The sequence below is a fragment of the Malaya genurostris genome, chromosome 1 (assembly GCF_030247185.1).
Source record: "Malaya genurostris strain Urasoe2022 chromosome 1, Malgen_1.1, whole genome shotgun sequence".
NCBI classification, from domain to species: domain Eukaryota; kingdom Metazoa; phylum Arthropoda; class Insecta; order Diptera; family Culicidae; genus Malaya; species Malaya genurostris.
Window position 1 is genome coordinate 136,540,987 of NC_080570.1, and position 72,089 is coordinate 136,613,075.

The 72,089-nt window shown below is 37.9% G+C and overlaps 2 protein-coding genes across 4 annotated transcripts; both read right to left on the reverse strand.

Moving 5' to 3' along the window:
* Window positions 1-279: 279 nt before the first annotated feature.
* LOC131425863 (heat shock protein beta-1) lies at window positions 280-35,757 on the reverse strand. Of its 2 annotated transcripts, XM_058588111.1 has the most exons (5): window positions 35,301-35,757; window positions 28,325-28,357; window positions 11,444-11,525; window positions 1,362-1,457; window positions 280-1,298 (listed from the first exon to the last, which is right to left on the reverse strand). In XM_058588111.1, exons 1-5 carry the CDS (start codon window positions 35,483-35,485, stop codon window positions 1,098-1,100), a joined length of 597 nt encoding a protein of 198 aa, XP_058444094.1. In that variant the 5' UTR covers window positions 35,486-35,757; the 3' UTR covers window positions 280-1,097. The 2 variants fall into 2 exon arrangements, with proteins under 2 accessions (XP_058444094.1, XP_058444095.1); XM_058588112.1 differs by lacking the exon at window positions 28,325-28,357.
* Window positions 35,758-50,464: 14,707 nt separating this feature from the next.
* Window positions 50,465-67,835, reverse strand: LOC131425864 (integrator complex subunit 6). 2 transcript variants are annotated; one of them, XM_058588113.1, is made up of 3 exons: window positions 67,641-67,835; window positions 57,693-58,511; window positions 50,465-53,682 (listed from the first exon to the last, which is right to left on the reverse strand). In XM_058588113.1, the coding sequence occupies exons 2-3, from the start codon at window positions 58,299-58,301 to the stop codon at window positions 50,878-50,880; spliced, it is 3,414 nt and encodes a 1,137-aa protein (XP_058444096.1). In that variant the 5' UTR covers window positions 58,302-58,511; window positions 67,641-67,835; the 3' UTR covers window positions 50,465-50,877. The 2 variants fall into 2 exon arrangements, with proteins under 2 accessions (XP_058444096.1, XP_058444097.1); XM_058588114.1 differs by lacking the exon at window positions 67,641-67,835 and adding an exon at window positions 66,203-66,637.
* Between the last annotated feature and the right edge of the window lie 4,254 nt (window positions 67,836-72,089).

Genomic DNA, 72,089 nt, shown 5'->3' on the forward strand with positions numbered 1-72,089 from the left:
TCATCAGCAAAAAATAGTTTCATACACTTTATCGAAAAATTGAAATCGTTGAGATAGAGTAAAAATTTGAACGGTCCAAGATGACTTCCTAGAGGAACTCCGGGGGGTAGCAGCGAATGGTGATTCAAGCAATCAGAATGAAATCCAATCTAACCTCGTTCCAGGTTTGTCCATCATACATCATTTGGTTAGGTAAATCGTTGTCTAGTGTATTAACAAGCTCGTTAAGTCAAATATTATAAAACATCAATTCACAACAAGAAATCACAAGGAAACACATTCTGTTTTGTCTGTCGTATATTTCACTTTTTTTCTCAGATGTTACGTTATATAAAAAATAAATAAAGCACGAATACACAAATGGCTGTTGTAGTCCGACTTTTGCGTTGTATAATATCGATGGTATTACGGATATATAATTGGTGATGCTCAGGCACAGCCTTTCAATATCGATTCGCGCCCATGCACTGAACGTCGGCTACAACAACGTCCAATATCAATCAACCTAAGTTTGTTGAAAAGTTTGCTACTACCGAGTTTGCTGTTGTAATCAATAACGATTTGCCGATGAAAAATCTGTCTGAATTACGTAGTTCTACGCTTCGTCAAAACGGTTCACTATTACTGCAGACATGAAAAACTGACAAAACTGAATAAAGGCCACTTGATACTGTTACTGTAGAGAGGGGTGTTGTTGTTTCTGTTTGCTGGCTGCTCTTGATTGTTGGTTCGGTGATGAGTTTAAGTAGTTCTGTGCGCATTCGCCCTATCACATCGTTTATCTGATCCAGAGGAGATGGCTTAGTTCTCCCGACAGGTGATGGTTCTGTTTACATGGATATTATAGTCGGTAATATGTTGTTGTCTTAATAAAGCTTCAGTGTTTAAAATAGGACACCATTTTCGTCGCTGGTGAAACAAACTGGTACAAACATGAGTATAAAAGCATTGTTTTTTTTCGATTTCTGATTCCGTTCACTGAATGCGCTAACATCTCATTATGGCTAGAAAGAAGCACGATTCTGTATGCGTGTGTGTGTTTTTTATGCAATTGTGGCTGGTTTTGGGGGGGGTGGTAGTAATTTTCACCGCACCGATTAATGGTGGGCAACTGGAATCATGGTTTCACCGGCGGTCAGGGCCTGCAGTGGCAGCGGAGCGTCCACCGTGAGGACACCGTCCTTACTGAGCGATGATTTGATCAACTCTGGATTGCATCCCTTCGGCAGCAGGAACTCACGGTTGTACTCCCTGTACACGGACTTAGTGTCGGATTTTTCCTCGTGTTTTGCGTGGACCTAAAATTGTAAAAATAGAAAATGTCAGTATGCTCCCGTTTCTTCAGAATATGCATGTCTTACCAATAGTTTGTTATCCACTGTTTTGACCACAATTTCCTCTGGGGCATACTGGCTTACATCGAACCGTAGCTTTAGCACTTTATTGTCACCGTCTTCCTGCAATTATAAAAAATACAAAGGTAATACTTAATTTATGAGTTATTCGTTTGACTACAGTAAAATTGGTAACGTATCAATTTACAATAATAGAGAAAACCTAAGGTTATTGCTATCAGTAAACAAACGTTGAATTTCTTCCTTGTTTAATAATAAATGAAGAATTTTTTTCTAGTACCTTCGTTTAAAACGTAATTCACGTTGTCGACGATTAGTTCCCATTTTAATTATCCTGACACACCACAGATACTGAGCTTGTTTCCATCAAAACTCACGCCAAGCACCTCCTATCTATATTACTATTAACCCGAGTACCATCATTACTGTGTACGTGAGGATCTACATCCAAAGCTGTATTCTTTCGAATGAGCAAAAGCGTGCCAAAAAGAGCTATGCAAGATCCACACATCATTCGTGTAGCCACAATTCAACTAACCAAAGCACCAATTTTACAAACCTGTTCCTCAGTAGGCTATTGTTAAACTATTGAAGCTGTATTTATGGACTCACTGGATGAGAAATTTTAAAAAAAATACGCTAGAATTTACCAGTCGGTAGGATGTGTGTGGAGACGTGCGAGTAAACTCGATTGAAAAATGATTTTTCACATGTATTTTTCGAGAGCAATCTTGCTCCAAGTCCAATCATGGGATGTCATGCCGTACACGCATACCTAAACTAATCGCTTGAAGCTACAAATTCTTTGCTATATCAAGAACTTTTTAGAAAATTGACCAGTTTATTGTTTATTGAAAAGAATTTCCAATTTGCTTGGGACATCTCATCGGGAAATGGCTTAATACTTTATTTTTCTAACGTATGTTTCTCCGTTCGTCCACGGATTCTGATTCAGAAATCTCACATCTTATCATTCTTTGCTTTGTCGTCGGTGTTGCTGTCATTGTCTACAGTCTTTGCTGTGGGTGGCTTCCGTTTTCTTTTCGCTTTTATTGTTGTTCGCAGTCTTGTAGTGTAGTTGTTACTAGGTGCTCTAGATGCGCCTTGTTGTCTACTGATTACAGTTGCTAGTTGGTTCGATGGTGAAAACGTTTTTGAATCAGGAGTACTGAGTTCACTAGTTACCGTAGCAGAACTGTTATGTTTGTCCTTTGTCGCCGTTTCTATGCAGGGTTTACCGTAGTGAGCAGATTAACCACAGAACTAACATGTAATCAACTGATTCTCGTAGGTAACCAGAGTTTTACAAGGGTGCCTTCCGCTCTAACTAAAAATCGTGTAAGATGGAATCCCAATATGTAATCACTTCCCTTTCGATGGAAAGAATTTTCCCGATTTTCGACTGTGTCGGAAAAGATGCGAACACGAACTGATTCAGTGTATTTGTTTTCAACTCTAATGGATGTGTTTTCAACTCTAATGGATAGATTCAATAAAAATATATTCACAACATCACGTTGTTGAGCTAAGTTCTCATTACTATCCAACGAAGGCTGATGGGCAATTGGTACATTGTACATAGTTTCTCTTGAAACCGCTGTATAAAAATTTTCATTGTTTTTGATCATAGTTATCGTGTCATCAGATAAATCACGAAGCTTACCGTAGTGCCCGAAGACCTATGTCCAGATCAAAGACCACGTAAGACGGAACAGACTTTGTTAAGCGCATATAAAACCCGCATACAACTTTTAGTCCCTCCACAATTTCATTTCAATAAAAAAATAAACTATAAGGGACAGCCCTATCGAGATGTTCGAAACATTGACGTAGGACTACACAACTATTGTCAAAATCACTGAGTTAATCTTGTGTGTCGCATATTTAGAAAGCAGCTATGACTATTTTTTGGAGTTCGTTTTTTCAATTGTCTATTGTCTGAAAGTTGTTTTGACAGTGTAAAGTGTCGTCTCTACTCAGTATTGTTTGGCAAATTATAATGAATAGGTAAACTCCAGAACAACGCTTTTAAATTTAATTTTGAAATTTGTTTTCAAAATCAGTGTTCAATTAAAACCGTTTATAGCGCAAAATTCTCTTCAGTGATGAGGCGCAGTTTTGGTTGAATAGATACGTCAACAAGCAAAATTGTCGCATTTGGAGCAAAGATAATCCACACGCCGTTCAAGAATTACCGATGCATCCCAATAAATGTACTGGTTTGGTGAAATCATTGGTCTTTATTTCTCTAAAAATGAGGAAGGACGACGCGTTACCGTGAATGGGAGTCGATATAGAACCATGATCAATGAATTTTTGTTACCAAATATATTCAAAATATGGATGTGGACGAAATGTGGTTTCAACAGGATGGTGCCACTTGTCATACCACGACCACATTATTTCGATAAATGGACCGGTGAATTGGCCTCCGCGTTCGTCTAATTCGACGCCGCTCGATTATTTTTTGTGGGGATACGGGAAATCATTGGTTCATCTGGATAAACCAGCAATAATTGATGCTTTGGAAACCGATGTTCAGCGTGTCATTACTGAAATACGCCCTCAAATGGAAAAAAATTGGACCTTCATAATGACCTTTGAGAAAAAAAAGTCGTGGCGTTCCTATGTCCGAAATTCTATTTAGATGTTAAATGTCAAGAAATTATCTACCAAATAAATAAAAGTTGGTCATTTGTTAATTTGGCATTTTTTATTTAAATTTCAAATCAACAAGCTCTTAAAAAATACCCTTTCCTTATCACTACTTACGAACAACAGACGGAAAGAGAACATGAGAATGAATGAAACAAGGACTCGAACCTGTACCACTGTACCAACTACGCTACTCTGGAACATGTGTAGAACACGCTCCAGGACGCAACAGATAAAATAGCAATGAACTTGTGCGTAATACTTCTCAACAAGTTGAGTAAGATTCAACGAACCAACACTCATGCAACTGTCCCACCAAATTTCACCCATCTATCATTTGGGATCACATAGGAAACAAAGACGAATTCCAAATCTCTTCGTATAACAAAATGCCTCTTCTAACAGTCTAGCACTTGTACAAATTGACAACATGCTTTCGTATTATAATGAACAGTATTCTACATCCAGTGGTATATCGAATGCTATATTTGATACGCATACGCAACTTTATTCACAATATTATTTTCGGCAGTGGATCTTACTGCTTCATGCCTAAGGAACTGTATTTATAGCGCACTGTTAATTTCGTTCAATTGGATTTCAAGTACTTTCTTTACCTCGAGATTCACTCGTTTGTTTATCAAAGCTTCATTTTCATTCATTTGAGGTCGTGCTCGGCAACGCTTCCATTCAATGGTGATTATCCTTGATTTTAGTTCAAATGGTTTGCCGATCTTGAAATTTTTGCTTCCAACCGTAAGCGTAAACACTTTAATAAAGTTTTTTGCTAGATGTCTTGAAAATTAATAAAACGTTAAGATCTGGTGTAATCTCAAAAAATGTGAAAAAATCATCTTTTGAATTTCAATTTTTTTTCACATGTTTTTATTCGAAATCACACCAGATCTCGACGTTCCATGATTTTTAAGATACCTGTCAAAACACTTTATTATATCAGTTCCATCCCATATAAAAAGTTGGTGGGTAATGTCAGAGACATAACTGGATGTTATGAACGGTTCTTCACACTTCTGAATATCTGTGAATTATGCAAGGTTTCTTTTTTTTTTCTTCCAGTACTGTAACGGTGCACCTATACTAAAGTAAGACGAATTTCTTTAATAACTAATTTTCAATATTTACATTTTATACCTACCCAGTTGGTGACGCGAATACGAAACGTCACTCTCTGGGGTCCGAGCACGAGAAAGACAAACACGCGCCATAAGTTTTTTCTCTTTAATACTCGTTGATACCAAACATTTTAGAAAGTTCTAATTTTGAGTTATTTGTGGTTGTTCCACACTGCTGAAAATTTTACCATAGATTGGTGATCATATTTCTGATAGCATGGAGAAAAAATTAGGCCATTGGGTTAAATTCAGCAAGAGATTTTCTCAATTGAGTTCTACCCATTCTTGATCAGGATAAATTTTGAAAAGGTGACCCATAGTAAAATAAGTCGTATTCACGACAAAAGATTATTGCCGAATTTGTTCTCATGACTTGCACGATACAGTCATAAACCACTTAGCTTCCAGAGAGTCGGCCTAAAAAAAATCGAGATAACATTAGATCTGGCTATTTCGTGCATTTCTAAGGCAAACCACTTAACTTCTGAAACTAGCATAACATTAAAGACTCGCTTTATAAAACAATTAGAACAATCAGCCTCATTGGGTTGCTCTAACAATTGATGTGGAACAAGGCTAGCAAAAATGTATTTTAATTTTTATAGTGTGAATGATATTATAAATCGAAATAAAATTGACTGAGCTATAAGTGTTCAAAACTTGACCACTTTTCTGTACGTTTATTTTCTTGAGTTTCTAATTTGAGCTCATATACAGAAAACAAAGATGTGTTCCACATCAAAACTTAAGTGTACTAAGATGAAGGAGGCAAAAGAGATTCGGGATAGTTCCCATTAAGTATTTAAAGACGTTTTCAGTATAAGATCAGTTTTTCCCGGATAAATGAAGACATAGCCTTCTAACCCTTTAATGGTTCAATTTCATCTATATCCTCAAGCTCACCAAGCATAAGTGAACAAAAACTAAGCCACAATACGTAGTTGCATCACAGAGAACAGGCATCCAAGCTAGTACAAACTTTTTCAAAATTGCTGTGTAAAGCATACACGTAAAAATCCGTTAAAAATCACCGTTGCTCACGACTTTGCATGCATGAATTACCATTGTATAAAAGCTCGAACGCAAGAGCCCATAAGGGACTGCTGGGCTGCTCGAAGTGCCTCTACAGTAAAATAGCTACTTGGTGATTGCTTTTTAAAACAACCCTTAAATTTCTTACACAAAGTGAAAAATTGTTCTCTATGGTTGCATTATTGTTGGAAAGCTTCAAAACAAAACATAATATCATTATTGAAATATTTTCGGTGAAGCGCTGATCATGCACCACACAAAATCGCCAAAATTTCCACTTGAAATAAAGCTGCGGATCTACCATGTAAAAGAGAATGCTCTAATGCCGTTCTACAACAGTAAACACCAGCACCAGCTCGACTTTCATCGAAGAATCGTCAAGTAACAGTTCGGCTGAAAAGTTCATATCGTTTAATAGAAACACACATTTTTTGCCAAAATTCGTTTTTATTATTCAACATGATTGCCATCAGAGGCGATACAGCGATTATAGCGATCTTCCAACTTTTCGATACCATTTTTGTAGTACGATTTGTCCTTTGCCTTCATTGCTTCTAAATTTTTTACCAGCGAGCATTCTCTCGAGGTCTGAGAACAGGAAAAAGTCACTGGGGGTCAAATCTGGAGAATACGGTGGATGAGAGAGCAATTCGAAGCCCAATTCGTTCAATTTCAGCATGGTTTTCATCGACTTGTGACACGGTGCATTGTCTTGATGAAACAAAACTTTTTTCTTCTTCAAATGAGGCCGTATTTTGAAATTTCGTCCTTCAAACGCTCTAATAACGCTATATAATAGTCACTGTTGATGGTTTTTCCCTTTTCAAGGTAGTCGATGAAAATTATACCATGCGAATCCCAAAATACAGACGCCATAACCTTACCGGCCGATTGTTGAGTCTTTCCACGCTTTGGGTTCGGTTCATCGTGTGCAGTCCACTCAGCTGACTGTCGATTGGACTCCGGAGTGAAGTGATGGAGCCATGTTTCGTCCATTGTTATATATCGACGAAAAAAATCGGTTTTATTTTGATATAACAGCTCCAAACACTGCTCAGAATCATCAATTCGTTGTTGTTTTTGATCGATTGTGAGCTCACGCGGCACCCATTTTGCACAAAGCTTTCTCATATCCAAATATTCGTGAATAATATGTCCAGCACGTTCCTTTGATATCTTTAGGGTGTCAGCTATCTCGATCAACTTCACTTTACGGTCATTGAAAATCATTTTGTGGATTTTTTTCACGTTTTCATCGGTAAGAGCCTCTTTTGGACGTCCACTGCGTTCATCGTCTTCGGTGCTCATATGACCAGAACGAAATTTTGCAAACCACGTACGAATTGTTGCTTCGCCCGGTGCAGAGTCTGGATAACACTCATCAAGCCATTTTTTGGTATCGGCGGCACTTTTTTTTTCATCAAAAAGTAGTGTTTCATCAACACACGAAATTCCTTTTTATCCATTTTTTTCACAATAACAAAAGTAGCTTCACTCAAAATGCAATATCTCACAAACTAATAATCAGACAGCTGTCAAATTTATACACGTATCTTTTGAAGGTTGGTACTAACTGAAAATGGTATGAATTTAATTCTAGTGGCGCCCTCTCATAGAAACGATACGAACTTTTCAGCCGATTTGTTATGGATTCGAGTTGCACACTCTATGAGGTCACTGATATCTCTTTTTTAGGTATTCTTGAAGTTCTCTTTAACAGAAATGAATTCTTCAGTTCTTGTGAATATATCTGGGTTTGTAAATGATTCTTATTATTAAATTATTTGGGTGGAACAATTAAGTTTTGAGTTATAAGGATTGACTAGAAATTCCATTGTTTTGAGAAGTGAAATAGCCCACATTGAATCGTCGACCAGTGAAGCAAAGTAAATCATTTTTTTAGAGACGATTGACTTAAAAGTCATCGTTTGATACTCGTCCACAAACCTAGGCAGGAAAATCAGAGAATCGATCTTAAATTCATTGATGATGATATTAAAAATAAATTGTTCGCATATATCGTCGATCTATTTTTATCGTTACAAAAGTTACTCCCCGAATCGGATATTATTTTTCAAGCTGTTCGATTAAATTTTACTCGATTATCTAGGTTTTACCTCGATTGCTCGATTAATCGTTCGATTTCCCCCTATAGAAGTTTTCGAACTATTCGATTATTCAATAATCGTTTACAATTTTCTAACTAATCGATTAAATTTTAGTCGATTATTAAAGTTACTCATTCACTGTCCTCTCGAACATTATCACATCAGATAAAAAAGCGCCCACTGATGGTCTGCAGAGGCAACTAAAACATGTTTATTTTTTAATCAATTAAGAAACTCTCAAAGTCAAAACTAAGCTGCAGCGAATGATATAATTAGCATTTATATCACTGTCGATTATTAGTATCAGTCCATATTTACAGCGGCATGACATCATTTTAAAATAATCGCTAGACGAAGCTAATCATAAGGTAGATTTAATTTAGACATATTCTCTGACTATTTCATTACTCCCTCATCTGGTGCCACGCGATCTGTCATATTTCGCTCCACATCGCTTCGCTTCGCATATCGTGGAATCCGATGAGTCATCGACGTCCCGTGAAGTTGGTGAAGCATCAACATTTCCGAAGGCGAAAATCCTTTATCCCATATTCCTTTAAAAGTTGATATCAATTCCCAATAGCATTTCCTAATAAACGCGTTTTAGTCAATTAGCATTAGTATATCGCTCTTAATGAACAGGAGAATAACATGATTATGGCAAGGCTTCTACTGACTCCAAAAATACATTCTGGTTAGGATTCACACTTATGAACTCTGGCTTGTGAAACCTACTTTTCAGGTATAAGGGGAAAGTAGGGAATTTCGAACCATTAGTCATATCTGTCAATATCCGGCATCGATCTATGCGAAACTTCGGTCAAGATATGATTTTAGCTTTATCCCATTTTTTTAATTACCAGCATTATGCATCTCAAATATAGGTTTTTTTACTTTAGTTGGGACAAGTCTTTACCCAAGTAGCAATTAAAACTTAATATAATTGGCATGTTTTACAATTGCTTGAGATCGGTTATTTTAGTTAGATAGGTTAGACAATTGATTCAACACGTTTTTGTAAGGGATGTAAAATTCATTCATATTACTGCTTGAGAAACCAACTCAAAAACCTGAATGGATTAAGCTTCACATCCGGATTTTCAACTGACTGTATGACAAGATCATTTGAGCAGTTTCAATTCCGGTTTCCACTTAGCAAATATGACTGTTGTGAAACATATTAAACAAGGAACTTGAACATCTTACAAGAAAAGTGCGCTTTTCCAATCGCATAATCGTTGCGAGAAGAGTTAATAAATTCAGTACTAGAACAATATTTGCCTCTTGGGTAATTACCTTAGCTGCACGGGGAAAAATCCGATTCTAGAAATGAGCAAAACGAGTCATGATTTGGGGAAAATAATATATTTTCATGTTATGATAATACACCATGATTAAAACTTCTCGGATCATGATCCATTTGAAATGATTTCGCTGAAATTTAAACGTAACACACTTGACGTTGTTGGGTATAACTTCAGGCGTATTTCTGCTACGATGGAATTTTCACAACATAAATTCAGGCGTTATGTGTGATTTTTGCAACGATGGTAATTTTTGCAACATAAATTCAGTGAAAAGCACGACGAACTTCTTTTAATCAGAATCATTAACAATTAAAATATTATGTTTCTGACAAACGACGATTCCCAAAATAACGTGTTTACTTACGTACATTGTTTCAGTTTTGATTTTGTGTTTTAAAGTTTAAAACGAACTGCATGAAAAAACACGTGTGAATCAATCCTCTTAAAAAGAAACTCTATGTCGAATTCTTGCAAATACCGCGGATCGATTTTTTCTTTTATGTTTTCAGAACATCGTTTGCAATATCGTCTTATTTAAAATATTTAGGTGAACCAATACAGCTTGTGTTGTTATATCAATGAACCAAATTAATCAAAGTGGTTCAACAAACTATTTTCCTGATATTCTTTAGATGGTGTTCCAAATTCGCAATCGAAATTGTTTTTTGGTTTACGCTGACTCTCGGAATATTATTCTTGCAACAACGGGCACATCAAATATGTAAGATTACATTCAAACAAAATGTAACATTGATGTTTGTCAAATGAAAAGAGTAGCCGTGCTTAGTATCTTATGATGTCAATTTTCGGTTTATTATCTTTGTTTTCATGTTATGTTTAATTCTCTATCAGCCGGTGCGTAAAACAACACGATTATTAAATGAATATGCTTCAGGATCAAGTAAACATTTTCAATAGATCTTGCTTTTCAATGTCTGCTTTTTGCTTTACCATTAATCTATTTAGCAGTCTATCACATCACTTGAGGCAGAGGGTTCAAAGCGATATCCGGGTAGAAAATTGGAGTTACGAACTTTGAAAGAATTACATTCCTCAAGTAACGCATTTTCGAACCATGATTAATTTTCATGGGGGAGGAGTTATTACTCATAGTTTCATGAGGAGTTAAAATGATTGGTTTCATGATTTTCTAATCATGACAACAATAACGGATTTCTTTCCGTGTGTGCGGCAGCGAGGTTGGACAGTACACGATTTAAAGCGATGCAGTGTAACCGCCGTGTTAAATCCAATATAAAGTTTACGGAACTGCCAACCGTTCAAATCCAACGTTTCGAGATGTTGCCAACATTACGGATGATATGTCGTTTACCTACGTTTGTCATGGCAACAAATTTTTCAATACGTAAAATTTAACTGCCATAGACTTCTTCTTCCTTTTCACGAATGGGAATAGTGATTCAAAAGTAGCTTCAAAAAGTGTTTAAAGGGTAGCTTCGATCGCAGACTGAAATGTATTGATCCTCATGGAGAATATTTTGAAAAGCATTCATACTTTTTTTTGATAACAGTACTTTGATTTAAATTAAACCTCAAAACTTAATGGGCATTCCTCGCACAAATGTTGATATGGTTGAGGTGCAAAGAAAATTCAGTTTTTGCTTTTCGGTTTAGTTGTAATGTTTCAGTTTTTTTGTACAATTGGAGGTAATTCAATACTTTCCCTGCTAATGAGGAGTCGTATTCAACTTATTTAAATTTTTATCTAACGAGGTATAGATATTGAGAACCAGAAACAATAAGTCACGTCAAAATTTCGAAAAAAAAGTCAGCCGTAAATGACTTTAAACGACAGAGCACCTGCACAAATTTATTTTTCTTTCGGAACCTACCTGTATCAGTGGCGAGTTGATATCCTGTGCCGATGCTGCTTGTGGGTGTTTCAGTGCCGATGATGCGTTCGATGTGGTTGTGCTAAAAAGGTAAAAGAATAGTGCGATTAGCTACTGAAGAAATTTTAAAAGTGATTTAGTGTTTTTTTTTGTAACAGCTAACTGATAGAGATATAACAGAAAATACCTTCCGATGGCGAGGAAACATGATAAATATATTAAATTGAAATTCTCAGATTGTCGACGAATCCGACTAAGATTGTTTCTTTCCCTACAGAGGATTGCTAAACGAAGATTCAATTTGGCACACCTCGTTTATATCAAATAAGGTTCAAATATTAGAATAAATTTAAAAGAAGACTTGTGGAGCATTTGACAGCCCAAAAGTCAAGATAATCTCAAAAGAGGATCGGTGCAACGTTTGGATACCCAGTGGCGATGAAAAGTCCATCCAAAAACCTGAAAATGTAATCAGGTTTTGCATGAACATGGCATAACCTCACAAAAATGAACAGAATGAATCAATTTTGACAGCTATCAGTGGTTTGTTTATGTGTCCATTTCGTTCATTCTAATTTGAATACGTGTTAATAGATATGCAAATAAACCATTGATAGCTGTCGAAAGATGAACTTGATTCATCAGCAGTTCATCGATAGTTCATTCGAGTGGCCATCGTGCAAATCCTAATAGTGCAATATTCTGTTTTGATAGCTGTCGCCATTGCTAATTTATAGGATGAATAAAAGACTAACGATAGGATGAATAAAAATGCATTGAGATGAAATTAGGAGCAAAGTAGTGAACATACCAGAAGTGCTTTTAGCGAGTTTTTGAATACTAGTTCAATTTCCAACAAAGGTCGTCAAATGGTGAGATAACTAAGTCCTCACAAGTCCCTATCTCATGCCTCCCCGAGCGTCTATGATGACATTTGGTCAATAGAACGGCGTCGACTGGGTGCTATCGCCTTCTGCGTTAGTAGCAGAATGAGAGGGTGCGAAATGGCTTGTAGGTTGAAGCCCATCCTAAAATGCAGTGTTTATCATAGTATATTACAACATATAATTCTGTTGTTTATTACATCATGTATTATTATTATTATTTTAATTATTATTATTATTATTATTATTATTATTATTATTATTATTATTATTGTTGTTATTATTATTATTATTATTGTTATTATTATTATTGTTATTATTATTATTATTATTATTATTATTATTATTATTAGAAGAGCGTAACTTACATTACGACATCAACTGTTATATTGTATCATAGCATATTATTTCATATATTATCGTCTTACACTATTTTATGTTATTATATAACATGTTGTATGGTATTATACTGCATTGCATTATATCATATCATATTGTATTATATTATATTATATTTTATTATATTATATTATATTATAGAGTTTATTATGAGTAGTACTACGTACCTCTGCGCAAAATATACATTTGTTTTCCTTATAAGTTATCATTTTTAAAGTAACTTTCTACTAAATATCAAGGTCGTCACAAGGTGAGCTTGGTTCTCACTGGTTCCTGTTTCATGCCTACACGTGTGTCTGTGGTGACAAATGGTCGATGGAATGCGTTGATGGCAGAATGAGAGGATGAGAAATGACATATAAATTCAAGTAATATAATATCATAGCATATCGCAACATATCATTTTATTTATTCTATTATTTATTATATAATTCATTGTACTATATTATATTGTTTTTATTGTTATTTTCATAATTATATTTATTGTTTTTTTTTTTTTCATAAATACGTTTATTTCATAGGCAATATACATAAGTTTTTCTTCGCCGTGGCATCCACAATACATAGTAGTTTAAACCTAATACATTTCGAATATCATATTAGTATGTTGGTACTCATTAGTTAATCTAAACACTGTTTTTATCAAGCGAGTTGCTATTTTAAATTACATTAAATAAAATACATTTATTTTGTACATGATCTTATAACTATTTCAGGATTGTTTGTATCAGTTCACCACTTATATTCAATATCCTATAGTTGGCTATTGGTTGAACTCATGGAAGAGAAAACAGTTTAACATAAAATAAAATTTAAATTGGAACTCCAATGGATTTAATGAAATGATAAAGAAGTTTCATGTATGGAAGGTCACGACAAGCAAGAATGTCGCGAACTGGGACATTGGATAGTCTACCTTGGGTACGCAAGGAATTTATTAGTTGAGATCTGACATCACGAAACTCCACGCATGTCCAAACAACATGGTCAATATCGCGGTAACCTTCGCCGCAAGCACAATGATTAGTCTCGGAAAGTCCAATTCGAAGGAGATGTGCATCTAACGTGTAGTGATTGGACATGAGTCTGGACATCACACGAATGAAATCTCTACTCACATCCAGTCCCCTGAACCATGCCTTTGTCGATATTTTAGGAATAATTGAGTGCATCCACCGACCCAGATCATCTTTATCCCAAGAAGCTTGCCAGCTGGCAAGTGTTCTTTGGCGAGACGCGCTATAGAATTCGTTGAAAGCAATCGGTCTCTCATAAATTTCACCCTCAATAGCACCACGTTTGGCTAAAATATCGGCTCTTTCATTGCCTGGAATGGAGCAATGAGCCGGAACCCAAACTATTGTGATTAGATAATTATTATTCAATATGTCGTTCAGACACTGTTTTATTTTACCCAAGAAAAACGGTTCATTTTTGCCAGCAGCGTTTGAGCGAATGGCTTCAATTGCACTCAGACTATCTGTGAAGAGGAAATAATGGTTTGGAGATAATGTGACGATTACATTCAAGCTATAATGAACTGCTGCTAACTCTGCTATATAAACAGATGCAGGTTCTTGAAGCTTGAATGAGGCCGAAACATTATTGTTGAACATACCAAACCCTGTCGCTTCTTCCATTCGCGATCCGTCCGTGTAAAACATTTTCTCAGAGTTAATATGCCTGAACTTACTTGAAAATATTTTTGGGATTTCCATAGAGCGTAGGTGGTCCGGGATTCCACGCACTTCGCGCTGCATGGATGTGTCGAAAAATAAAGTTGAGTCAGGTACATTTAGGAGGCTGACACGGATAGGAATATATCTTGAAGGGTTGATTTCCTGTGACATATGGTTAAAATATACTGTCATGAATTTTGTTTGAGATCGAAGCTCGACTAGTCGTTCGAAATTATTAATTACCATGGGATTCAGCACATCACATCTTATTAGCAGGCGTGATGAAAGCTCCCAAAATCGATCTTTTAATGGAAGAACTCCCGCCAGAACTTCAAGACTCATTGTATGTGTCGAATGCATGCAGCCTAAAGCAATTCGCAAACAACGGTACTGAATTCGCTCAAGTTTGATAATATGAGAATTTGCAGCGGAACGAAAACAAACGCATCCATATTCCATCACTGAAAGTATCGTTGTCTGATACAATTTTATTAGATCTTGCGGATGAGCACCCCACCAAGACCCTGTTATTGTTCGAAGAAAATTTACTCTTTGTTGGCATTTCGTTATCAGATACCTAATGTGTCCTCCCCACGTGCATTTGGAATCAAACCACACCCCGAGGTATTTGAAAGTCAAAACCTGTTCGATTATTCTTCCCATCATATGAAGCTGAAGTTGCGCGGGATCATGCTTTTTTGAAAAGACGACCAGCTCTGTTTTCTCCGCAGAGAATTCGATACCAAGATGAACAGCCCAAACGGACAATTTATCTAAGGTATCTTGCAATGGTTTTTGCAGATCAATAGCTTTGGATCCAGTAACTGAAACCACGCCATCATCTGCCAATTGTCTTAGTGTACAAGGGGTTACTAGACAGCTGTCAATGTCATTCACGTAAAAATTATAGAGGAGCGGACTGAGGCATGAGCCTTGCGGGAGACCCATGTAGCTAATTCTGGTTGTTGCCAAATCGCCATGTGAAAAATGCATGCGTTTCTCTGACAAAAGGTTGTGCAAATAATTATTTATAACCGCTGGGAGTCCATGTTGGTGGAGCTTGTCTGAAAGAACATCAATGGAAACTGATTCAAATGCTTCTTTAATGTCTAAAAATACAGATGCCATTTGTTGCTTTTGAGCGAAGGCAATTTGGATGTCAGACGAAAGTAATGCAAGGCAATCATTCGTCCCTTTATTTCTACGGAAGCCAAACTGAGTATCTGACAACAAACCGTTCGTCTCGACCCAAGTGTCGAGACGTCGTAGAATAATTTTTTCGAACAATTTTCTGATGCAGGACAACATCGCAATGGGTCTATATGAGTTGTGATTGGAAGCTGGTTTCCCCGGCTTTTGAATGGCGATAACTTTCACTTGTCTCCAGTCAGGTGGAACAATATTTTGCTCAAGAAACTTGTTGAACAATTCCAACAAACGTCTTTTTGCGAGGTCGGGCAGATTCTTCACCAAGTTGAATTTAATTCTGTCCAATCCAGGAGCGTTATTGTTACAAGACATGAGTGCTATGGAAAATTCCATCATTGAAAAGGGGCTATCAATGGAATCATCATTTGAAGAAGACTCCCTAACAATGCTATGCGTAGGAACGGAATCTGGACAAACTTTCCTCGCAAAATCAAATATCCATCGATTCGAGTACTCCTCACTCTCATTTCCTACGTTACGATTCCTCATTCGTCTGGCCGTATTCCAAAGAGTGCTCATTGAGGTTTCTCTTGACAAACCTTCCACAAAATGTCTCCAATAGCTGCATTTCTTAACCCGAAGTATGTTCTTGTACTTGGTTTCTAAAACCAAGAATTTTTCAAAATTCTGAGGAGTTCCTCCTCCTCGTTTTAAAAACGTCTTGAAAGCATTTTGTTTCGCGTGTTTAGCATCTGAGCACTCTTTGTCCCACCAAGGATTTGGAGGTCTTCTGTTAGACGATGGACCAAGAAATCGTTTGGTTTGGGCTTGTTCTGCGGCCTCCAGAATCGAACAAACGAGGAAGTCATATTCTTCAAGTGGGGGAAGCTCTTCCATTGAAGTTAAGACACTTGAAATATTACTTTGGTATTTAATCCAGTCAATATTTTTTGTCAAATCATATGGAATATTAACTGAATTAGCAATGCCTTTGTTACTGCTAATTGAGATGATGATTGGTAAATGATCGCTACCATGTAAATCAGGAAATACTTTCCAGGTGCAATCTAGTCGAATTGAAGTCGAACAAAGAGATAAATCTAATGCACTTGGACGTGCAGGAGGTCTTGGGATCCGTGTCATGCTACCCATATTTAGTACCGTCATGCTAAAATTGTCGCAAATATTATATATTAGAGATGATCTGCTATCATTGTAAACGGAACCCCACATCATTCCGTGCGAATTGAAATCTCCTAAAATCAAACGTGGAGCAGGAAGGGCTTCGACAATTTCATTAAGCTGTCGTTGTCCAACTTGAGCTCTTGGAGGAATATATACCGAAGCAATGCAAATGTCCTTTCCTTTAATGTTTATTTGACAAGCAACAACTTCTATACTAGAAGTCGAAGGAATGTTTAATCTATAAAAGGAATAACATTTCTTAATTCCTAAAAGCACTCCACCATACGGGGAGTCTCTGTCGAGACGTATAATGTTAAAGTCATTAAAATTTAAGGCTATGTTTGATGTAAGCCATGTTTCGCACAAAGCAAATACATCACATTTTTGACTATGCAACAAAACTTTAAATGAATCAAGTTTTGGCATGATGCTTCGACAATTCCACTGCAGGACAGTGATTGAATCATTTGCGGCGGATGATAAATTATCCATCAAATGATACAAAACCTGAAAGAGCTGGCCATTGAGCTGATAACTGTTTCAAAAAAGTTCTAGCTATTGGAAGGAATGCTGTTATGATGGTCTTTAGAGGTTCAGAAATATTGAATGCAGCGAAAATCCATTCTACAATTTCCGAAAATTTCAGTAATCCTGTTGGTGAATGTGAAATGGAGCCCACTGGATTATTGTCTTTTCTTGAGCTAGTTCCTGGATTGGTTTGTGAATTTGACAAACCAGGAGGCACAGTTTTTGGTTTTAAATTTGGCTTTTTAGCTTTAACACGGGGATCTTTTTTTGAAGGTATAATTTTAGGTGTCTTTTTTGGTATTTTGTGGTTTGTTAATCTCCTCTTAACAGACCCTTGAGGAGTGACAAACGAGGTATCTTCACTATTTCCGTCAGAGTCAGATTCCTCTGGCTCCGCAAGATTTGAAAAACCGTTTTCGGTTTCCAAAGGGGAGACATGTATGACCGTTTTGAGCATTTCTGCATATGTGCGCTTAGACCGTGCTTTTAAAGAAAGCTTCATTTTGTCTTTACGCAGCTTAAATGCAGCGCACACTGAAAGATCATCATGAGGGCTTTCCCCACAATAAACACATTTTTCAACATCTTTATCGCAAAGATTATCCTTATGAGGCCCTTGACATTTGATACATTTGGACTTATTACTACAGTAAGTAGCTGTATGTCCGAATTTTTTACAGTTCGTGCAATTCATAACATGCGGTACGAAAAGCCGAACAGGAAGACGAATTTTATCGATATAGACATGGCTAGGCAATGCAGATCCGGCAAATGTTACGCGAAACGAATCTGAGGGACGATAAGACTTTTTTCCATCGACAATAGATGCTGAGTACAATTGTTTGCACTCGAGTATCTTAACTCCCTCAAGCATGGAGTTTTTAAAACGGCCAACTCCATTTTTAAGTAAATCATCTGCTGTCAGACTTGCTTCAGTCACAACACCGTCAATTTCTACCTCCTTCGATGGAATGTAAACTCGATATTCAATAGCAAATAATTTACAGGTTACAATATCGTTTGCCTGTTTCAAGTCGTTAACTACAACTCGAATTTTATCTCTATTAACCTTACAGATTTCTTTAACTTCAGAGAAATGTGATGTCAAATCCTTTGTAATTTGCATCAAGTTTAAAATCTTTTCTTTTTTTCGAAGATAGACTATCCATGGCCCAGTGGTACCCTGTGGATAATGTTTAGCCCTCGGAGTATTTAAACTTTTACTAGTATCCGGAATCGGATTCGGATGATCTTCCATGAGATCATCCATTACATTAAATTTTTTTTGTAAATTAATAATACCAAAATAAAAACTTATGTTTAGTAAAATTTCAGATATAAGAAATAAAAAATAAATTAAATTAAATCTACCTTGTAGCTGATGTCTCTGTTCCTTTATCGTGAAGAACGACGTGAAGCTCTTCCAACGATTTCCAATTGGCAGTCTTTTGCTGTTTCCAATTGGCAGTCTTCTGTCGTTTACTGCTATTTCAGTTGCTCTGCCGTCGTTGTGAACACCACTGCACTTGCTGTACCTGACCCCAGGTACAGTGCTTTTGCTCTTGGTGGCGATCAAATGCGATGCTTGCAGTGTAGCACCTCGCGATATATGCCGTCTCTTTTGATCCTACGCAGCGTACAAATTCTGGTACCTGGTAGATCAGCACTGGGTTGCTTTAGCACCTCTGTGCCTTTGCACCCCTTCGTCTTCGCACCTTTATGCGATGGCACCTCTGTGACTCGTCACTTCTATGCTCTCGCACCTCTGTGTCTCTACACCTCTGTGCGTATGAACGGGATGGCCTTCGTTGCTAGCTTTCCAGTCGGGAAACGCCCCGAATATTGCGTTTGCTATGGGCAGTTTAACTACCTGAAGCTTAGAATTGTCTCGGTAGCAGCCGTTACCTCACGAGCCGGTACAATCGAAACACAACCTCTTCGCTTGAATGGTTTTTACTGAATGATATTTATTGTTATTATTATTAATTTGTCATCAATAATAATAACATATATTATTTTTATAGATGTATATATTATTATTGTTATTAGAAGAGAAATATTCTACTTCCTGCAGTATTGCGAAGATAGAAGAGCATAACTGACACTCTACATTAACTGTTATTTTATATCATGTTTTGTAATATATTATATTATATTGTATGGCATTGTATTATATTATAATTAATTAAAATATATTATATTATATTATGTTATATTATATTATTTTGTAATCTATTATATCATTTTATGTTATATTAATTTCATTACACTATGTTTCATTGTATTTATCAATATAAAACATTTTGCACGGGGGCGTAAAGGGGAGGGAGCACCAGGGCATCGGACGAATTGATGACTGGACGAGGGATTGTGGATAGCCAGCCCAAGTCACTTGAAGGAAACTTGTTTCCTTCTGAAGGTTTGAAATGAGTCTGACGCGCCCTTCTCAAACAAACCATCAGGCGGGTTCAAGCATGTATAGCGATATGCTTCATCCATGCACTGGATATTATGGTTGGAAGAGCATCTTTTATTCCCGCGGAATACGAGTAAGTGACTCTACTTACGTATCCGCCCAACCCTTTTTGTTCGCTTTTCGGTAACAGCTATAGTAAGAAGGTGAATGGATGAGTCATATCGGGGCTACTGTAAGTCTACCCGCATCCACTGGCAAGTCCTTGAACTGATGGTGGCTTCACTTCACATCACATCACATCACATCACTAGTTCAATTTCCAACAAATGTGAATCAATTCCCAATATGGAGCAAGGCGAATTAAGCAGAAATATGAAAAAATTCTAGTGATTTTAGTGGCTAAATCTGATTTTTGAGGTAACGTTTCTAAAAATGAGATTAAATAGGGAGCCGTTGTCCTATATAATGTTTGACTTGATTCAAATTACGTTATTAGTTCGTAAACATTGTGATCATTTCGTTTTATCGTGTGATATAATACACTGATGCGAACGAAGTTTAAGCAGAACAACCTTCTGTGACTTGTAGTGCAATGTCAAAAATGACATTAAATTTGAGAATGCAGTGTTGGGATGTCTTCAAGTAGATTTGCAAAGATCACATAGTCGATAGAGATGATTGAACTGTGACATTGTACAATATAACATTGTACTTTAGGTAAAATTAATCTGGATTTTAGCAGATTACATAATATTATGAAGTGTTTGATGGAATACAACCAAATTAGAACAATGGAAAATCTATACTATCATGCAATCAATGTAATTCAGTATTTGTGCCTACAAACAAAAATCCTACAACTTACTTAATGACCTACATGAATGGAAATGCGTCTATATTTTTCCCTAAGATGAAATCAGAAATGTTTGGAATGTTTTGAAATGAGATGAACCCGCGTGCTGGCGGTCTATAAATAACGCACCCATCAACCACAACAGCCAAACGCCTAAACGGCGACAGTCTGACCGTTCCGTGAGTTTGTTGTTCGGTTTGGAATGAGAACCGCTCAAGCTGCCAACTCTATACACTAATGGGTGGTGACTCTCGGACAGGCACTTTGTATATGTAGATATATTAGAGAGGAGGAAAATGTTTCCGAGGTGAAAATCATGACACAGCTGACACAGACGATAACAACAGTGACAACAAATTATGACTAATAGGCGTAAAATTGGAGGAATTGGCTCTCGGCGAAGCAAGACTCATTGTGTAGATAATTTACGTATGACAGTGAAACCCTTTTTTTAACTCACTAGAAGACAAGCCTACTGATGCTAGAATTGGAAGTAGTCTCCGGCTAACTAGGACTAGGACTACGACTCTGTTTACTGTATTGACTATAAGTGACCGTATCGAAATCTAAAATTGGGCTCAATATAAATCGTTGACCGGCGTCCTTTAGAATATTTTACATTTTTGATCACGAACGTTTCGTTATTAATCGTCAGCATGCTTAACAAATTTTCTTCCGACCTAGAAATAAACCTTCGAATTACGACATACGGCACGTCACCGGCACGAATTTTACAATGGCGTGCAGACATTCTGGGCACACCTTTCCCGAACTAGGTCAATCGAGCACGGCATACTCGGCGACGGTGAGTTATTAACACTCGACGGACAACAAAAGACCGAAGACCGAGCTCACGGCACATCACGGAATTACTGCCCAATCTCATAAATCACAATCAAACGTTTCCTTCCGAAACCACAATCCGATTGTTTTTTTTTCATGGCTTGCTGAGTTTGAAAAGGCCAAATGTCAAGCAACCAACAGAACCGTTTCCTCAACGTGAACGGATGACATCATCTGATCGGAAAGAATTCTTACCACAACAACTAAGGAAAAACGACCGTTGACAATAACATGTCCTTATGCGGTTACCCATCGGAGCAAAACACCAACGCCCCCGATCAAACGCAGCGTCGTCGTCGTAGTCGTCATTGCTACCGATTGGTCAATCCTATGTCATCGAATCTTGCTGCTCGTGTGTGATTGTGACTTCATAAAGCAAAATCACGTTACGCATAATCAAACTCCTACGCTTTTCCGATATTTTTGGTTGGCACGGTCAACGCGATAATCGCTAGATCAGTCTTGAATCGTGTTTCACTATCAAGCGAAAATTAGACGAAAATAGTAGGTGGAGGCACTTTGAACTGAAATGATTCGTTCCATCAAGGGCGTGAGCATAGATTAGCTAATAAAACACGCGACGCCTACTTCGGTTACACACCTGTTCCGTGTAAGTGAATGAAATTCGGCGTACGTCAAAAGCAAGGTTTCAAAACAGGCGGTTTTGAAACCTTGCTTTCCACGTGAGCAAACAAATCATCTCCCATTCTGTCGATTAATTCGAAGTATCAAATTACTCTGAAAGTAGAGGATGATTAAATTATTTAAAATCAAAACTCCCATTCCAAGTGGAATCGTTTACGATGTCTAGCCTCGAAAACAAAAATTTTTAAATCGAAAGTAAAACAACATTTCGAGGCTGCTAGACTTAAGAAAATTTCCGTTCAGAACGCAGACGAAAAATCTTTTTTCTGCAGCTCGAAACAGTGCAACAGCAAATGGGTAGAGCAAAAAAAAACACATTACAGGTGCAAACTATTTTTAACGGCTTAAACATTCAGCGCTTACGTGTCTGTCATTAATCATTGTCTGTTACTTGACTCGACACGGCACTATTGGGAACACGTTACTTGTCCTCGCGTGTCATCGTAAAAGTTTGAATTTTTTCTGGCAAAGTGAATTCCAATAGAAATTATTTCAGTGCTATGCGGCAAACATTCCGGTACCGTTATCGTGATTAAAAACACTGATAGCTGTCAAAAGATGAACTTGATTCATTGGCAGTTTATCGGTAGTTCATTCGAGTGGCCATCGACACAAATAAACTGCCGATGAATCAAGTTCATCTATGACAGCTGCCGTGTGTTTGTTTTGTTTTGCGACTGCAAATTAAAAATTGAAAAATGACGAAAAAGTGCCTGTTAAAAACGTGTTCCATCGTACAAAGAACTAAAAAGACTGCCCTTCAGGCTTTTCCACCATCAAGGAGCGATATTTGTATAAATCTGTTTAGTGTGAGGCGACTTGCAATTTTTAAATTCAAATGATGAACTTTTAAACTGTAAACAAATACAAGGCGACTGTCAAAAAAGTTAATTCTGTTCATTTTGGTGAGCTTATGTTATGTTCTTGCAAAACCTAATAGATAAAGATTACTTTCCATTTCAGTTTTTTTTTTTGGCTTTTAAAATTGTTTTTGTTGTTGTTGTTTCTATTATAGAGGCTTTAACATTAATGTCATTCACCTCTTCGGGCCAGAAAAACTTTCTGACCCTATGTGCGGGGTTGGAAATCGAACCCAAGCGGGCAGCGTGAAAGGCATCGACTTACCCATCACACTATACCCGTCCCCCGCTTTTAAAATTGAATTCATACTTCCACGTTTATCATTCATAATATAAAAAAAAACATCCCACGTCCTCGAACCCACACAAATTTGTTTGCTGTATGACAACATTGAGAATCGAGCATATCATAGCAAAAAGCTCACACCCTTGTATGGACACTAATTAAAAATCGTGTCAGCTCAGCATGTCATTTTCCGTACCCTCCCGCGTCTATTTTAAACACAAAGCAATTTGAATAATTGACATCTTGCATAGTATGTAGAGGAGAAAATGGGTAAAACGCACCCCATGTTTTTCCAAATCATAAATAAATATTTTCAAAACTGTGTGTTTTTTTTATGGCTAGCAAAAATTGAAAAGTTAGGTAGTCTAAGCATTTTTGTTACCAAACTAATTTTCCACAAGAACCTACCAAATTCTACCAACAGGTTATGAATCAAAAATTTAAACTGATTACTTTTCAGGGATCTCTGTTTACAATGATTAAGATAAATCAAAGCTCCAGTAACCTGAGCAAATGCGTGCACTTGAGCCAAATCGCTGAGGATCGCGAAACGGATGTCAACAGCGATTTCAAATGTCAACAAACCTCGGCTAGAGTATAAATCTCAATCAATATTCTGTTTGTAAAACCGAATGAAAGAACCTATATTATCGTCTTAAGAATAGCGGATGGGTTATGTCAAAAACATGAGCGGATTCATGTGAATACAATAACAACTAACTTTTTGTCTTTCTCATATAGAAAGGCTATGCAATCACTGTGAAAACCGATTTTTTAAGCAAGGCCCGAAGGGCTGAATGTCATATACCATTCGACTCAGCTCGATGAACTGAGCAAATGTCTGTGTGTGTAACAAAAATATGCACTCGATTTTCCCGGAGAGGGCTGAACCTATTTTCACAAACTTAGAATAAAATGAAAGTTCTCTTAAACCCATAAGTTGCTGTTGAATTTTACCCGGATCGAACTTCCGGTTCGAGAGTAACGGGGTGAAATGTGCAAAAAATGAAGAGAAAGTGCACTCGATTTTCTCAGCGAGCGCTCAACCGATTTTCTTCAACTCAATGTTGCTTGAATATCAAAATGCAACGAACGCGAACGAAGTCGACGCTGCTTCGTTGCTCGCATGAAGATCTATTCTTTGCAGTTGTTATTCGCATCGAACATATCCCCGAATGACTTAACGCGAATCTTAAACTAATATTCATGCAGCGATCATCGTCAAAACCTAATTCGCGATGATCGTTCATTCTGTCTTTGAAACAAGCAAATTAAGACGTTTCCCCCTGCGTTAATACCATAGTCTTATGTGTGTGTGTGATTAACCATATCCCAGCACTCCCCCATTGCTGCTACCGCACGAGATATGATGAATTTATTAGATGAAGAATGCTTCGCGAAGAATGGAAACCAACGATCATCGCAGTGACGCTATTCGAACCAATTCGAAGAGTAAAGTAAATGAACGAATGTATAAAACAAACATGCACGATGTATACCAGCAGCGAAGAATGTATTAGTAGATTCGGGTTCTCTACGATTATTGCTTATTCATTTTCACCTTTCTCTCTTTCGTGCAGGGAATAGTTCAACGTTGTTCGAGACGGTTGTGAGTAATAGAAGAATATTCGCTCTGAAGATGGAATTACTACAGATCAATAAACTTTGCAATATACAAAATATTTTTATAAAGGGAGTGGAGAGGTTAGGGTAAAAAAGCAACCAAGTAAGCAAGTTTAGTTTCTCTTCCTAATGTTTTGACACGATCACAAACATTTTCTTTACTATTCCAGTAATAAGCAAAAGTAAAATTGTTCGAAAATTATAGAAACTACGAACGACGAACTACGGGGATAACAGAAAAAAGATATTTCTAGCAAATTTTCAAATATTTATTCCAGTTGTCAAAATATACGACTTTCGGTTCCGGAATTACTTTTACATATTACGCATATTTTCGAAATGAAACAATTTGCCTATCAATTTACAATGACTGCACGAAAGAAGCATTATATGGCAACTTCAAAGTATTTCGTTCGTTTTTAAATAGTCGTATATAGAAACACGCTCTTTAAATTGAAATTGGTTGACAGGTATTGGTTGGGTTCGGGTACAGAAAAAAATATATTTGTCGGGTTCGGGTCGGATTTCATTTTAAAAAAGTACGGGTCGGGTACGGGTAAAATTTTTTATTTTTTTATCGGGTACGGGTTTGGAATAGACTAAGACTAAGACTCAAATGGTCTTGTGACCCCATACAAAGTTCCTGAATATTATTTTGATTTGCCTTCCGGATCCGGTATGTATGTTAGGATGCAGAAAAAATGTAAAAATGAATGCACCAACTTTTCTCGAAGATGTCTAAGCCAATTTGCACAAACTGATATTCGAATGAAAGCTCTTATTCCGGAATTTTGTTTGGATCTGACTTCCGGTTCCGGAGTTATGGGGTAAAATGTGCATAAAAATCAAAATATGTGTGCTAATTTTTCTCAGAGATGACGTGACGGATTTCCACAAACTTCGATTCTCATGGTCGTTTACAAAACTTCCGAAGTTCATTTGTATCCGACTTCCGTTTCCAGAATTATAAGGTGATTAGAGTAAAAATTCCAATTTAAATTTACTTACTCGCTTTTCTCAAAAATAGCATGATCAATTTTAACAAACTTAGATTCAAATGAATGGTCTTATGGTCCCACACAAAACTTCTGCATTTCATTTGGATATGACTTCCGGTTCCAGAATTATAAGGTAAAGTTTGTAAAAAAATTTATACCGTAACAGAGGGGCGGAACAAGAAAACGAAAAAAAATCTAAACTAACCCCAAAACTACTCCATTCGATAGTCATTATCAGTAGACGGTCAAACAAAATGATTTCGGCTATCCTGGTTCACAGTTTCTGATTCCGGAGGCGAAGGAAATAGTGGTCATATTTTCTCAAATTGATCTCACTTACTTTTCTCAGTAATGGTTTGACCAATTTTTGCAAACTTAGGTTTTAATGGAAGGTCCAGAATTTCATCCGGATCCGAAATCTGGTTCCGGAATTATAGGGTAAAGTGCGTTAAAAATTGTATAGTTTCACGCGGGCGAAACAGAAAACGTGAAAAAATTCTAAATCGGCAAAAAAACTACTCCAATTGATAGTCATTATCATTAAACGGACAACTAAACCAATTCCGGTTAATCTTTCAAGATTAGAAGAATTCTATTTTAAAGAATATCACAGTATTATATATGATAGAATGTTTGATATGAGAAAGGCATCATTACACCACTAGGTGGATTAACACAGGTTTTTATTCTCGATCGGGTAAGGGTCGGGTTCGGGTTTGAAAAAATGCTTACTCGACCATCTCTACGTTACACCTGGTAACTAATGACCTTTCTGGTTTGGAAAGTTGAAAAGTCACAATTTTGAAATAAAAAATTAAAAGTGTCTGATGAAAGACAAGAGTTTTTTCATGTTGAAGAATTAAAACATCTATTGTACAAAGACAGTTACCAAATGCAATGACTTCGAAAGCTACCTTACATTGCCCCCTATAACTATGGGAATGGTTAAAAAATTAAGCGATTTGGTGCCGGATTTTGTGGGATCAGATGGGTGTCATCTATTATCTATTATAATCATGCGTTTGAGCCTAGCACTACGACAGTAGCAATTTGGTAAAATTTCCCCTAAAATTGTTGCAATAAGAAGTGCTCCCTCACCGGCCATACAGCCCTGATATAGCACCTCCAGATTTCAATCTGTACCGACAACTGACGCATGACCTTGCTGGACAACAGTGCACTTCATACGAAGAATTGAAAAACCGCATCGATACGTTGTTTTACCGGAGATCATGAAATTCCGAACTCAAGCCAACGCTCCAAATTGCGCATCATGAAAATCGGTCACGTGAACAGAATATCTTTCAAGCTTTGATGATTTTTTCGAGAGTGTCATTGCCATTCCCGGCACGATTGGTTCGATTCTGTCTTGTCACGATAACACAAATCGCAAAATGCATGGTTTATCTGTAGTCTCTAAAGCGATACAATCCAATCAATCATTCGAGTTGCAACTCATTAGTAAATACCACAACTACCAGCAAAAAAAAGAACGGACGAATCGTCGTCGTCGTCGTTTGCTCGGAATGGTTGATGGTGCGGGTAATGTGTTAATTTTCACTTGTTGCTATTTCGCGGTGGCTTATCCCGTCATCAGCGGATCATCGGAGGAAGTCCGGCGGAAGGTTGGGGAAAGCACACGAACAGTAAGTCGAACAGCACCGGGGGCGGCCAGCGGCTTTTGATGAGATCATGTACTAATAATAAAAACTAATAAATAATAAACAGATCCTCTGGCAGTTCGGTAATCTGTCGCATACTCGTATACAGCTGCAGTTGTTTTCGTTCGAGTGGTCTATCTCTCTATGGGAGTTTCGATGAAGGGTTGTCAATAAGCGATGTCACTGCATCGATTCCATTTGTTGGTTGTAGAACAAGAGGCACGAGCAACGAGAAACATTGCCAACGAAAGTAAATATTAGCGTTTCACTCTTCTACAACTTCTGGGCTCCGGGGGTTGAACGGATTACGTAGGCGTTTAAGAAATTCATGGATTGGAGCATTTTAACTCAATATTGAAACAAAACCACAACGCAATGTTCCGGCGAATATGACGGTTTACTGGCGGTAATGGTGATGATGATGATGATGATGATGATGACGTTTGATGGTGCAAATATAGCAACTATTGTAACTAGTAACTTTTGGAAAGAAAAGTAAACACGTAGGAATTAGTACAAAATTGAACGAGTTAACAACAAAACGTGACTAGGTGCGATTGATTAATTGACACTAACTGATCCTTAAATGGGTTAAATGGTGATCAAATATCAAGGCCAAATCTAATTTGCAGTATGCTGTCATGCTATGCTTATTGGTACGGCGGTAATAGAATAAATTTTAAGGTAAATAACTACAGAATTATGACAACTCTAAAGCAACAGTAACATTCATTCCCTTTTAGTAACGTAGGCTATTTGCTTTGTGTGTGTTTTGAAAGGGGATTTGAAGGAACAACATATAGCAGGCCAAGAAAAATTAACGTGTAACTATAGATTGGTGGTGATAGTAATCTCAGATATACGGTAAATACCTGCTGGACGTTGCTGTCTTTTTGGTGGAAAAACTGTTTAGGTTCATTCGGTTCGGACAGTTAGCGACCGCAGCGCGACAGTTTGCGTTTTCAAGGCGAGAAGGGTTGTTATGCGCATGCGCGAGGTTTTTCGTTAATTTTGATTTGTTTAGTCAGTTGTTTTTGTTTTTTTTTGTTTTGTACCGAGGAGAATTGTTTTTAGATTGGCGGGAGAAAGAAAAGAAAAAAATCTTACTGTTAGTGGTAGTTTTGTTACGGGCTAGTATCTAATCTATTATTTGGTTAGTTTGGTTTGGTTCGCGACTGAAATGGAACTACAATTTTTATTATTTGATTAGTTTCGAGGAATGCCAAATAAACGAAATATTTATCGAAAGAAAACACACACTCATTCTATTTTCGGGCACACTCTGATGAATGTCATGAAACACGCTCATAGATTAAGGAATCTCGAAAGGTTTGTCCGTTCTAGTGTGCAAAGCAGGCGACATAATTTTAATTTGTATACACTCGGAATTGAGTCACTGCAACACTGATCCCAGCGGCCTTGAAAGGGATCAACTATTTTTGGATAGGTTCCAAATCAATCACTTCGCTTAGAGAGGTATAACTCAGAATCCATCCTACCCTAGCTCACCTAAGAAAAACACAAAAACACTTTCAGACTGTGACATCATCGGCGTTCCGCCGATGTGTTCAACATCCACTGATCAAACCAACCGAAACGGCATCGAAGGTTATGCAAAGACCGGCTCTCGACCGACTCCAATAGGAAGCACACAACGAGTGGGCTCACAGAAGGTTCACTCCATTTAGGGAAACACGCGGTCAATTTCATATTTGTCATGCCGTGCCGCTACCCGGCTGCACGGGGCTGCCACGGGTTTTACAAATATGGAAATGCGGAATGCGTGGCTTGATTACGAAATATGAACCGTGATTGCTCCGGTCACAGGCACTTGCTGATGCCCACACCCGTCGGAGAGTCGCCGGCAACAGCAAGCAGCATGACGGGCGGAAAAATACTTCGTCGAGACATCTCAGGTTTCGATCGAATCAGTGATGAACCGTGCGTTAGAATGCGAATGTAATGCAAAATTGTTATAATATCGGGAAAAAAGAAATTGTCATATGTACAATACGAAAGTCAAAAACACACATCAAATAAGCTAACAACTGTGTCAAATGTACAACGAAATGGAAACAGGTAGAGAAATACCACAACGATGCTTCCACTAAGAACAATTGCTACAGCGAATCAATGGACGATGGGGCGAATAGTGAACCGACTGTCCAATCCACGTGTGAATGTGTTGGTGTGGCTATTTTCAGTGGTTGTGTGGTGAATGCTAGTGTAAGTTTGTCGCAAATACCCAGTGAATTTTGTCGGGGCGCATCGTGCCAATTATTGAAGACATATATGGGTCATTCCACCAATTTCCGACACAGTTCTGAACCCGCGCATCTCCGATTTCGATGAAGCTTTATATGATAATCTGAACCAAAAGAAGATGTTTGGTGTACTTTTTAATGGGCGGAGTTACACCATTGATTTTTGGCGCGCACTTAAAATTTCAATTAATTGAAAAACAACACTTTTAATTCGATTTTTTTCGATCTTTAAATTAAATGCAAAAATTTTAAAATATACATGTTCTTATGTAAAAATATTCCAGCTTTTTTATATAAATATTTTGAGAACTTAAAAAATATTTTTTTGCATCAACAGCAGTAAAAGCGCAAAACAGTAAACTGTAGTTACATCGACAGTAGTGTTCAGTTGCGATTTTCTCTATCACAGACTTCATTAATTTCTGTACCTGCTGGTAAATTGATATTGTGTTTTTTTTATAATACTCTGGTTTACTGTGACTTTAACCGTGTAAATATATAATAACGTAAGTGGTTTTTTTTTAATATTGTCAACGAGTTTAAGCGCATAATTTCAAGTGATGTGAAATTCCTTTACTGCATTAAAACATGAGTTCACTCAACAACAAAAGGAGAACAATCCGTTTGGAAAGCCATTATCTCGTAAGTTGATTTCATTAGATATATTTCTCTATCTCAAAACCAAACATTGCAACGTGTTTTTTTCTTCAGATTCTAAAGCGATCAGTGATTTACGTCCTTTTCCTGTTGACAAGTTATGGATATTTAGTGGTGTTGGTAAAAACTCTTTACTATGCACAAAATGTCGTAAAGATGTGATAACTTATTCTCTTGAAAATAAATCTCAAACGCCGGAAGACTCAGAGCCAAACTTTTTCGATGTATCTAGTAACCAAGGCTCAACGCATAGCAATTTTGTGGTCGAGGATTCGATAGAGTTTGCATTAGAAGTTTAACCAGTGAGAGAAAAATCGTATGTACATCTGCATTTTATATTTGAAATCGATTAACTATTCGATTGACCATATAATTATTAAAATTGTTTGTTTCAATTCATTTCTAATGAACATAAGTTTCACTTCATAACAAATTACAGAATTACTTCGACCTCAACACTGTGTCTTGGCAGGTAGCAGTGGAACTCATACTGTATGCGTGTGCATTAGTCATGAAAACGTTAAATTAATGTTGGAAGATTAGTTATCCTTTTTTAAAATACGTATGTTGAAGTACTTCTTTTAAACAGTCATAAGTCTAGTGAATACCTCGTCAATAACACATTTTTCATGTTGCAGGATTCAAATTCAGCAAAATTTTCAAAAACAGCTCGTGGATCAATAAAGAACACCCTTCATACAAGGACCTATTGACTAAATTGATTTGCCTAGAACCGAACGAATCGTGTTATAGCCAAAATTGCAAATCGTGTCCAAAAACCAACACGATGCATGATAAACTTCAATCTTATTTTATCTTTATAAAAAATGGACAACTGATCGTTGTACTATTCTCGATGTGTGCACTGAGACTGATATGTTTCTTGACACCCTCATGGAAGATCTCAAGAAACTATTACTTCATGACTTTGTGGCTTCAAAACAAAGCAAATACTTCACAGAGCTGAGGGAAAATTTAGCTCCCGGAAAAATTGTTGCGGTGCAAGATTTTGCCGAAAATTTTGCATTCGTAGTTCAAGACGCTGCGCAAGCCTTCCACTGGAACAATAATCAAGCCACGTTATTACCAATAGTTATATATTACAGAGAAAATGAAGAAGCTATTGCCTGTTTGGAATTTCAGACTGCTTGAAACATGATTCTGTGTCTGTGTATATGTTCCAGGAAAAAGTGATCGAACATTGGGAAAAAAATTCATAAATATTGAAAAGATCTACTGCTTCTGGGATGGAGCTCCACAGCAGTTCAAGAATAAAAAAAATTTCGCCAATTTATATTATCATCACTCCGATTTCCAAATTAAAGCCGAATGGCACTTTTTTGCGACTGCTCATGGAAAAGGACCTTGTGATGGAGTGGCTGGGAGTGTAAAGCGCCTTGCAACGAGAGCAAGTCTTCAAAGGGGAAATAAACAGCCAATTTTAACCGCAATGAAACTGTATGAATGGGCACGGAGTTCCATTAAAACAATCGATTTCTTCTTCTTGGGTTGTGATATATACGAAAACATAAATTGAAGATCGGTTCTCAAAAGCAGTAGCAATTAAGGGAACACAGCGTTTTCACACTGTCATTCCTTCAGTTGATCGGAAATGCTATATAAATGTTAAAACTATTTCGAGCTCACAAGTTGTTGAACAGTTTAAAATTTTTAAATAAATGTAATTTTTCGTTCAAATATATTATGAATGTTGTTAATAATAATATTTTTATTGCATAAGAAGTTAGATATATCATTCATTTTACCTCGGTTTAACGCATAAGAAATAATAAAAAGGTTTTTCCACACGTTTGTTGATTTTGACAATCACGTCGCTAATTCGTAACGTCGTGAATGATTAATGAATTAAAAATACGTGGCTTGATACATTCAAATCAAAACTTAGACTTCCAATCAAATGGTGGAATAATATTAATAATTGGTGCAAACTTGACTGAGTTGTAATTGTTCAAAACCTGACCACTTTTTCACGTGTATTTTTTTTGAGTTTCCAATTTGCATCCCTATATATAAAACAAAAAAGTGTTCCACATTAAAATTTTTTTTTGTTAAACGGCCACGTTAAGCCGAAGAGCGAATGAGCCGAAAGAAAAGTTTTATGAACAAAAAAAACACGGAAAGTTGCTATCGTATTTATACCTGCCAATATAGAAAAGACAACCGCGACTGCAAAATTCTTTTCGGTAGTAGTGTGCCATCTAGTGTCTAGTAGTCGAAGCGTTTACGTTTTCTGGGCAGCAGTGTGCCAGATTGCAGAAGCCAATTAAACCATTCATTTTGATATATTTACGTTGCGTCCTTGACTCATCAGTGCATAGCAGTTCAAATTGAACTTCTTAATGCAAAACTCGGCACGTTCAATTCGAACCGCTAAGCAGACGTAAACTTTTTCTCTTTGCATCGAAATGCAATGTCTATACTGATGAGTCAAAGATGAAACGTAAATATATCAATATGGTTATGTTGGTTGAAAACAACATTTTATTTATCTAATTCAACTAAGAAATTAGTTGAATAGCAATGGGGTGTGCCTTAGTTATGAAATAAATTTAATTGGTGAATTCAAGTAAAAAATAATTATTTCAAGTAATATTTTATTAGTATTAAGGGAATGAGAATTAAAATTTCTAAATTAGCAAAAGAGAGATTTTTTTAGTTGTCTTAAGAAATAACCAACTAAAATCAGAAAATCAACTAATTTTTTCACCAAAATGCCGATTTCGATCTTTCCGTGTGCTAAATCTTATTGCCTCGCTCCGAATATTTCAAACATCCATCTCCTTTATCTTTAAATTGAATTTTGGACAATAGCACAAAACAACGATAAACAGTCCACGAGTTTGAGCGATATATACCAAAATCAAATTTGAATTTTACAGGTGACTTAATCTCGCGGCGTTCGCTATCAGTATTGGTTTTTTTTTTTATTTCAACTTTGAAGAATTCATGTCATGAAATTTTAGACACAATACTCAATGTTCTTTCACATAAATTTGCATGAACTGCGACACTCCATAATAAGATGTGAAATCACATGGTTTTTTCGAAGTGTGTAGATGGTCTAATTCGCACAAAAGTTGTAATAAATGGGCTATGGTAAAAATGATTTTTTTTATCACAACAGTCTCTGACTTTGTTCAACATCCAGTCACCCCGAAGTCGTTTATAAAAGTCATATGTTTTAAGCGGCATTAATAAAACTGAACCCAAAAAAGGAACGCGATAAAAGCAGCAGCAGCCTGATTATAGCAGACATGAAGGCACACCTTTAAATTGCACACGTTTGGGACAACATAAAAAAAAACACGAATAGCTTGACGGTCAACTATTTGCGTGCATTCCGCATTCTGACGATTATCACAATTGGTGATATAATGTCGGGTTCAACGGAATAATTATGACAGTTGTCAAACCTCTCATTTTGTTTATTATTTTTACGAGTTTTTACAGTCGTTTCGCTCGAGTAATAAATGCTTTTGCTACCGCTCTATATTTTTTAATGCTTTACTTTGTTTCAGCTCTAACTGTAACCAGCTTTAGAGCTGTTTTGCAAGATATAAAATACAATCTAGAACTTTTAACGATCCGATCAAAATCATTGAATATTAAAAAACCCACAGAACAATTATGTGAAAATTAGTTGAGGTTCAGAAGAACAGACAATTATTTTACGTGTATTAATATGTGATACCAGTATAAATAAAAACGTAACACACTTTTGAAGTTGAATTAACTCCACTCATCAGACGTCAAGTTTAACTCGGCTTAAGCGATTGTCTTTTTGGTTGTCCCAGACAAAAACCAGATGCGGTTTGCTGGCCTCCCTAAGCTACACTAATATTAGTTCAATTTGAGTTGCTATGCACTGATAAGTTGGCGACGAATTGTAAAGTAGGCATTAAAATTTGTGTTCAGTTCGTTGATGAAAAATGATGCAATTTGACAGATGTGCTTGAGTTCCATAATTTCACACTGAGGCGAGTAAGCTTTCATAAATACTCCCACCGGATGGGTTTCCGTGTAAGTTCCATTAACGAAATTCTCTTTTAGATAAAAAGATAAATCTCGTTAACCAAAACAATAACCATTCCGGCTGCCATGAACAACAGAAAAACGAGACGCATCAAAACAAACCAGCAATTGTGGAAACGCACATGTGCATGGGAAAATGCTCACGCACCACTTGGCATGCTATGATCGAGCAAGCCGCTTCTGTACAGTAGCAAAAGGCAGCAGCAGTAACAAAAAATAAGCATCTGCGATGACTCATTCTTCCACCCTAACCCAGCGACCGGAAACAATGTGTTCGATTGTATAAACCACAGCCGAAGAGAATCCAACGATGCCAATTTCCACGCAATGACGTCAGACCGGTGGCCAGCGTAAAATTTTCCCGATGACGAACAGCCTCGATCGACGTTCAATTCCCGGCGCCGAACGGAACATGCAAAATTCATCAAATTCGTTCGCAGATGGTCGCAGGTCGAAGCAACTTATCTGTGCACCGGCCGTCCATCGAGGCCATAAATTTGCATACGCCAGACCAGAGCAGTCAGAGCTAAATCAACAGTCAACAGTCGAAAGGCAAATTTCACGAGACGAAAGACGGCTGGCTCTCTTATGGTTTCTTTTATTTTTAGATTGGACAAAAATTTCTAGATTCCTCCTTCGTTCATACTTTCACACATTTCTTGGAAGCTCACAACTTGCACTGTCTTCGTTCATTATGATGTAGGTATCTATACTAATAGCTAATGAAGTGTTGAACTGATGCGAAAAACTTTCTCGTGGAATGAAAATTTGTCTCTGTCTCTCGAAACTCCAAAAGCGAATCAAAGAATGACGAGCAAGAATGGATTGGGAATTGGCTTTCATACTTGCAAAACTCTACACCAAGTGCACTTACCTGGAGGTGGTCTCGAAGAAGTTCGACTCCCGGTTCATCAGTTCCGATCTAAATTTAGCCATCTCCTCTTCCATTTTTCGCATTTCGGAGTCGAAACGCTCACGGATGCTAGAAAACTCCGTATCGATCACACTGAAGTCACCCAGTTTGATCGGGATGTTGCGTTTGTTTGCACTGTCGGCCATTTTTCACAAAAAAAAATCAAACAATCTCCGGGTGTGCAGATGCAGGACAGGTAAATTCACCGTATTCTCTTGGCTCGTTTATCGATTGTTATCGCTTTCGACCTTCGCCGGTTAAAATATTATCGAAGCACAAGGTCACACTTTTCCTTCTATCTCCTTTTATTTTACTGTCGCACACACCTAACAATTGCTATTTTGATTTCGGTTGGCGAATTTCCGTACAACTCAAACAGTTCTCAACAAAGGACTCTCTTCGACTGAATGGCTCTCCGCTTGCGGTAAATGCTTTTATATTTCCTTCCACTGCCGTGACTCTTCTTTGCTTCATAACAGACTTCATTCATACCGCATACCACACAAGAGAGAAGAGAGATGGAGAAAACACAGACTACATGCTCCTGTGAGAATCGGTAAACACAGAGATAAAACTTTTGCCAAGAGCGAATCTCACTACCCGAGTAAAAAAGGTCTCGAATGTTTTAGGGGACACCACACAGTTCCGAGTTTCGTCATCCTTGCTGCGCGGGTGGAAATGTGATTGAATCAGTCTGCGCTTCCCACGTGTAGAGTTGATCGATGCGATAGAACAATCGAGAATATTATGATTGAATCATTCCGATGACTTTAAACGGAACACTTTTTCGTTTTCCACTTTTATGGTCTTACTGTGACTTTTATTGTTAAATTCCTCACGAGTATAGCGTAAGGGAAAACTGATCGTTGAGTCATCGTTGTTGTTTGTATATTAATCCACCCCACAGAATATCGTAGAAACACCTCGATAATTTTCAGTGTTTTGCATTGGATTTTTTTCTTCTAAGGTAGAGAGCCAGTTAGCAGTTTCTTGATCGATTCATGCTCTTGAAACATGGCGATATCATTGTGTGAAGAGTTTTCTTGCGGTAGAATTCGACATACGAACGACTGTTATTTGAACAACGTTTGGCCCACTTTAGGATTTATTGCATTTTGGCCCACATTTTAAAAATATCAACCAAATATTGTAATATCTTTGAAAACACCTTCCGCAATAGGTAATTCGATGTGATTAGCTTCAAATCGATGCAACAAGGGTTACTTAACATCGATTAAATCCATGAAGTTTGTTAGGTGGGCCAAAATATTAGAAGTGGCCAAAATACCTCTGTTACTCTAAGGGTTCTATGTGCAGAGTTGTTTAATTGGAAAAACGACTTCCTCGTATGGGACCAGTTTCGGGTTAGAGTCCGGTACCTGCAATAGCTTTTGGTGCGAATTTTCTTTTCTGCTGTACGTTTCGTCAAACCTTTTCCCGTTGAAGGCCCATAAAAGTTAACAAACAAAACAAATCGAAAAATTGTAGATGTTTAGCTTGAGGTTGAGCGACCACCCCTGGTTGTCACTGCGTTACTGATCGGAATTAGCTGAAATTGTACAGAGAATTCTTAGCTGATCAGACCTTGGACTGGCGAATCATTATTCTGGTAACCGCAGAGATCTTTGATCAGTACCGGTACCGGCCAAGCCCGAACTAAGGACTGGAAAGAGATGGTAGTCCAACACTTGTTGTTAGTAGAGGCCGTATATACTACTCCGCACTCCACAAGTGTCACGGAAGAATGAAATTTGTTAGTATAATTTTCAGTACTCGTAGTATTCGCTCGTTTCTGTATTATATTATACTCATCTTAAAAAAGGCTTCCAGTCCAATTGCTAGTCCAAAACGAAGTGAACTCTAAATTTCATTAACTTAGCATAATCCGTTTCTGCTTATTTACACCGAAACATATTTACATAAAATAAGAGGGGGAAAGGGTTCGAGCTTTTAGCTCGACTCTGAACGAACCCATAAACTACACTCTAATTATAATTAATTCATTAGCCTAGTTTATTACAGTTTCAAGATCCTCGGATGCACAGCAAAACTCACGGATTTCCCAAATGAACGTTTCAACAATATCCAATACTGAAATCCCGGAAAGTCTTGATTCACAGTTCTTATTCGTAGAATCTGAAGGAACTTCAAATGCTATTGAGGAACTTCAACCAACGTCATGCGGACATCATTTCTGACATTGGAAATGAATCCATCTTACTTCCAGTCGTAGGAGAGAACGCAACATTGCATTATTTTTTCGACAAAATTTCTTATTTTGGCCTGCATCAAGTAAACTCCGTAAAAAATCGACAAAATGCTTATTTAGATCTTCTTTTCACAAATTGCACGACTTGGAGTATGAGGAAGTGCCGGAAAACAATAAAATTGAATTTGAAAAAGGCAAGCGTAGACTAAGTATAATTAATTGGCGAAATGTTTTGAGTGTAGAAGGAAATGTCGAAGACGAAGTAGACAAATTTTATCAATATATTAGCAGAAACTTTACCGAAGAATAGAAGAAGAAAAAATTATAACAGCAAACAATGATGGCTTTTATCGTATCAAAGAACGCTCACTGGCTCACTCTTCAAACGATTGAATCAGTGCCATCAAAGAGAGACGGATTTCATCGCAACAACAAAAACACGGCATGGCTCATTTAACATAGAATCGACACCAGTGCGAGAGCGAATTTCTCTCGATGACATTTCTGAGAATCAAAGGTTAGCACGCTGCTGTGGGGATCTTCTCTGAAGCAACAAACGGTCGCTTATTCTCGTTTCACGATCCGAATCTCACGAGATAGCGTTATGGTGATTGTTTTGACATATCCCATGTATTTAGGAAGATTTTTGACGAATTTTTCAATTTACTTGAGTTAGAAAGAATGCAGATGGCAAAACCTTACAAATATGGGTAAGAAAAACGATTATTCACGTGTTGTCATCAAACATATGATTTAAATTGTCCTATACACTTGACAATCTCGGATGAAATTTGAAATTTTCAGTTCACATACAGATTTGATTTAGATGGAATCAGGAAACCAAAGCGAAAAAAATGGCGGATGCATTGAAACTGACTTTATTTCACAGAAAAATACAAGACTTTATTTTTATCGCTATAACATATATGTTTTTTATGTACTAATCGCATCTAAGCTAAATTATCTAGACTTTGTCACGGTAGATTTATGATACAAGCCTTCAAAGCCGAGATATTCGATGAACAAGTAGAGGTATGCATTTCCGAGCGTTTCAATTTTCAGCAGTTCTTCAGTCAGAAAAAAATACAACACGACCGCTAAACTCAATGAATCATTCTGAAAATTTGATAGAATATTCTCAACTAAATTTCGAACCCATTGTCAGGTGGGTTTTTCTATATTCTGCACTGTTTCCAAGAAAATTTAATTTGAAACGGGAAAATATCAAAAAACCTACCACTTTACGGTACTGTTCTCAGCCCTTAACCATCGATGTTGTTTTCATTGACATTTTGAAGCGTCGCCAACCGATTCCCACTAAAAAAGTTGTTGATTTCGCATTGCGATTATTGTTTTGCTTTCAACTATCTCCGGCATTTGACAGCATTCAAAACAACATATTTTTCAACTACTTGAATATACCTTATGATCAAAAAAGAACCGGAATTTTCATTTTAAAATTCCCGCGCTTGTCCAATCGGTGAACTTTTATTCTCTCAACGTTGGCAACACTTTTATACACATCCTGTCAAATTTTGACGCATATCGTACAATTAGTTTTTGTTTGGCGTCTATACAAAGAAGTTGAAAAATTTTCGTGTGGCGATGTTTATAATGAATGAAAATTTAGAACAACGTGCGTGCATCAAATTTGGTGTTGCAAATGAATTTAAGTGTTCCGAAACGTTGAAAATGTTAGAAAAGGCCTTTGGTGAATCGTGTCTAGGAAAAACGCAGGCATACGAGTGGTATAAATGCTTCAAAGGTGGTCGTACAAGCTTGGATCATGATGAGATCCCTGGCCGCCCAACAACATCTGTTACTGAAGAAAACATTGAATCGGCGAAGCAAATCGTGTTTCAAACGCGTTCTGTACCGATTAGAGAGATTGCTGTGTTGTTGGGCATCTCTTATGGATCAGCCGAACACATTTTAACTGATGTTTTGGGGTTTGAAACGCGTCGCTTCTCGGCTGGTGCCAAAAAAGCTGAATGCGCCGGCTCACACAGCATTGGTTGTGTCGCAGTTTTTGGCCAAAAACTCAACCAATATCATCAACCAAGCACCGTACTCTCCAGATATGGCCCCGTGTGACTTTTTCCTCTTCCCCAGACTCAAATTGCCATTGCGAGGAACGCGTTTTGAAACCATAGAGACCATAAAAGAAATTTAGCTGCGTGAACTAAAGGCCATACCTTCGGCGGCCCATAAAACTTGAATGGAAAATTGGATCAAGCGTTGGCATGCATGTATTGCCGCAGGAGGAGAGTACTTTGAAGACGATAATATATAAATTGATTAAAAATTGAAATTTTGCGTTTTTTTTTTATAAAATTCCGGTTCCGGATCATAAGGTATGCAAATCAAAAACCATATTGGTTGAATCAAAAAGAAATTAGTTAAATCAACTATCGCAAAAATCAAATACTGCGATATCGCAATTTTATGATCGAAGGGTTCTCCGTGTGAGAGCGCCACACGGTGGTGATTCCGGGAACTTTTTGATCAAGGTAGTATGTTACCATTTTGAAGATTGGCATAACGCTTGAATGAAATTTTCAAGTAAATGAAGAGTCGAACATATCAAATCAAATCTTATATTGCAGATATCCAAAACAATTGTCGTGTTTCATTTACGCTTCTGCTTGAAAGTGCGGTTTCAGTTTCGGAAATACTTTTACATTCATTTGTTTACGTTTCATCTTTGAACAATTCACCTTTAGAGGCGCTTTGGATTCCGAGCTTGCAGAATCGTGATTTTTAACGAATTCTCATTTATATGCTTGTAGGAACCAATATTGAACGATTTTAAAACAGCTGTAGGACGTTTTGCTAGATTCTCTAGTATGTTTGAATCGGGAAGAACGTGCACATTTTGTTCTGGAGAACTCGGAGTCGAAAAAATCTAACGATAATCTAAGCATGGATAATCAAGTGAATTATTTATTGAAGAATTTATTTGTCATCATCATGCATTTCTGCGAGGCATAATACTTAATTTCAAGTGGGCGACCGGCGAGCTATTAATATATATTTCACCTTCTTTATAGCATTTTTTCTGGTATTATTTATTTCATGCCTACAAACAGTGAGCCGAGTGACAGAGTCAATTTAAAAATGGATTAAATGGCGAAACAATGACGATGACGACGACGACGATGAGATGAGAATGTAGATATTGGCCATATGTCTGATGAAATCACAGCTCTCCGGCTCCACCATGCGTTCAATAAAGCGTAATGGAGGCTGTAGGTGTGAACTGATGACGTTGAACTAGAACTGATGGTGGAATTGTCATGTCAAAGATTTTGTTGCATGTTCAAGATCAGGTTTATTAAATAAAACTTTGCGGAATCTTTGTAGTACGGTAAAAATTTAATCAAACTATATTAAAATCAAACCATGTGTTTGTTCCCATTAAACAGTTTTGTATCGAAAACAATAACTACTAAGGAAAAATTTCACCAATATTCATCTCATTAGTTGTGTCAGCATGTTATTCGGCCTACAATCAACGGATTACGCTTAATGATTATTATAATTTGGGAAATTATTTGATTTCTTAATGACTGTTTCCCTGATTGAGTGTTTTCTCTAGTTCTTTCACGAAACGAATGAAAAAAGTTGTAAGATTGTTGTTAATACCACGTTTATTGCGAAAACATTGTTTAAATAGTGAAAAAATAGGTCCAAACACGAAACAGTAAAATAAATTAACTGAATCTATAAACAGACCCTTATATGACTTCCTCGTTTGTACGATTCTGGAGGCCGCAGAACAAGCACAAACCAAACGATTTCTTGGTCCATCTAATAGAAGGCATCCAAACCCTTGGTGGGACAAAGAGTGCACAGATGCTAAACACGCGAAACAAAATGCTTTCTAGACGTTTTTAAAACGAGGAGAATTTTGAAAAATTCTTGACTTTAGAAACCAAGTACAAGAGCATACTTCGGGCCAAGAAATGTAGCTAGACAGAGAGACATTTTGTGGAAGGTTTGTCAAGAGAAACCTCAATGAGCACTCTTTGGAATACGACCAGACGAATGAGGAATCGTAACGTAGGAAATGAGAGTGAGGAATACTCGAACCGATGGATATTTCATTTTGCGAGGAAGGTTTGTCCAGATTCTGTTCCAACGCATAGCATTATTAGGGAAGTCTTCTCCAAATGATGGAATTTTCCATAGCACTCATGTCTTGTAACAATAACGCTCCTGGGTTGGACAGAATTAAATTCAACTTGGTGAAGAATCTGCCCGACTTTGCAAAAAGACGTTTCTTGGAATTATTCAACAAGTTTCTTGAGCAAAATATTGTCCCACCTGGCTGGAGACAAGTGAAAGTTATCGCCATGCCTCAGTCCGCTCCTCTATAACTTTTACGTGAATGACATTGACAGCATTCTAATAACCCCATGTACACTAAGACAATTGGCAGATGATGGCGTAGTTTCAGTTCCTGGACCCAAAGCTGTTGATTTGCAAACACCATTGCAAGATACCTTAGATAACTTGTCCGTTTTGGCTGTTCATCTGGGTATCGAATTCTCTGCGGAGATCCCGCGCAGCTTCGGCTTCATATAATGGGAAAAATGATCCAACAGGTTTTGACTTTCAAATACCTCGGGGTCATTCAGTAATAGCCGTTCAACCGAGAAGGTTGTGTATAGAAGCGTACAGTTTAATAACGCTGGTTGGTTTACACGCGTTAAATACGACAACGGTTGAACTACAGGTAGAAACCTGTTGGCAGCAGCCGTTAAAACGTATAGTCGTGCTGCATAAGAGAGCCCTAGTGCTGGGCCAAGCTGGTGAAGGAAACAACAAAGGGCCCAAACTCTACCCAGGCCGCAATATACAGCCACAAGTGCTGAGCAGGAGAGTGCAAAGGCACATCGAAGAGGAAGAGTGCAAAGGCACATAGAAGCAGGAGAGTGCAAAGGCACACCGGTGCGAAGGCACTTCGGTGCAGAAGCATATCGGTGCGGAGCACTAGGAAGAAGGAGACAAGACAACTCGGTCTTTCCACTGCCATACAATACGCAGGTATACACCGGTGACCTGCGCTGGTTACAGCTGGCGAAGACGAAAGCAAATCGGAATTCGAGTGGTGCTGGATGTCAGGTAGCAGTAGCATCACATCATATTCTATCGCTACAGTGAGCTTCAGCATTGTATCAACGTCCAGATACATCCAACAAGAACATCTAGAGCAACGAGGATCTACACGGCAGTGCAACGGAGATAGACAACAATTTCAAGGTAGAAGTTTTTTCTTTTCCTTTTGATTGAGTACTGTGTAGTGTTGGTTTCAAATTTTATTTTAAAGTTTAGTTAAAAATTTTAATGTAATGGATGAATCCATGGACGTAAATCCTAGCATGAATCCGATACCCCCACGAACGAAAAAATATCAGGAGAGCTCTTCTGGGCCTTGGATAGTCTTTTTTAGACGTATATAAAAGCCATTAAACATTTTTCAAATTAATAAAGGTTTGACATCACGATACTCTTCAATCAAAGAGATCATAAAAGAAAATAACGATAAAATTCGTGTTGTGGTAAATAATTTGAAACACGCGAATGATATTGTCTCTTCGGAACATTTCAATAAAGAGTATAAAGTTTACATACCCTCCAAAGATGTCGAAATTGACGGTGTTGTTACCGAAGCGAGTCTTTCGGTAGATGATTTACTCAAGCATGGTGTTGGTCGTTTCAAGAACTCTATGCTTGAGGGTGTGAAAATACTGGAGTGCAAACAACTGTACTCAGTAGTTTATGAAGAGGGAAAAAAAGTTTATCGCCCATCAGACTCGTTTCGAGTGACATTTGCCGGATCTGCGTTGCCGTCCCATGTCTATGTCGATAAAATTCGCCTCCCTGTTCGGCTTTTTGTTCCAAATGTAATGAATTGTACGAACTGCAAAAAATTCGGCCACACAGCTACTTACTGTAGTAATAAACCAAAATGTATTAAGTGTGAAGGGCCTCATAAAGATAATGATTGCAACAAGGAAATTGAAAAATGTATTTATTGTGGGAATAGTCCTCATGATGATATTTCAGTATGCACTGCATTTAAAGTGCACAAAGACAAAATTAAGCTTTCTTTAAAAGCACGGTCTAAGCGCACATATGCAGAAATGCTTAAAACGGTCATTGATGTCCCCCCTTTGGAAACCGAAAACGGGTTTTCAAATCTAGAGGAACCAGAGGACTCTGACTCTGACGAAAATAGTGAAGGTAATTCGTTTATCACTACCCAAGGGTCAGTTAAGAGAAAGAAGTCTTCCTCCAAATTACCAAAAAAGACACCTAAAATTTCATCTTCAAAAAAAGATCCCCGTGTTAAACAAAAAAAGTCAAAACCAAAGACTGTGCCTCCTGGTTTGTCAAATTCACAAACCAATCCAGGATCTAGTACAGAAAAAGATAATAATCCAGTGGGCTCCATTTCACAGCCACCAACAGGATTACTGAAGTTTTCGGAAATTGTTGAATGGATTTTCTCAGCATTCAATATATCTGAACCCTTAAAGACCCTCATAATGGCATTCCTTCCAATAGCTAGAACCTTTTTGAAGCAGTTATCAGCTCAATGGCCAATTGTCTCAGGTTTTGTATCTTTTGATGGATAATTTATCACCCGTCGCAAATGATACAATCACTGTCCTGCAGTGGAATTGTCGAAGCATCATGCCAAAACTTGATTCATTTAAAATATTATTGCATAGTCAAAAATGTGATGTATTTGCTTTATGCGAAACATGGCTTACTTCAAACATAGCTTTAAATTTTAATGATTTTAACATTATACGTCTCGATAGAGACTCTCCGTATGGTGGAGTGCTTTTGGGAATTAAGAAATGCTATTCCTTTTATAGATTAAACATCCCTTCAACTTCTAGTATAGAAGTTGTTGCTTGCCAAATAAACATTAAAGGCAAAGATATTTGCATAGCTTCGGTTTATATTCCTCCAAAAGCACAAGTTGGACAGCAACAGCTTAATGAAATGGTTGAAGCCCTTCCTGCACCACGATTGATTCTGGGGGATTTAAATTCGCACGGTATTATGTGGGGTTCCGTTTACAATGATAGCAGATCATCTTTAATACAAAACATTTGTGACAATTTTAGCATGACGGTATTAAATATGGGTAGCATGACACGGATCCCAAGACCTCCGGCACGCCCAAGTGCATTAGATCTATCTCTTTGCTCAACATCAATTCGACTAGATTGCACCTGGAAAATACTGCCTGATTTACACGGTAGCGATCATTTACCAATCATCATCTCAATTAGCAGTAGCAATTGCATTGCTACTTCCGCTAGTATTCCATATGATTTGACAAAAAATATCGACTGGATTAAATACCAAAGTAGTATCTCTAGTATTTTGAATTCAATGGAAGAGCTCCCTCCACTTGAAGAATATGACTTCCTCATTTGTTCGATTCTGGAGGCAGCAGAACAATCCCAAACTAAACGCTTTCCTGGGCCAACGACTAACAGAAGGCCTCCCAACCCCTGGTGGGACAAAGAGTGCTCAGAGGCTAAACTCGCAAAACAAAATGCTTGCAAGACGTTTCTAAAACGGGGAGGAGGAACTCCTCAGAATTTTGAAAAACTTATGGTTTTAGAAACCAAGTACAAGAGCATACTTCGAACCAAAAAATGTAGCTATTGGAGACATTTTGTCGAAGGTTTGTCAAGAGATACCTCAATGAGCACTCTTTGGAACACGGCCAGACGAATGAGGAATCGTAACGTGGGCAATGAGAGTGATGAATACTCGAACCGATGGATATTTGACTTTGCTAGGAAAGTTTGCCCAGATTCTGTTCCTACGCAGAGCATTATACGATAATCTCCTCCAAATAATGGTTTTATTAATAACCCATTTTCAATGATGGAATTTTCTATAGCACTCTTGTCTTGTAACAATAACGCTCCAGGGTTGGACAGAATTAAATTCAACTTGGTGAAGAATCTGCCCAACCTCGCAAAAAGACGTTTGTTGGAATTGTTCAACAAGTTTCTTGAGCAAAATATTGTTCCACCTGACTGGAGACAAGTGAAAGTTATCGCCATTCAAAAACCGGGGAAACCAGCTTCCAATCACAACTCATATAGACCCATTGCGATGTTGTCCTGCATCAGAAAATTGTTCGAAAAAATTATTCTACGACGTCTCGACACTTGGGTCGAGACGAACGGTTTGTTGTCAGATACTCAGTTTGGCTTCCGTAGAAATAAAGGGACGAATGATTGCCTTGCATTACTTTCGTCTGACATCCAAATTGCCTTCGCTCAAAAGCAACAAATGGCATCTGTATTTTTAGACATTAAAGGAGCATTTGATTCAGTTTCCATTGATGTTCTTTCAGACAAGCTTCACCAAAATGGACTCCCAGCGGTTATAAATAATTATTTGCACAACCTTTTGTCAGAGAAACACATGCATTTTTCACATGGCGATTGGGCAACACTCAGAAATAGTTACATGGGTCTCCCGCAAGGCTCATGCCTCAGTCCGCTCCTCTATAATTTTTACGTAAATGACATTGACAGCTGTCTAGTAACCCCATGTACACTAAGACAATTGGCAGATGATGGCGTGGTTTCAGTTACTGGACCCAAAGCTATTGATCTGCATAAACCATTGCAAGATACCTTAGATAACTTGTCCGATTGGGCTGTTCATCTTGGTATCGAATTCTCTGCGGAGAAAACAGAGTTAGTCGTCTTTTCAAGAAAGCATGATCCCGCGCAGCTTCAGCTCCATATGATGGGAAGAATGATCCAACAGGTTTTAACTTTTAAATACCTCGGGGTGTGGTTCGATTCCAAATGCACGTGGGGAGGACACATTAGGTTTCTGATAACAAAATGCCAACAAAGAGTAAATTTTCTTCGAACAATAACAGGATCTTGGTGGGGTGCTCATCCGGAAGATCTAATAAAATTGTATCAGACAACGATACTTTCAGTGATGGAATATGGATGCGTTTGCTTTCGTTCCGCTGCAAACTCTCATATTATCAAACTGGAGCGAATTCAGTATCGTTGTTTGCGAATTGCTTTAGGGTGCATGCATTCGACACATACAATGAGTCTTGAAGTTCTGGCGGGAGTTCTCCCATTAAAAGATCGATTTTGGGAGCTTTCATCACGCCTGCTAATAAGATGTGAGGTGCTGAATCCCATGGTAATTAATAATTTCGAACGACTAGTCGAGCTTCGATCTCAAACAAAATTCATGACAGTATATTTTAACCATATGTCACAGGAAATCAACCCTTCAAGATATATTCCTATCCGTGTCAGCCTCCTAAATGTCCCTGACTCAACTTTATTTTTCGATACATCCATGCAGCGCGAAGTGCGTGGAATCCCGGATCATCTACGTTCGACGGAAATCCCAAAAATATTTTCAAGTAAGTTCAGGCATATTGACTCTGAGAAAATGTTTTACACGGACGGATCGCGAATTGAAGAAGCGACAGGGTTTGGTATGTTCAACAATAATGTTTCGGCCTCATTTAGGCTTCAAGAACCTGCATCTGTTTATATAGCAGAGCTAGCAGCAGTTCATTATAGTTTGAGTGTAATCGTCACATTATTTCCAAACCATTATTTCCTCTTCACAGATAGTCTGAGTGCAATTGAAGCCATTCGCTCAAACATGACTGGCAAGACTGAACCGTTTTTCCTGGGCAAAATAAAACAGTGCCTGAACGACATATTGAACAATAATTATCTAATCACTATAGTCTGGGTCCCGGCTCATTGCTCCATTCCTGGCAATGAAAGAGCCGATATTTTAGCCAAACGTGGTGCTATTGAGGGTGAAATTTATGAGAGACCAATTGCTTTCAACGAATTCTATAGCTCGTCTCGCCAAAGATCACTTGCCAGCTGGCAAGCTTCTTGGGATAAAGATGATCTGGGTCGGTGGATGCACTCAATTATTCCGAAAATATCGACAAAGGCATGGTTCAGGGGACTGGATGTGAGTAGAGATTTCATTCGTGTGATGTCCAGACTCATGTCCAATCACTACACGTTAGATGCACATCTCCTTCGAATTGGGCTCTCCGAGACTAATCATTGTGCTTGTGGCGAAGGTTATCGAGATATTGATCATGTCGTTTGGACATGCGTGGAGTATCGTGATGTCAGATCTCAACTAATAAATTCTTTGCGTACCCAAGGTAGACTATCCAATATCCCAGTTCGAGACATTCTTGCTTGTCGTGACCTTTCATACATGAAACTTATTTATCATTTCATAAAGAAAATTGGAGTTTCAATTTAATAAAGGCCCCTTTTAAGACTTAGTTCTGATCCCAGCTGCGTCCATGAGTTCAACCAATAGCTAAATTAGAATAAAAATTATGTAATGATACAAACAAACTCGAAACAGTTTATGAAATTATTAACAAAATGTCTGAAAATAACAGCTTATTTTATAATTTATAGAAGTTAATCGTTTGGTTCAAATAATATTTCCGAGTAGATTTCATAATTAATGACGAGTTACCTAAGATGATATTTAAGTAATAAGAGAATATGTTTTAATAAATGCAAAACGTTGTGACTATGTTAGAATTAAATTAGGATAAGAATATTATGTAAAAGTGATGCTACGGCGAAGAAAAACTTATGTAAACTGCCTTAAGAAATAAACGTATTTATGAAAAAAAAAAATACCTCGGGGTGTGGTTTGATTCCAAATGCACGTGGGGAGGACACATTAGGTACTTGATAACAAAATGCCAACAAAGAGTAAATTTTCTTCGAACAATAACATAATCTTGGTGGGGTGCTCATCCGGAAGATCTAATGAAATTGTATCAGACAATGATACTTTCAGTGATGGAATACGGATGCGTTTGTTTTCGTTCCGCTGCAAACTTGAGCGAATTCAGTATCGTTGTTTCCGAATTGCTTTACACCCTCATTCTTGTTTACGGCCGTATGCGATACGTTCGAAAGTATATCAAATTCGTATTCCCGTTTACGTTCGAATCCATCACTTTTTTAAACATCGTACATGCATAAAAACAACGCCTATCCATCTTTAAACTATCAGTTCTGTAACAGATTTGAGTTGTAATTAAAAATCTTTGATATCATTTGTTATTTGACTTGTTTTTTCGCTGATTTTGTATCATAATGCTTGCTTACGTCCGTATCGACTATTCGACGAACACATGCTTTCGAACGAATGCAAAAAAGCCATTCTTGTTTTCACTCGAACGTGTACATACGCGACTCCTGTGCAAAAGAAGAATCGGCAGCGCAGGTAGATTTTTTAGGAAGATTCCAAGCATCAAGGAAGTGACGAATGCTACATAAGAAATAAATATCGTACTCCGGACCAATTTCATTCATGTCGGTAAATGAAATTTTCTAATTAAACTTCATGCAAAGTAAAAAAAAGCTTTTAAAATAGCAGTCCGATCAGTAGTATCGGCGAAAAATATGTTGCATTTTTCTTGCAATTTGTCATGTTTTCGATAGTCTCCATATTTATTACATTGGTAAAATCATGCATTTAATATAAAATAAAGCATGTTTACCCATGGCGTATTTTCCATAAAGTACCAAATAGATGTAAAATTTGATGCGTTAAAACTTGGAACCGAGCATATATTCAAAGGCTCGCCATAGAAAAAGAGCATTTTACTGTACTGCTATGCTTTCTAAATGTTCTATGCAAAACACAAATTTATGATTTGATTACAAATCACCTTTAGATTCGAAAATAAATTTGTTGGAAATCGGTTAAACTTTTTTCAATGTGTTCGAACGGTTGATTCGCAACATTAAACTGACGAATCGAAACCACGGCATTTCGTCTATTCGTCCGTAAACGAGAATGGGGCTTTTCGTTCGTACGAATGATGTTCGAATACACGTATCGTTTGAAGCTAAACTGGCATACATTCTAGTGTTTCATATATGGTTAATCACAAGAATTGAACTGATTTCATCAAGGCTTAGCATTTATTTGTAGAAGTTTACTGATATTTTAATATTCTGTGGCAAACGAGTCGCGTTCGAATTCATTCGAGTGAAAACGAGAATGGCTTATTCGTATTCGTTCGAAAGTATCCGTTCGTCGTATGGTGGATACGGACGTAAACAAGAATGAGGGTATTAGGCTGCATGCATTCGACACATACAATGAGTCTTGAAGTTCTTGCGGGAGTTCTTCCATTGAAAGATTGTTTTGGGAGCTTTCATCACGACTGCTAATAGGATGTGAGGTACTAAATCCGCTGGTTGTTAATAACTTCGAAAGGCTAGCTGAGCTTCAATCTCAAACAAGATTCATGACAGTAAATTTTAACCATATATGTCAGAGAAATCAACCCCTCAAGATATATTCCTATCCGTGACACCTTCCTATATGTCCCTGACTCAACTTTATTTTCCGACACATCCATGCAGCGCGAAGTGCGTGGAATCCCGGAACACCTACGCTCGATGAAAATCCCAAAAATATTTTCAAGTAAGTTCAGGCATATTGACGCTGAGAAAATATTTTACACGGACGGATCACGAATTGAAGATTTGGTATATTCAACTATAATGTTTCGGCTTCATTTAGGCTTTAAGAACCTGCATCTGTTTATATAGCAGAGTTAGCAGCAGTTCATTATAGCTTGAGTGTAATCGTCACATTATCTCCAAACCATTAACATAGTGCCTGAACGTCATATTGAATAATAATTATCAAATCACAATAGTTTGGGTCACGTAAGGTAGATCGAATAAGTAGAGAGCGATCTACAAAGTATCCGTGTAAGAAAAGGTATGTATTACCAAGAGTAGCATTAGTTGCATTGTGATACATTTTGGGATCGGTTCTTGAAAACATAAAAACTACGCATTCATACTTATAATATAGCAATTTATTTAACATTTATCTATTTACACGATTCCTCTTATCCTTACCACTATCTGTTTTTGTTGTTTCAATTTGATTTTATTACGTCTTACACACGCTGGTTTACTTCGCTCTAAAACTGAAACGAAACAATCGAACAAAATTCTCCTAGCAGCGCCCACACACTTTCGCTCACTTCGAACACAACTCCCAACATTAGGCTAACCTCCTGGTTTCCTTCATTAATTAATTTTGTCCTCAGTACTTTCGTTTAACTACACTTTGAACAATCGTGGGATAGGCAAAGGGGTAAGATGGAGAGGTAAATAAAATATAAAGCAAATAACTTCAAAGAATTTACAATTTCGCTCAACGACGACGACCGGCGCAGAAGGAAAGGGAGGAAAAGAATTAACATCCTCATATCCTACTACTGCTACTACTACTACTACTACTAGTACTACTACTACTGCTACTATTACTACTATTACTAATAGTCTGATGATTCGAATGTTTATGATGCTGTTGTTGCTGATGTTTGTTGGGCGGGTGCGACTGGTGGGTGAAGTGAGCAATACTACTGCTTTTACTGCTACCACTCTGACTACTACCACTGCTACTGGGACCTGGTTGCTGTTGCTGTTGTTGCCGCGATGATCCGGATCGCACAGGTTGGTGATTCGAGTGTAGTGGAGTTGATGCTGGGTGAATGCTATTGTTGACGCAATTCGCCCGTACTGCATTTTGATACTGCTGCTGTTGTAATTTCTGTTGCTTTTCGTGAGCCGCCAGCTGTTCATCCCACCATTCCTGAATGCTATCGGCCATCTTTTTCCGCCGAAATCGCAGTGCTTCCTTCACGCACATCTCGATGAATGTAGTCTTGATCTGAAGGTCGCCCTTTATCAGGTGCAGGTGTTCCAGCAGCAGCGAATAGTTCCTCCCCGGACGCCGGATGTCTTTGAAGATTATCGAGCGGGTTTCGTAGTTTTCCTCGCGAATTCGCGTACGTTCCTCCTCGGTCAAAGGCCGGGGAAGTTTGGGGCTAGGTTGGGTAACAACTACCGCCTTAGCTGGCGGGCTGGGGATGATGTGGTCACCACCATTCAGGAGGATACGGTCACTTGTACTGACACTTTCTACTTTTAAAGTGGGAGGCTCAGCTTTAGGTTTTACGGCTTTCAAAGGTTTCACTTGTTCAGGCTCTGGAGAAGGTTCCTCCGGCGTTGCAAAGGTATTGCCACCGTTGTGGCAGGTTTTCAAAATATTGGATATTTCCAGTACATCGTTCATATCATTTGTGCTGCTGCTGGTCGCTAAACTGATATTGGTGCTGGCAGTACAACTACTGTTACTGGTGGTGCTGGTCGCTACGACCACTGGATTGAGAATTGAACTAGCTGCAGGACTGACCGTTGCCGTTGTGGTATGATGCGGTGGATAATGAAGCGGGTGATGGTGATAGTGATGATGGTAAGGCATACTGTTTGGCGTCGATTGTGCGTAATCCGGCATCGTGGTGTCCATCGGTTCCGGCGGTTGCCCAGCACCTAAACCACCACCTTCGTCTGGGCCTTCGATGAATTCGCGCACGTGAGCATTGATGGGACTTTCCTCGTCTTTGTCACTGGGGAATTCAAAGTCCACCACCAGTTCACCGTCGCGATCGTCGTCCAGCTCAGATTCCGACCCGATACTAGTGATCGATGATACGCTTTCGTCGTCTGAGGTGAAGTCGGCCAGTGAGCTCGTTTCCGACGTTACACTAGACGATGAACTAGAACTCAACCCGGTACATTTACGCTTGAAAATATAATCTTTCCTAATTGGCCCCGCTTTGCGTTTACGGCTCAGTCTTGCATTTGGATCCGTTCTGTTTTTCAGTGCTCCCACACCCAGCTCGCCTCGACCACCCTTCATCGGTGCTATCTCGTTCAAATCCGCCTCGTCGACCATTACCATATTTTTATCCTTCTTGTAAGGATTACCGAACATGTGCTGCCTAACATTCGTCGGTTCCAATTCTCTAAGGGGAGTCTCCTTGTTTTTCAGATACTCCTGATAGTTGCCCATATCGGCAATCGGTAAACAGTGGCCACTGTCCTTTGTGTACACCGTTATTCCACTGGTCGGCAACCGGAAGAAGTTCTCCCTCATCCGAGCAATCTCGTCGATGAGATCCCTCCTGGGGATATCGAACGGATTACGGTAGTTTTTCGTCGCGGCCGGTCTCATCACAGTCGGTACCACAATTGTGTAGTTGTCGAAGCTAGCAATGTCAGCGTGCACCTTATTGAACGCATCCTTCAGCATCGGATGGGAAATCAGATCCCGCTTCAGTTGCAACCCCGGGTTCAGCTTCACCGTTTCCAACTGATGGTAGGCAGGCTTCGGTTGTTTTAGCTGCTTGAACACTCGCAGGCATAGATTTTCTTGGTCCTGTTTGGCTGTATTCTTCATCTGCTTAAGATAGTTCGCTACCGCTGGACTCAAATAGCTGTCCAGATTTTCCGGCAGTATGTACTGCACTAACTGATAGGGCACATTTGGGGTCGTAGCCAGGGCTCGTCTCAAAAACGGACAGTAGTACTGTGGGATCGATTTAACATAATTGCTAAACTTATAGATCCAGTCGTTTGGCGGATTTAGATTGTATTTGTGAAACAAATCGTTGATCAGTGGTAAAAAAGTTTGATAGTTGTACGGTAGAACGTACAAACTAACAACGGTCATCGTACTACTCGGCTTCAGGAAACCGAAAGGCATCTCAATTCCATGCATACCGCTGGATACGATCAATGGCCACACCTTGTTGCTTTCCTTCTTCGACAGAATCTGGAGCGTCAGCGGACTCGGCTCCAGCTCGTACTTGTCTATGGGAAAGTTTCTCAGCATTACCGGTTCATCACAGCATGGAGTAATAATTTTAATTTTCGGATGAGCATCCCTCGGCGGTAAACTGCTGGACTTCGGATCGGGCCAGTATGGTTCCGGGATGGGCCAGAAACCAACCGGAAATGTTTTCTGCTGCGGGTGCTTCTGCACGTAGATCATCCGCTTGATAGACTGAAACTGAAGATCGGCTCCCCCATTTTCGCCATTGTTCGTCGTAAGTAGCTGGTCAAAATGAATCACCACACCTGGTTGCACCTTCTGCACCAGACTCTCAATGCACTGATTCAGCACATACTGGGACCGGATCTTGTACGAACGACCGCCCGTTACCTGTTGGGATGGAGATGAAAAACAGAACATGTAAAATAAAGTTTCATCGTTTGATCAGCATAAAAAGTTTAATATATGAGCGTGAAAAATGGAGGTCAAATGCTCAAACTATATACTATAAAGTAGCTTTTCATAGTTCAATAATTCTTACAATGGTTATTTGTCGTTGTAAAACGACATTAGTTAGTCAAAATCTGATACCCGAACCACTGTAATTCATCCGACATTAATTACATAACAACGGCTTATACGTGATGATTCAAAATAGGATGACAGTGGGTTGTGTTATGGACAAATGGGAGTTTTGCACGCAACCCAGCAATACCACCAGTGGTTCCCAACTGGTCACTACATGGCTAGCTCATTTTTGGTGGGCAGTAAATTTTATATAATCAACAGATGGATAACGATGAATTTTTCCTTGTGTACGTAATGGTTGAGCATTTTCGAGATTCACTATCATTTGGTTATTTTGCATCAATCCGCAAAGATTTCAAAGATTGTTGCAAACATTGGATGACTATGACTTTATAACTGTACCGGTTTATAAGAGAAGGGTTTTGTTACCAATCAGGTATCTCCACTCTTAATTTGGAAAATTTTACCGCAAATCACAAAAACACTATCAATTTCATGGTGTTTGCCCAAACAAACAATAATTGACAAACACTCGAAAATACTTACAAAGATAGAAAAATTTTTGAATATCTATGTGACTAAGTCAGTTATAGAACTTGGTCAAAAAATCTTGTTTGAAACGAGTATACATCGAAATTATTGACCATGTTCAAGACATTTATGGTTTTGGTTTTACTTCTTGTGTGAGAGAAAACAAAAATAATTTAGATCAAACAATTCACTTTAGAGATGGGCAATTCGTTCGTGAACGGTTCTAAAGAACTAAAGACTGTCCTAGAAAGTATGGACGCAACCAAAAACCGCTGCCATTTCGCAATGGTTCAGAATCTGTTGTTTACACTTTTCTCTAACCACTTGTGCAGTTGTTTATTCGTTTCCATTAGTTTGTTTCGAAATGCGTGGACTTTCAGCAGAACAACGTCGAAAAATTGTGTACAAATGGTGCACAGAACGCCGACTGTCACTGAGAAAGATAGCAAAAATGGAAGAAGTAAGTGAAAAAGCCGTGCGAAATGCAATAAGGAATTTCGGTGAGGATAACACCTTTGAAGATAAACCGAAAACGGGTCGATAAAAAAGGTCCTGCTAACCCTCAGTTGGATAAACGTATACTGAAGGCGTTCGAGCAAAAGAAGGAGGTTTAAGTTCGGGATGTGGCCAACAAAATGGGCACTTCGAAGTCATATGTTCTTCGTGCTTAAGAACGTTTGAATCTTCGAACTTATAAGAAGTAGAAACAACCAAAACGTAGTCCGAAACAAGAAGCATCGATCAGGCCGAGAGTTCGAAAGCTGTACAATACGATTCCTGCTGGAGATTTGAGCTGCATAAATATGGACGACGAAACCTACGTGAAACTCGATTACAAATCCTTGCCGGGACCACAATATTGTACGGTGCGAGAAAGGCAAGTATTAAACCAGTCCGAGACATCGATTGAAGTCGAAAAATTTGGTAAGAAAGCTATGGTCTGGCAAGCAATTTGTAGCTGCGGTAAGATTTCGAAACCCTTCATCACCACTGCTTTAATGAACAGCGAAATATACATCAAGGAATGTTTACAAAAACGACTTCTACCCATGATTCGAAGCCACAAGGATCCTGCTGTCTTCTGGCTAGATCTTGCTGCTTGCCACTACTCGAAATCAACGGTAGAATGGTATACTACCAAAATCGTCACTTTCGTCCCAAGATACATGAATCCACCAAATTGCCCACAACTTCGACCAATTGAGGAATTTTTGGCATTAACGAAGGCACATCGCAGGAAACATGTCTCGGCAGCCGAAATCATTCAACAGTTCGAAAAAGATTGGAAAAAAGTGTCGAAGCTTGTCGCCAAGAAGTCTGCACGGAATTTAATGAGGAACGTTCGCAAGAAGGTGCGCCAGCTAGTCTACAATGGCTAAGTAGCAAATGTTGAGAATAATATTCTGTTTTAGTCTAATATTATCAGTATATCGAATATTTCTTTTTTCGAGAACAGTATCAATATGTGATCAATATTTCCTTTTTCGAGAACAGTAGTTCTCTAATAAGAAAGCTTCATCACGAAACCTCAGTTCAAATTCGTGCTCGCTTAACCTTACAAAACTAAGTTCTCGTTTAGTCTTTGCAAAAAAAAAACATATACACTCTAACTAAGAACGAACGAGCGAACGGCTCTGGAGAACTAGTTCTTTCAATAGAACTCTGCAGTACTAAACGGTTCTTTAAAATAAACTGTTTTGCCCATTTGTAGTTCACTTACGACTCACAGTCTTCTAAATGAAAAATTAAGACACAAGTATTAGTGTGAAGGATTGACATGATTGTGTTTATCATTTTTATTGCTAGTTGAGTTTATGATCGTTAGAAAAACTCACAAATCTTCTCACTCAGTAATAATTAAGCGATTTCTCAGTTTGATAACTATGAAGAACTAGAACTATGAACTCTGAGGACAGGATATAAAGAAAAAAAAACACAATAACATTTTTTGTAACAATGTTTCATTAGCCAACATAAAGCTTGGGATTGACAGCCTAGTCCAATTTAAAATAACGTCAAATCTCGAAATGAAGTCTTTTGAAGGAAATTCTAAATGAGCTCAGTGTTCCTGCAGATCTCCATATTTAGCCTGTCGTTGAGCGAACTTCATCAGCTCAAAGGTTTTTGTCATAATAAATTGATCGCGTTTCGATTGCAGGCTGACTTCACTGAAATTAAAGCACAAATTTGTTCCGAACACTATTTTCCAATGCATTTGACCAAGCCTACTGTTTGATTTTGATATTTGCTTCTCGATTGTGGAAATGACATTTTAGCCGAAGTGTGCATCGCGAAAATCCATACTACTCGCTCGCACAGTTGTCGGAATTGAATGTAACCAAATTAACTGTTACTAATGTAATTAAAAGTATTCGGATATCGTTTGTCGGTAGTCTGTAAGTCCAGATCGGCAAGAAATTCAAGTCCGGATGTCGAAAAATCGTCATAGTGACCCCTGTTACCCGTCAATTTTGAGTTTACTTCCCACTAAAGCTGAACTGGTACCCACTTAAGGGCCTTGGGAATCACTGTGCTAAATAACCATAATGCCAAATAATTTTATGCCAAACTCACACCTATTTTGGGGGTTGATTTTAGTCATAAAGTAGTGTTGAATTCAAACCTTAACCCTTCTTCTTTCCGAGAAGACGATCTACGAACTATGATGACAGGTTCGTGTCCTTCCTCTGGGCGATACTTTTTCGCAAAACTTTCCATTTTTGGCTGTTTCATGCATTTTCATCTTTCCTCTCTGTCTGTTGCGTATTAGTAGTATTCTCACACCGCCACACTGAAGAAATTTTTACGCGGGGGATGTTTACGCCACAGAAAAAATTGCGTAACTTTGGAAATCCGCATAACTTCGTAAATCTGAGTATAATCGAATGGCTTTGCAATTACGACTGAAAAGCGACTCACGAACGGAGGCCCAGAGATCCGAGTGTCATATACCATTCGACTCAGTTCGTCGAGATCACAAAATGGCTGTGTGTATGTATGTATGTGTGTATGTATGTGACAGGATAAGTTCACTAGATTTTCTCACGGATGGCTGAACCGATTTTCACAAACTAAGATGCAAATAAAAGATCTTGGAATTCTTTAAAAAGTCTCCAAAAATGTGATTCAGATACAACTTCCGGTATTACAGCGCGATAAGTGAAAATTTTTCATTTCATTGAGTTGTTTCTGTGGACCAAAGCTAATATTAGTCGACGTAATCCAACGCAATCCGTTGATTAAAAAAGCGAAATAAAAGGCTGACTCGACTAATGAGATGACCCAGGCGACAATTCCCCTACTTAATTTGTTAAGATTTCAGTTTAAAACAAACAACTCACCTCGCACATCTTCTCGATCATCGATTCGTCATGCGGCACCTTTCCATCGACCCGTTCGTCGGCCCGGTTCCCACTCATCCGTAGTACCAGCGAAAACAACCGCTGATCCCATCGGAACGGTTCCTTCGTCAGCTTGGTCCCCGGAATCTGTGCATGCAGCGGCAGTATAATCTCCTGGTGAACTCCATTCCGAAACGAATACTTTCCCCCGTCGGTCAGTACGATAATCACGGACGGTTCCAGATAGAACGGACAACGGCCCTGCCCGTACGTATCGATACCACTCTGCATCCGATTCAGGTTCAGAAGATCGAACGCATTTTTCAGTGCCTCACCCATCGACGTGAGTCCATTGCTCTGCAGGTTTTTCAACTCGTTCATAAACGTGGCGTGGTTCTCCTTCCAACCTGCCTTCACGTTGTTCGGTGGATCTTCGAACGTCAGCAGCATGTACCGATCGCCCATGCAATCCTGCGATCGTTGCCGATATTTGAGAAAAGTCTCAACCGCTCCCTTCGCAATGTCCAGATAGCTCTTCTGGACACCGTTGACGTGCGCTTTCTGGCACATGGACGCTGAGGTGTCCACTAGAAACAGGATGATCGTCATTTCAACGACGAGCTAACCGCTTAGTATTACAAGGCACACAGAGCGATCGCAAAATCATTCCCCGACAGCAGCAGCCACTTCCTCACCGTTAGCGCTTGTGCCACCGGAAGCGGGCATATGGATAATGGTACACTAGGTTTCCGCTGGAGGATTCCGAGGGGTTTTCTTCGGTGTGGCGTTTCTTTTAATTTTTTTTTTCAATGGACGATTCTGAAAAAAAGTAGTAAACGTACTCTGTTAGAATTTTTGGTACAAGTTATGATCCAGAATAAGGGATTTTCTCTCATCTTGCCTTCGATACTGAATTCTCGTTTTTAAATGTTTAGTAAGTAAGTGTTTGAATTAATCATGCTTCATGGTTTTATCAATTGAATGCTTTTTTTTTGAGTCAATCTAATGATTCATAAAATGTGGATACTTCACGCGTTTTTTTTTTTCGTGATAACGACTAATAAGCCGCCTTTCTACATCCACTTTTGAAAACTATCGTTTACTGCTGTGACTTACTTTCAGCGAGTACCGAGTCTTTCTGAACTCCTCTTGAAAGTGGAGTTGCTTACAGACCGTCATCACAAAAAATGCGAGATTTAAACTATAAGAGTACATTCAGCAGCTAGTAATTTTTCATAAGAGATTAGTAATAGAAAAGAAACTGAAACGAATGTATCCCAAGCCAGCCGTTTTAGATTTATTTATTAGTATACGCTGCTGTTCTATTTTTCTATCTACTCGAAACACAAATAAAATGTTGTACTTTCAATATTTAAATTTTAAAACTGACATAAATTATGCATCTAGAACCAGAACACTTCTAAACATGCCCTTAGTAATAGTATGATAATAGCAGTGCAATCAATTTTTTATGTGAATCACGGTCACAAAAATCTCCAAAGGCATCACATGAAAAATAGCAGAACTTTTCACTTCTTTACTTTACCTAACAGAACTGTTTCCGAAAAATGTACAGGAGTCCAATTCGGGAAATCGTCCTGTCGATTGAACTCTGAACTGTCATGTCAAACATTCGGAATGTCGCGCGCTGACGAGTATTTACATGTTCGTTAGTCTCAATGGCATGCGCATTTGCAATTGCATGACTATCAGTGATGTCAGATATACGGCAATCTCGGTAGATCTATGGATTCTAAGATTTTCTACTGAGAACTACACTAAACTATTTTTGAATGGTGACCAAAAAAGGTCTTCTCTTGTATATTTCCTGACCTGGAAGTATTCTTAAAGATAGTAGGATCGTAAGCGCCCCTTACACGATTATTTAGAAGAGTGTCATTACTAAGCAGTAATGTCATTTTTAATGAACGTGTAAGGGCAGTAATGTTGAATTATCCATAAAAATTTGGAATGTCATTACTTTAGTAATCATTAAAAATGACATTAATAATTCTCGTGTAAGGGCCGCTGTAGTACACAGTAAAAAAACCGCGTTATTTATTTAGGGCCTGGCAGACCGCTTTTACAGAGGGGCAGCCGGGGCACGGTTTCAGGGGGCCTTTTACGAGGCTCAGCGAGCAAAAAAAACAGGACATTCAGTTTATTAGGGGCACTCAAATAAATTTTGCCCAATAATACGTAAAAGCTACGCTGGTGCCAAATGTCTTAGAAATACATGAAACATCCAGATCTGGTGTAATCTAAATCTAAAAAATATTGAAAACAATCGACTCTGAGACTTGAAAAATTTTGAAATTTCCAAAATCGAACTTTTTTTGATGCCAAATGTCTAAGAAACGTATAAAACGTCGAGATCTGGTGTAATCTAAAAAATTTTTTCTTCGAAATACATCGAAAATTGTCTAAATGTCAGAGAGTTAACTTAAAAAATTCTTGATAACTCAAGATCTCGACGTTTCATGCATTTCTAAAACGATTTTAAAAAACATCCCGATACGACTTCCGGTTCCGAAATTACCGGCTGATAAGCATAAAAAATTGAAAAAGCCGTATAATTCACAAATTGTGCAGGTCTGGTTAGTTGGTTACCAAAAATTTTATTTCCAGGTATACCGAACTTCACTTCCTAGTTCCGGAAGAACCGGAGGCTGTCATAAAACTTACTTCATTTCCTCAGAACTTAGGCTCAAACAAGGGGCAAATCACTCTAAACTCTAGACAATCTCATACTAATAAACTCATGTCATTCCAAAACAATTTTCTCTAATCTCTTTTAATCCCAACTAGTCTAGATAAATTTGGGTAATTTAAAACTAATCCAACCTAGTTTTGCCTAATCTTGTATGAAGTGTATCTGTCATTCGAGCTCCCACGCAGAGATGCCATTTATACAGATTTATCTGTATTATACAGATTTTTACATGCGCATACAGATTTAATACAGAGTACAGATTTTATACAAATTTCTCAAATTAAATACAGATTTATATAGACCACTTACCACAAAAAGTAAGAAAGAAATAATGAAACTTTTCCGTCTGAGCGTGTTTGATTACCCATATTCAAATGAAAATTTTTTCGTGCAGCGCCATGAAACTTTATTGTCAGACTGAAAAGTTGTATGACCTGACTTGACGTTGCGTAATGGGCGTTTGAATTCCATGTTTGAATTCCAAGTCATCATTTTCAAACGAAAAAAGTATATGGATTTACAATTCAATTGTGGTTGATAACAAAAACAATTAAATTTCGTCGTTGAATGTTCATGTCCGTGCGGCAAGGACTTACGATATAGAGGAATGCTCTTTGCATCTGCCATTCTATAACAATAATCTAATGGAATAACATCTTCAAACATCATTTTATTTCCGAAATTTCCTTTCTGAATACAGATAAATACAGATTTTTTATACAAAACAATACAGGTTTTCTATGAAAAATATCTGGCATCTCTGCTCCCACGTTCACAGCTTCTTATGTCAAAATAATGCTTTTCCAGATCTCGGCTAAACTTCTCTAATCCCATTCTAATCCAGCGAGATCCCTGCTAAACTTTTTTACTCCCGGTAAAACTTGTTTGAGTTCAGACAAAGTTTAGAGTGATTTGCCCCTTGGGCTCAAATGAAAGATATTATGATCTCATAAGTCAACCACAGAGAACAGACATCCAAGCTCAAACTAAATTTTTCAATAAACCTGTGTAAGGCATACTAGATCCCAGGAATCTTACGGTTAAAATTGACGATTATGGTTCGGAAGATTTTTTTTTTCAATATCTGCAATTACGAAGGGGAGCCATCTAGGCCCTATGATCTTCTTGTTGTACTTTAACGATGTTACTTTTAGGGAATCGAATAGATGGAAGGACCGCGGATATCTTTCGCAGATGACCTCAAAATCTATCATGTTATTCGCAGCTCAGAGAATGCGACGTTCCTTCAGCGACAATCGGTAACCTTTGCGGGTTGGTGCAAATTGAATAGCATGACCGTTAACCCAGAAAATGCTCACTCATTAAGTTTACGAGAAAAAAAGTACCTTTGAAATTCGAATACTATATTAAGGGATTCATGATTGGTAGGCCCACATTGTGTCTGTTGATTTTTTTCAGTATTTGTACTCGAAAATTTGATTGATTTTATATAAATCATTTGTACAACACTTTTTTGTAAGATTTGTATTTTTTTCCACTATAGCTATTTGAAAAAATAGTTTAAAAAGTTTTCCTCTTTTCGAAAGACAGTCTAGATCAATTTTGGTTAGTGGCGTCAAAGTCTATAACAGATCGGCTGAAAAGTTCGTATCGTTTCTATGAGATGGCGCCACTAGAATTAAATCCATACCATTTTCAGTTAGTACCAACCTTCAAAAAATACGTGTATAAATTTGACAGCTGTCTTATTATTAGTTTGTGAGATATTGCATTTTGAGTGAAGCTACTTTTGTTATTGTGAAAAAATGGAAAAAAAGGAATTTCGTGTGTTGATGAAACACTACTTTTTGATGAAAAAAAGTGCCGCCGATACCAAAAAATGGCTTGATGAGTGTTATCCAGACTCTGCACCGGGCGAAGCAACAATTCGTAAGTGGTTTGCAAAATTTCGTACTGGTCATATGAGCACCGAAGACGATGAACGCAGTGGACGTCCAAAAGAGGCTCTTACCGATGAAAACGTGAAAAAAATCCACAAAATGATTTTCAATGACCGTAAAGTGATTCTGAGCAGTGTTTGGGGCTGTTATATCGAAATAAAACCGATTTTTTTCGTCGATATATAACAATGGACGAAACATGACTCCATCACTTCACTCCGGAGTCCAATCGACATTCAGCTGAGTGGACTGCACGCGATGAACCGAACCCAAAGCGTGGAAAGACTCAACAATCGGCCGGTAAGGTTATGGCGTCTGTATTTTGGGATTCGCATGGTATAATTTTCATCGACTACCTTGAAAAGGGAAAAACCATCAACAGTGACTATATATACTATATATATATAGCGTTATTAGAGCGTTTGAAGGACGAAATTAAAAAAAAAACGGCCTCATTTGGAGAAGAAAAAAGTTTTGTTTCATCAAGACAATGCACCGTGTCACAAGTCGATGGAAACCATGCTGAAATTGAACGAATTGGGCTTCGAATTGCTCCCTCATCCACTGTATTCTCCAGATTTGGCCCCCAGTGACTTTTTCCTGTTCTCAGACCTCAAGAGAATGCTCGCTGGTAAAAAATTTAGAAGCAATGAAGAGGTAATCGCTGAAACTGAGGCCTATTTTGAGGCAAAGGACAAATCGTACTACAAAAATAGTATCGAAAAGTTGGAAGATCGCTATAATCGCTGTATCGCCTCTGATGGCAATTATGTTGAATAATAAAAACGAATTTTGGCCAAAAAAATGTGTGTTTCTATTAAACGATACGAACTTTCCAGCCGAACTGTTACATATATTTTTCGAAGTAAAAGTAGGGTGGCTCTTAAAAAATCTCTTTTATCGTTATATCTTTTTCGTGAACAATTTTATGAGAAAATCGTCTTTCGAAGAATTGGCTTGTGCACAATTTTGCGCAGTTGAGATTTTCAATAGAAGCTCCAATCAAAAGTTATGATTGTTTTTTCATCAAAAACTAGTCAACCTTCAAACATCAATTTATAGCAGATGCCAGATCGATAAAATTTCATCCTATGCTGTTTCTGAAAGGTTATAAAATAAGGAAAGTTTGAAGAGAAATTCGAGAGGGTGTTATTTTTTAACTCAATTAAATCTACAGGGTCCGGCACTCGAAGTGTAACCAACTTCAGACCTTCGAGCCTGGCGTCAAGGTAAATGCGACATATTATCGGGAAAGTATTCTGGAGGTTGCTTTGAAGCCGTGGGCAGACAAACATTTCGGTGGCAGACCATGGACGTTTCAGCTGGACTCGGCACCGTCTCACAAAGCTCGAGTGAACCAAGAATGGCTGAAAAACAACGTTCCGAACTTCATCACGTCCACACAATGGCTCTCGAATTCACCAGATGCGAATCCAATGGATTATTCTCTTTGGGCCATTTTGGAGAGCAAAGTCCGAACTAAAAGATACACCAGTCTCGAGGTGCTGAAAAAAGTTATTGTCCGCGAGTGGGCCAAATTTTTTGACCGTCTCAAGGCCATAGTCAAGGCAAAAGGTGGTCATATCGAGCAAAAGTGAATTGGTTCTGAATTTTGTATTATTTTTACACATTTTGTACTTTGAATTAAGTAAAAGTAATTTTCCAAACTGAATTTATGGCCTTTTTAATTGGTTACATTTCGAGTGCCGGACCCTGTATGTTCAAATTGCTTACAAAAAATCGGAAAAGTCATATAATTCTTGAACATACTGCCTTCAGTAACACGATAGTTTGAAATAAGCCCCATAAGTGTCCCATACATCATTTTTCGAAAAATGCCCAACAAGAAAACAAAAGGGGTTTAAAATCAATCAAATCATTTTTTTTTTGGTAATAAGTTCAAATTGTTAAAAAAAAATCTATTTTCGGCTGTAGTTTTCTTGTTTATTTTTCGGAAAAGTGTTGTATTAGACACTCCAAGGGCTTATTTGAAACTATCATTTTGTTAAAGGTAGTATGCTGCTACGTTTTGACGTTCAAGAATTATATGACTTCCGATTTTTTGTAAGGCAATTTGAACATAAATTTAATTGAATTAATAAATAACATTGATGTTTGAAGTTTGACTAGTTTTTTATAAAAAAAACAGTCATAACTTCTGATTGGTAGCTTATATTGAAGAACTTATCAGTGCAAAATTGTACACAATAGTTAGCTAGTCTATTCTTCGGAAGACGATTTTCTCATAAAATTGCTCACTAAAGGGTTAGAACAATAAAAGTGATTTTTTAGGAGCTACCCTACTTTTACTCCGAAAAATGTATGTAACTCGATCAAATGAAGAGCTAGGAAGTTGACTTCTTCAGTTAAGTTGCTCAAATTTGAATTTACTACAATTTTGCTGTGAAGGGCAACCATTTTTTATTAAACACTAACTAAAAAAATAACATTTCAAGGCGAAAATATTTTTGTCTCACCAATTTCCCGTTTAGGACCACTGTGCAATGTATGAACGGTTGTTAGGAAATATAATCACCTATCTTGGTAAAAAAAATTTATCGAAATCAAATATGTTTTTTTTCTTTATAGATCAATTTTAAATTTTTAATCATTTTTTTTCTGTGTAGGACTAGATAAAAATTGGTTCATTTAATAAATTTTTTACTAGCACAACACGTTTTCAAAAAATTGGCTAAAAAAGTTTGACCCTTCTCAAAAGACAATCTAGACCAGTTCTTTCCCAAAGGGGTCGATATCGACCCCTAGTTCGTGGCAACACACGGTAGCGCTTAACACAATTTCGCTTCGCTGCCGCAGTGGTAGGGTGAGTTGGGAATCACTGATCTAGAAGAATTTTGCGAAAACAAAGTATGCAAAGTGGCCCTTTGTAACAAAGTCTCCATTTCCAGAAAGTTTCATTAAAATCTGAGAGAGTATTGCCAACTGCGAATACGATTTGGCGCACAATTCGTCAGCAGAGATGATAAGACATAACCCTTCTCTGCGCCTGTGTGAAGCTAGAAAGCAAATTCATGTCAGCTTCAACATGATCAGTTAAGGTGAACAGAAAACCAAACTGCAATACAGTTCTACAAACTCAAATCCTTTGCTCAAAGCAACCTATATCGAAAAACGTCTGAGCTAAACTTTCGGATAAAGTAATTTTTGGGCCTGGGTTCGAGTGCAGCGTGTCTGGTTGGGAAACAGTACCGATTTTGTTCAATGCACAATCAAACATCCAGTAAAATTGAATGTTTGTGAGTGCTTCTTAGAATGGAAATTCGGTTGCTTTTTACATAAATTTGAGTGCAGCAAAAATTCTCGAAATGAAAACTGTCGAGAAAATGTTTAAACCTGACAACAGAAATTGAACCCTTCAAGAGGGCAATAATCTGACGCAAATCATATCGAGACAACGCAGGAAAACATACTCACAATAAAGAGTAAGTGAACAAAATTATTTCATTACTTTCGACAAACTTGGGCCTGCTTGTGAAACAGACTGCAATCCAATGAGCAAAGTTATTCAATCTCTCCATTGACCCACCTGTATTGAAAATATCAATGCATCTACTGCTTGGAAAGATTTCCTCATATCGAATCTATTTTTTTTTTTCAAAAAATCAGTAAATGATTATCAGTAAAGCTGCTTCCACATTCATAGAACCCGAAAGTATGTAGTCCGCCATTAAAACTAAAATGATTCAGATATCACGGTACAACTGAGCGAATCCGCAAAAACAAATTGCATGTGCATTACAGCCAATACAGTAAACACATACACACGAACACTTTACTTATGCTGCTATTTAGCAGCATCATTAATTTTTTCGCTATCGTTTACCCCTCCGTACTCAACGTTCTCTTTGTTTTTGTTTGCGTAAAAAAGATCATACCTATTTATACATGTGCTCTAGTTTAATGGTGTACAGCGTAAAAGGTGGATATCCGTTTTGTTCGGCTTCCGTATGCGAAACTTTCAAATGCAAATCACAGGACAAAATTTGACTTCTACATTGAGCATAAACACTGGACTGGATTGAGTACGAATTGAATTATATAAGCCTGCGACGGTCAATTAGCTCGAAACGGAGATAAAATAATAGCCAGAATGACTGAAACACGCTATAAACAACAAACACCGTCATTGATATGCAATAGACGAACAGTGAAGCAAAGACTTGCCACCACAGTTCACTGAAACGAGGAGATGTGCAAACTCTATTACGGTCGGTGTGCTGCTTTTGCTTGGTTGGCTGCTGCTGTTTCTTAGCCTTTGGTGGAGCTGATTTTCCAATTCGCTTTCGCGAGCATGCACAGAAAATTCACACGCAGCTGTTTACATATTACCCTGATAAGTCGTTGGTTTGCCTTTGTATCGATACAGCGCATCGTCACTTTTGACAGCTGGTACGATTCAGACGGATGCAAATGTGTCAGAGCTATCGGTGACGCTCAGTATCGAGCAACCCCTTAATTGAAAGAAATCTTTCACTATTCGGCTCTTCGAATGTTGACATACTCGAGTAACGCTGTAAATCCCGAAGCAGTTACATTTTTTAGCCGGCAAATGTTTAAATAGTGCGAAATCGAATTATTGAAGCTGATTGTTATGAAAAATACCAAATCGATTGTCTTAAAAATCCCACAATAAATATTCACATCAAAATGCATTTACTACTACTAGCACAACATAAAGTAATGCCTATCATCCTTTAACTTCTATAACAATAACATTGAATCGAGTTTTCAACCGTAAACTTTAGGCGTTTTATCATTTTCAAAGCAGTAAATAACGGCACCAATAAACACATGTTTGCTGTTTCAACTCCAACGACTACGGATCGACGATTAATTATTAGTTCATATAAATCCGCTTCCCAAAATAATTTGCATATTTCATCACAAAATTTTTTTTCGAAAAATGAAACTAGCCACAATGGACAGATTTTTTCCGAAGACTTCAACCCGTCACTGAAACTTTTCACCTATTTTCCGGAAAGCTCACGGAGCGGCGCTGCCGGGCACACATCACTTTTCATTTTCTGATTTGCAAAATCGTTTCACATTCAGTCGTTTTCTCTCATCGCGCTCACATCTCACCGACTCATTCGAGAGCCGATGGGTCTAAAAAACGTTCCCGACAGAGCGAGCAAGCGAAGCTGTTAAGGCCAAGCGAGCAACATTCAGTCAACCCATCCCAACCGAGAGCCGTGGGAACGAGCGAGACGGACGATCACATCTCATGCGCGAGATATCTACCGAGCCAACGAGATCCCACCGAAGGAGTGATGAGAGTGTGCGAAGGAAAAATTATTTCCATTTTTCTAATACCTAGCCTCGAACGCAACAAATCCACCCCGGACGGTAGCGCGTTGAAATCCTCTGGACGTACTGGTTCGATCGGGGCGTGTTTTCTAACTGTTAAGAACACCTACAGGCAGCTTTTGGTCGAAAAAAATGTCCACCATACAGTAATCACGAACAAGATGATACAGATCACCGCTTGTTTTGAACCGTTCTCTTCCACTACTAGTTGACAACTGACAGACGGAGAGGTTCGCAACTCTCGTCGCGGTTCGGTCGCTCGGCTGCCTTCTTTCTGTACAGGCAGCACACACATCACAAACCTGATGCCAGCAGAGCACACTGCAAAGCCATAGAAGCGCGCTAATCTGCTCGCACTACTGCAGTTCAAAGCTAAAGTACTGGTTATGCTCATTCTCTATCTCTGTCTAGTTCGGTAAAATATTTGTCATTGATGTATTATAAATCTTTTCATCGCCATAAACAAAGTTGCCATTCATACTGATAGTTTTAAATAATTTAAAATTTTCTATAGATCTTCCATATATTTCTACACTCAAAAAAAAATTCACGTTCGATTCACTTGAAAAATCACGTAAACTGGTTTCAAATGTCAAATTGAATATTTTACGTGACGAAAATGAATGTTATACGAGCATCCTCTAAAATGAATAGAGTCATCACATAAGGTTTACGTGAATTGACCAAACGTCAAACAATCTACGTGAATTTCCAGTGTGAAAAACTCGATTTTGAAAATGGCGAACAGTGGCCCTCAAAGTGTGAATAGTATAAATATTTGCGAGAAATGTTATTTAATTACAATTTTTACTACATCGATCGGTTCATTCCAGTATGAAAGTTTCCATGTATTCGATTGGATCGAGTGCCTGCGTGAGTCCGGAAGTGTGCCCGCTCCTGCCGAATGCTTCAAACAGGCCGTTGGTCCACCGAAAAACGAGTTCAAAATCGGTATGAAGCTAGCGACACTGGACCCATGTAATGGTCCTCAACCTGCATCGGTAGTGTTGTGGGAGTTCTCGGATCTCGACTTCGGCTTCAGTTTGATGGCAGTGACAACATAACGATTTCTGGAGGCTTGTCGATTCGAGATCCCACGACGTTATTAGTTGCTTTTTATTTTTTATTTAAAATTCTATGCTGATTTTATAAAATAAATGTTTTGTTTTGCATGTCATTTTTCATTCTTTAGATTTATATAAAAATCTGAAATCTCCCTTTTGACTTCAACCAATATATAAAATAGTGATTCTTTGGTATCTAAATTTGATATGAACTGATAGATAAATGTGATATGAGCAGTACATTACATTTTACCTATGAAACACGTAATTTTTACTGGATTATGCATTAAACAGCTTTTAAATGCCAGTCTATTAAAACCTACGTGAAAAGTAGGGTGGAAAATATTCACATAACTTTTCACGTAACTATAACATGATTATTATTTTGAGTGTATTTCAAAGTTTTTATCACTATTGTACAAAATCTTAAAACCGCATGTTAGGTTCGTTAGAACATTCAGCACATACAAGCATGCAAACGATTATTTGGAGCAAACTCTAATTTAAATGATACAGTTCAACTCTAAAAAAAGTTGCGTTGAATTGTAAATTCGATAGTCTCACGAAAAAGGAGCCTAACTGCAAATGAGAGCCTCTCTTTGTTTATTTTCTCTTTTGATTATTGCAGAGCCATTACTGCAATTTCTTGAAAGTTTCCAACATATAACAAAACCTTGTGGTTTTAACTAAAAAAATTTGCAAACAGTACGGCGTTCAGTATAAAATCAATCCGGTGAGTCGTTAATGAAAAGTAAACAAAGATAAACTGTCATATGTCGTGAGACTATCGAATTGCTGAATTCTCGGTTGATTTTTCAAAAGGGCGTATAAGTAAGTGACAGTTTCTCTTTGTTTACTTTCTCTTCTATCAATTACCAAGAGGTTTCCACGTTTATCACTTAACTCCTTGCATAAAATGATACCCGTAACATTCGACTTTCGAACAGAACTGTGAAACCCAAGAAAATCTTTAAAATCACATCACAATAATCGAAAGAGAAAGTAAACAAAGATAAACTGTCACTTGCTCTTACGGCCTTCTGAAAAATCAACCGAGAATTACCAAATTTAATTTAAAAATAAATACAAATTTTCAAAAAAAAAACATCTGGAAGCTCTGGACAGGGCTGCTCTCATCGTTTGCTATAAAAGTGTTGCCGTTCTGTTGGTAGATTTTGTTGTGTTCCTCCGCGTATTTAAGCATGAAACAGAACCCACTTAGAAAAAACGTTCGACGGTGGCCTTTCGTTGGTCCAATACGTTGTATCGTTGGTTCAATCAACGTCCAATTAATCGTTCAACGGGAGGCTAACATGGGACCTTCGTTTGCCGATTTTTTCGTTCAACAAATCTGGCACACAGAGGTCTATTGTTGAGCCATTTTCAATATGAGGAGTTGAAGCCCCCGTTATAATAGTTTCACTGTAGTGTTTTGTATGTTTTATACACTTATTTTTTTAAATGAATACTACATACATGTAGAATACTACTTTATGTAGAATAACAACAAATTTTCTTTTTATATCAAGATAACACCCAATTTCAACACTATTTTTTCCCGAAGTTAAAAACAACAACAAACCGTTCCTGCAAACTGAAACAGACTCAGATGTAAAAACCGATTCCTACATGGATCGGTTCGGAATCGGTTAATCGATCTGATTCGGCATGCCTTTGGGAGTCATTCGGATTTCCGAATGAAAATCTAAATGATTAAACGGGTAACGGCTGTTTTAACCCACCCGCCTTTCTCAAATTACTCATATTTTCATAAATATTATGGTGGTGTTCTTCAAAACCATTTAATTGAATCTTTATCAAAAACATGAAAGTTTGCTTGCGCGTAAACTACCATTACTTACAAATTGAAACATTTTCAAGCCAAATTTAGTAGAATTTCATCATTCAATAGCAGTCTTAAATTTAAATTTCAAAACAATCTCATCTAATCCCTAAAACTTTCCTAAACTTACTTCATCCTACGCAACTCTTTTGAACGAAATTAAATCCGCTTAACTTACGCAAAGTTTTCCTAAAGTCTCTCCTGCTATATTTTGTTTGAGTGCAGATAAACTTTAGAGTAATTTGCTTCTAGGTTAGTGAGAAGGATGGGGTGAAAATTCAGAATGCTATCCACGAGCTTCGTAAGCTACTTAAGCCAAATCAGTCCCTTTTTCTGAATTTTTGGTTAGTTGGATTGGGTTTTTAGCTTGAAGCAAATATTTTCGCATCCAATACAACACACTCAATTGTTTTATGGTGGCTAATTTTATATTTCATTTTTTCTTCTGTTTTCGAAAACTTACATCGCCAGCTCCTTTAAACAATTAAATACATAACAGATCGGCTGAAAAGTTCGTATCGTTTCTATGAGAGGGCGCCACTAGAATTAAATCCATACCATTTTCAGTTAGTACCAACCTTCAAAAGATACGTGTATAAATTTGACAGCTGTCTGATTATTAGTTTGTGAGATATTGCATTTTGAGTGAAGCTACTTTTGTTATTGTGAAAAAAATGAAAAAAAAGGAATTTCGTGTGTTGATGAAACACTACTTTTTGATGAAAAAAAGTGCCGCCGATACCACAAAATGGCTTGATGAGTGTTATCCAGACTCTGCACCGGGCGAAGCAACAATTCGTAATTGGTTTGCAAAATTTCGTACTGGTCATATGAGCACCGAAGACGATGAACGCAGTGGACGTCCAAAAGAGGCTGTTACCGATGAAAACGTGAAAAAAATCCACAAAATGATTTTCAATGACCCTAAAGTGAAGTTGATCGAGATAGCTGACACCCTAAAGATATCAAAGGAACGTGTTGGACATATTATTCACGAATATTTGGATATGAGAAAGCTTTGTACAAAATGGGTGCCGCGTGAGCTCACAATCGATCAAAAACAACACCGAATTGATGATTCTGAGCAGTGTTTGGAGCTGTTATATCGAAATAAAACCGATTTTTTTCGTCGATATATAACAATGGACGAAACATGGCTCCATCACTTCACTCCGGAGTCCAATCGACAGTCAGCTGAGTGGACTGCACGCGATGAACCGAACCCAAAGCGTGGAAAGACTCAACAATCGGCCGGTAAGGTTATGGCGTCTGTATTTTGGAATTCGCATGGTATAATTTTCATCGACTATCTTGAAAAGGGAAAAACCATCAACAGTGACTATTATATAGCGTTATTAGAGCGTTTGAAGGACGAAATTTCAAAAAAACGGCCTCATTTGAAGAAGAAAAAAGTTTTGTTTCATCAAGACAATGCACCGTGTCACAAGTCGATGAAAACCATGCTGAAATTGAACGAATTGGGCTTCGAATTGCTCCCTCATCCACCGTATTCTCCAGATTTGGCCCCCAGTGACTTTTTATTGTTCT

Excerpts from the sequence above, each read along its gene's own strand:
- LOC131425864 (XM_058588113.1), bottom strand. The coding sequence starts at position 58,301 with ATGACGATCATCCTGTTTCTAGTGGACACCTCAGCGTCCATGTGCCAG. Across the intron at positions 53,683-57,692 it reads TGATCGAGAAGATGTGCGAG|GTAACGGGCGGTCGTTCGTA; the intron begins GTGAGTTGTTTG and ends CCATCCCAACAG.
- LOC131425863 (XM_058588111.1), bottom strand. The coding sequence starts at position 35,485 with ATGGCCGACAGTGCAAACAAACGCAACATCCCGATCAAACTGGGTGAC. Across the intron at positions 28,358-35,300 it reads TTCTTCGAGACCACCTCCAG|TTTTTCCACCAAAAAGACAG; the intron begins GTAAGTGCACTT and ends GAACCTAAACAG. Across the intron at positions 11,526-28,324 it reads AAGACAGCAACGTCCAGCAG|CACAACCACATCGAACGCAT; the intron begins GTATTTACCGTA and ends TTACCTTTTTAG.